Source organism: Sebastes umbrosus, chromosome 3 (assembly GCF_015220745.1).
Source record: "Sebastes umbrosus isolate fSebUmb1 chromosome 3, fSebUmb1.pri, whole genome shotgun sequence".
NCBI lineage: Eukaryota > Metazoa > Chordata > Actinopteri > Perciformes > Sebastidae > Sebastes > Sebastes umbrosus.
Window position 1 is genome coordinate 20,523,574 of NC_051271.1, and position 68,329 is coordinate 20,591,902.

General features: G+C 39.9%; 1 protein-coding gene across 1 annotated transcript; it reads right to left on the reverse strand.

The window, feature by feature from the left end:
• Window positions 1-17,285: 17,285 nt before the first annotated feature.
• mtnr1aa (melatonin receptor 1A a) lies at window positions 17,286-60,260 on the reverse strand. Its single transcript, XM_037765899.1, has 2 exons — window positions 59,616-60,260; window positions 17,286-18,872 (listed from the first exon to the last, which is right to left on the reverse strand). The coding sequence occupies exons 1-2, from the start codon at window positions 59,806-59,808 to the stop codon at window positions 18,004-18,006; spliced, it is 1,062 nt and encodes a 353-aa protein (XP_037621827.1). The 5' UTR covers window positions 59,809-60,260; the 3' UTR covers window positions 17,286-18,003.
• Between the last annotated feature and the right edge of the window lie 8,069 nt (window positions 60,261-68,329).

Genomic DNA, 68,329 nt, shown 5'->3' on the forward strand with positions numbered 1-68,329 from the left:
CAACTTACAGAAGACTTTAAAAAAAGACTTAAAGACTTAAATCTCATAGGTTTAATATGATCAATGGTTCGGCAATAATGGGAGGCTTCTGTACATAAGCAGTCCATTTACTGTATATAACTTATTATAATAATTAAAGATGTATGAAGCATGATGAATTTCTTCTGTGGGTGCATGATTCGCCAACTGCAATGAGTTAACTGAACAGTATGATCAACTATGTTCGATTTGGCTTTACTCTATGTTTACACGAATAGTTCAACAGTTTGGGAAATGGTGCCACAGTTGGCAACGCAGAGAAACAGGAACTGGACCCAAATGCAGAAAGTAGAGGAAGCAGCAGAATCATTTCAATGATTTATTGTATAGAAAATAGCTTAGAAAACAGATGGTTCTTGATTATGATTGGCTGAACGACATTCAAACCCTTTATAAAATACTCTACAAACCCATAGCTGTGACCAAATGAAATGGTGAATGGACATTTATATAGCGCCTTTCTAGTCTTCTGAACGCTCAAAGAGCTTTACTCTACATGTCAAAATTCACCCATTCACACATACATTCATACACTGATGGCAGAGGCTGCCATGCAAGGTACCAAACTGCTCATCAGGATCTAAATTAATGCCCATTCACACACCGATCGCATAGCCTTTGGTCGCAATTCGGGGTTCAGTATCTTGCCCAAGGACACTTCAACATGCGAAGCTGAGGATCTAACCTTCGATATTCCAATTATTGGACCTGTTCTACCTCCAGAGCCACAGCCACCCCTTAAATGCATTACAATATAGCTCAACAGTGAGGTTCTGACAGTGAAAATCCCATTCATATTCTGAATCGCTGATGTGATTATTAGCCATAATGTCATAGACCTCCAAGGTAGAGTAACCACGAGCTACGAGATTGTGAAAGGATGGTACATGCTCCTGTAGAAGCCACAAGTCCGTATGATATCAACCTTTTTTTAAGAAAACCATGTTTTATTCGCGATGTCATGGAGAAGTACTACACTACCCACAATCCTAAGTGTAACAGTGACGTCTTGCTGTTACCATGGAGATGTGTAACACACCCGAGATTTGCTAGTGAGGGTAAGTGATCGTACGTGCTGCTCCGTGGTCTGCTCGCGGATCCAAACCTTGCCAACGCGTCGGCTCGTTTGGAAACTTTCTCTTAAATTATGAAAATAGTTCACCGAAATGTGTCTCTGTAAACATTTGAAGCGAATCTGTCTTCATTTCAGATCAACAACGGTGATTTAAACATTTTTCGGAAGCTTACAGAACTTTCTTCACAATTCACAATGGTTTATGTAATGAGTAGTTCCTTCACTCTTAAAATAATTATGTACACAGTTTTGTATCTTTGCCTTTTTTCCATTTTACAATTTTTTTTTGCTCCGAATCAAATTTGTTATGGTCAGGATTCATCCTGTAGCTGGTTGGCTTAGTTCCATGCTTAAAACTCTTTATATAAGGATTTTCTTTAACGCAAATCGAGTAAATGAATGTGAATCTTCACTTCCAGGACCGGAGCCATTCAAAAAATACGTCAGTAAATACCCCACTTGTGAATTTTGAAGCTTTTATGTATCTTAAAAACAAATAGGCTAAATGAAACTACAAAAAGTCATCACGCCGACTTGTCCGCCTTTGCAGCCTCATTGTGTATATGCATGCTAATGCGACCATGGTGTAGTTTGTAAAAGTGTTGTTCATTTGGGGAGATTATTTTACGGAACAAAACGTGTATCATAAACGTTTGTTTACCACAGAGATTATTTTCTGCAATAATCCCAAAACCCAATGGAAAAACCCCACTGGCCTTTTGTCGAGGGAACCCTTCCGGGTTGGCCTACAAAAATACGGCATTCCTGAACCACCCATTTATAAAGTAGGCCAACTGCAATTTGAAGAGATTTTTTTTTTGAGTATACTAAAGCCCATTGGGGTGAACTTCCTTGGCTTTGTCGCCACGGATTTGTAAAGCAGCCAACACCGTTACAACCTACACCAACCACTGCTGATGCCGGCCTAGAGGCCAGAGAAATGATGTCAGTGATGGGGCATAAATGTGAATCATCCTTTCAATCATACTGGCGCCCAAACTACAGCGAGAGAAGATGGTGTAGCAATGTCCTTGCCTCTGGCAACGCACAATTAAAGCGCACCTGTCCAGAAAGAAACACCCCTGAACCGGCAAAGAGTGCTAACATGATTGAACTACTTCAACAATTGCACAATTTCCACTGTGTCTGTGTGTTGCTTGGTAACTGACCTACATTACTTATTGTTATCAATAAATAAATTGCATTTATTGTTGCTGTCTGTTTGTAATATGAAACCTTGCCAGGTATATGTAGTAACTGTTTAAAGCAATAAGCCAGTTCCGTGTCATGCTTAATGACGTCCCTTAGCTGGTATAAAATCACTGTACAGTCAATCACGGCCTCACGTGACTTATTACTTAATTACTGAGACCAAAAGCAGTTGGCCCAGCAGTCTAGTAAATCCACAAGACTAGCAATAGGAAATGAACTTGGAACACAAAGCACTAAGAACAAACTAACACAGGGGAAAACCAGCTGAACACTTCACACTGGGTGAGGAAATCACACAGGTGGGGAAGCACACAACGGCAGGAAGTGAAGTTATGAGAAACGAGAGACAAGGTGAGTATTTCAAAATAAGACAGGAAACAGAATGAATGAAAAGAAATTAAGAAAAACACCTCAGAGCAGAGCAGGACGTAACAAATGTGCTTATGTACTTTCTTTTCGAGCACCGAATTAAAACAGCATGTCAGTGCGTTAAGTAGAGAACTTGAGCTGGGGGGGGATTACCTTAGCTCAGCATAAACAATAGACTTTCTTGACCAGCACGAATGACTCTGGCCATAGCGCTGGTTGCCTGGCAACCTCGCATTACATCCAGGAAGATGCTCAGACAGACCACAATGCACATTTTTTTGACGTGGAGTGATGCATACAAAGTCAATTAAAAGACATGAATAGACACAACTTTGAAAATTGAACATTTTTAACTTGAGCAAAAAAATGTGTGCCTATCTGGGACTTAATGAACCTACCTATAGATGTACAGGGAGCAGAGGGAAAAGCAGAGAGCCTGGAGGGAAATACCAGGAAGAAGTAGTGAGTACTGAGATTAGTCTGAGGCTGAGCTGCCACACAATCACACGCAGACACACTCCTACACACTCTAACTTACTATACCAACAGTCCAGTAGTCAAATTTGCATGAATAACGCAAGGCAAGCATTTTTTTTCTTTCAGTACCACTCAAACTCAGTCACAGTAGAAAATACACATGAGCACATTTCTCCTTAATTTCATATGTATATTTTTACTGTAGATCTATGGAGATTATGTGTGTGTTTGTGTGTGTTGCTTGTATCTAAATAGCCCATCTAAATCTGGCTAAATGACCCTCTTATGATCTAATAGTAGTAATTGTCTTTTTGGCTTCAGTGTGATACTGACCTTTGCTGTTCCGTTGGCCTGTACTGGCACTATGTTTGTGTAATTTTAATCTTATGAAAACACAATAGTTTTGAAAAAGGAAATGCCCTATTTCAGTTACTGAACAGGCATGAATAGAGCATGAAACGTAAGACTGTTGTCTTTGTCGAAGCCAGACACAGACTGTTATGTTCATGTGCCCTTGTTGCCAAAAACAGTTCATAATATGCTATAACTTATCTTCAGTTTATTATAGTTCTTGAGTAATAGGATTGCTTTATGCAAGCTATAGGGATATGCATATATATATATATACATCTTAAGCAGTTCATATGTCCTTTTCCAACATTTCTGTGTTTACATTCAGTGTTTCTCACCAAAATGCATCTTTTATTTATTTGTTTATTTATATGGGACAGTGCACATTAATGATGTTTAACAACATCAGTGCCCTCAGTGTGTTCCCACCAGTTCCAGTCACCTGAGTCTCACACCTATCTGCACACCTGCTTCCCATTTTAGAATTAATCTCCTATACTGCCATGCAAAGGCAGAGCGCAGTAAAAGCAGTGAATTTGAGAATAGGGCTTTATACTGTTCAGGCTTGATGGCACACCGTAAAAAAGATTTTAGTGTTTTCATTTTTGTCTTGTTAAGCGGATTATTTTACCCAAATCATTCCCATATAAAACCACAGTGTGAACCAAGTGTGTTCACTGTGGTCAGTGTATACTTTGATTGGTTTATTACACTGTTCTTCTATTTGATGAAGCAAATGCAGCTGCGTATTTGTAGTGTAGAGCCCCTTTCCCACTGAACAAAAAACCCACTATCACCCACTAACATCTGGTATTTGTCTTTAGTGTGAAAGGTAACAATCGGCAATCCTTTCTGGGACAAATGATTCTGCAGTTTTCACGAGTATTTATTCAGCTCCGATCGACAGTGATGGAAACATGACACCTGGGTGGACACACTCATTTTCGCCCCTTTTCCTGTTTCCCTTTGTTTGTTATCTCAGCCACAAATTCCATCCGTCTCATACACAGTCATTTTGGTGGAAAAAGAGTATATTATTCACTCTTGCCCTCCAAGAGTGTTTTTTTTAAAAGTTGTATGGCCTTTATTGAGTCCACTTGCTTCTCACTTGATGACCACTGACCTCTTTAATCAGAGCAACTGTAGGCTACTATCTCATTCATTGACTTGCAACTGCAGTAAGACCGTGTCAGCTCCAACCAACCGTCACATGAACATACTCCTGGGTGCACCCAACCAACAAAACCTATCCAGGCAGCAAGGCTTGCCTGCACTCAGCTGAACTTACACTTCAGGTACACAATAGAAGGACAGTCAACAAAAGAACACAAAGGCTTTGAAATTAGACCTGCATTCAATTGTGTTTCTCATTTTAACAAGATAGACAATGAACCGTGTTAGAGTGCTTGGTAAATGTGTCCATATAAATAACACTTTTCTGGCTTCCATTATTCACCACCTGCAGCGTATTTTCTTACATGATGACCTGTTTTGATATGTAGTCAAATGATATTTTCTGAGTTTATAAGATCATGATGATTTGCTGGAATGTTTCCAGGCAATTACAATGGACCCGTACATGATGGATTATGGAAAATCTGGGACGGCAAAGGATACCCCACTCGTGCAAAATAAGCATTTCTTGGTTGCCTTTGAAGGAAATGGGACTGAAATGGTACAGTCCTTGTCGGCCCGATATGATGTATTCGCTCTAGAAATGGGGACTTATGAGGATCTAGCCTCTGAATTGGGACACAGCCTAAGCACATATGGAAAGGATGGAAACTCCTGACTTTGCAATTTCAAAAGGAACTTGCTGGTCCTGACATGATTTAGTGTATTATCCATGTAACCGTGAGGACTACAAACATTAATTCATCTCAGCAAATTCATTTGACATTGACAGAACTTCAGCGAAAGAAAACAAAAGAACAGATTATCTTCGCCTCGTCACGAGGCTGTCAATTATTTTACACTTTTCAAGGTCAAAGTGAGTTTATCAGTTATAACTGCATGTTCTCTTAACTGTATCAACTGCATCAATATCTGTACATCTGTGTACCTATTAGTAAACAGTGGCACACACACACACACACACACACACACACACACACAAAAGACGTGCATGGTATTACATGTGACCCAGATAATCTTTCGTGCCTACACTTCTCTCAGGGTTCTAAAAATAGCTGCCAACATTAAATGAAATATGACTGCACTGCAATGTAAATAATGCAACGAGCGGTTAAAGACATAGACATCTAAACTACCATGCTGTTCGTACATTCACAGCTCTGGGCAGTTATTTATTTCCGTTTGCTTCACTGATGTTTCTGTTGTAAAAACTAAGAAAATCTAAATTTTACAATAGCTACTAGATACTTTTTTATTCTGAAAATATGATTTCATTGCTATACAGAATATTTAACATCCTGCCAGACTCTTTAAGAAAAATCAGTCCACTTTAAAAGTGGAAAAAAATGCACTATTTTAAAGATTGTACGCATTTTAAGAGACGCTGCGGACCTCAGGCACTGTGGCACCCTCCATAGTTCAATATCAGCACGACAGGTAAAGTGAAAGTAATGGCATTTTGAGACATTGCCTTTTACTTGCATGCACCTGATGCGTATATATTCAGCTTAAAATATCCACGACCTAGTCCAGTCCAACTAAAACCATCAGGGTTATTGAATGAAAAGATAACTTTGGTATTTTTAAACCTGGACGCTATTTTCCCATGTGTCTAAGTGACTAATGGGGACAACACATTTTTGAAATTGATCCAGTATTGAGGGAGAACGCTGCAGCTGCCAGCCGCTAAATGAGCTGTAATGTCATCATTTGGGACAACCTGGCGCCGTCAGTTTACGTCCACTAAAAGTGCTTGTTTTTGCCACTGCCAGGCTCAGATTGTTATTATAAGTGTCTGACACCGTTATGTAAAGGACCCTACAGAGAAATAAAACATTTTTTTTACCTTTCACTTCCTGTTTTTTATTGTGTCATGTGACTCATGAGGAAACGTGAGTGAGAGTAGAGAATGGAGTGCCGTGGGCCACCGGCGTTGTCAGAGTTTGTTGTGTTGGACTACAGAAAGCTTAGCTTCATGTTATCTAAAAGATTTTCAATGTCATGGCTGAATATTTAGATGATTTCGACAATGTGGACGTAACGCAAGATTTCCCGATGAGAGTTCTCCGAGAGAGACTCACAATAACAAACAGACCGGATCAAGTGAAAGGTTAGACATTTTTTTTTATTTCTCTGTAGGGTCCTTTCCATAATGTTGTTAGACACTTATAATAACACTCAGAACCTGTAGGTGGCAAAAAACAAGCACTTTTAGTGGATTTAAATTGATGGCACCAGGTTGCCCCAAATGATTACATTACAGCTGTTTAGTGGCTGGCGGCTGCAGCGTTCTCCCTCAGTACTGGACAAGTTCCAAAAAGTGTTGTCCCCATTAGTCACTTAGTCACAAAACATGGGAAAATAGGTTAAAAAATAAAGAAGAAAATGGCTTTTAGGAAAGGAAAAAAAGGGATAAAAAAGCTTTTCATAAATGCCATCATTGCCCGTAGTCCAGGAATAAAGAGAGGTTGTGTCGTGAATGCTTACATGTACACTGATTCAATGAATTTGCTGCAGATTCCTACCTCAGTCTTCGTCTTTCTCTCCAGTTGTGGAGGTTGATTTGGCACTGAAGATAGTCTGGTGTAGTGGTGAAGTACACCACCTCCAGAATCCCGTAGAATCATGGGATTGAATCTCAGCACAGTTAAGAGGAATCTAAAACACTCACACAAAAATAAAAACCTGCCCCCGCCTGGTCTCGTTCGCTTTCCAGGCAACCAGGCACAGTACATCTAGAACGAGCCTATCGGCTACGAATAGAACAGGGACATTTTTAAAATAATTAGTAACTATAATTAGTAATAATTAGTAAAAGCACACCTGTGCTTTTCCTACTGTGACAAGTAAAAAAGTATGTTGAGTTAGAAGCCGTTGATATACGAGGTATATATGTATGTATCAGTGTGTGTGTGTGAGCTACACAGCAGGGTTAGTGTTTCATGGCAGATAATGACATTACCTGCAAAGGGATTTTTAAATAAAATCTAATTATCTCACAGATTAAAAGTGGTATCACACTAATTAGGACACCTGCATCTCACCTCACCCTACCAGGACTCAATCAGCCTCACACTCCCCTGGCAAGTGTTCCTCAAGAATTGTCCGCATGGCTCTCCGTCATCACAGTCACATTCACACATGACCGGAGCACCGAGTTCATGAGCAATGAAACGGCGTCCACAGGTACAGAACGGGATGTTTAAATATCTCAAAGTAATAAAGAAAGACGAGGGCTAGAAGGAATGTCAGTATTGTCTGAGAGCCAACTGAAACCCAAACATGAGTCATCTTCGTGCCTTTCCCTGGCAGTATCCTCTGATTAAATAAGCCACTGCTCACACACAGTATTGTACACACTCGTACGAATAAAAAAGATGATGCTTGCTTAATGCCAACTGCTCGCTAATATAGCTCCAATTTGAAACCTATCCTCTCTCAAAAGTAATTTTCCTACAATATTTAATCTCCTCCGATGTGTGTTTCTGCATAGGCGTACCATATTTCTCATTCTGAGCTCCCAAATGTCACTGTAGCTCATGAGTCATACTGAAATCATAAGAGAGTTAAAACTGAGGTGAAATTGTCTACCGCTGATCCTTGAATCTGAACACAGAGTGCTGTTTCAACAAAAATGTCACGTCGACATCATAACCATTTGACGGGCCTCATGTTTCTTTCTATTCCTGATAAGTGAATGGCATCAAAATATCACTCTGTGAAATCAACAAGTACTTGAGGGCTCCCTTGTAGGCTTTATGAACACTTTGAGTAAATCTGCGGTGCATACAAAATGGAGTGGATATTGAGATTGGGATGTTGAGGGGATTTTTCTGAATTAAACAAGGAACAGTTTGACTTAAGTCCATGTTGCAGATTTAAGAGGCCTCCAGGTGTTAAATTGAACACTTAAATTAGTAATCCAGCTTAGTGAGACAAGCCTCAGGTACAGGTCTTCCTTAGTTAATTTTTTTAGGCCATCTCTGCCTCTGAGTGAATTGGAACATAAATATATTTTTCCGACCTAGTCGCCAGGAAAAAAATGTTGGCATTGTATGTTTCTGCAAACCACGGATACGTTGAATGTGGACATGTTTGCATTCGGTAAGAGCAAGTGATGAAGTACAGAGAGCAACACTCAGAGCCAGTTACACAGTATATCAATATACTGTATACCATTATTGAAAGTAACGTGGTATAATAACTAGGGCTGTCAATCGATCAAAATATTTAATCGCAATTACTCGCATGAATGTCCATTGTTAATCATGATTACGGTTTTTATCTGTTCAAAATGTACCTTAAAGGGAGATTTGTCAGGTATTTTAAACTCTTATCAACATGGGAGTGAACAAATGTGCTTGCTTTATGCAAATGTATGTATATATTTATCATTATTGGAAATTAACAACACAAAACAATGACAAATATTGTCCAGAAACACTCACAGGTACTGCATTTAGCATAAAATATATGCTCAAATCATAACATGGCAAACTGCAGCCTAACAGGCAACAACAGCTGTCAGTGTGTCAGTGTGCTGATTTGACTTGCACCAAATTGCATGTGTTATCATAAAGTGGGCATGTCTGTAAAGGGGAGACTCGTGGGTACCAAGAGAAACAATTTTCATTCACATATCTTGAGGTCAGAGGTCAAGAGGACCTCTTTGAAAATGGCCACGCCAGTTTTTCCTCGCCAAAATTTAGCATAAGTGTGGAGCGCTATTTAGTCTCCTTTGGGACAAGCTATGATATGATTGCTACAAACTGAAAATCGCAAGTTGCGTTAATGTGTTAAAGAAATTAGTGGTATTAAAACTAATTTGCGTTTAGGCGTTATTATCGCGTTAACTTTGACAGCCTTAATAATAACGAGTATAACTAGCGAGAAAGTCTACTAAGTGTGGAGTGATGGTTATGAATGGGTCATACAAAATGAGGACTTTTACCCAGGAGACAGCAGGAGACTGAGTGAAACCAAAAGTAAAGAGTTGACTTTAGGCTTGTTATGTAATGTTACACTTGTTACGTAATATTATGCAAGAAAGTCTGCTAAGGGCTAACGAAAGTGCTCTCATAAATAGATCATAAGATAAATGTACAGCGAAAAACACATGCTATTAAGAGCACACATTCATCAAAAGCACTTCACAGTGCCATGAATGCAAATATGTTTAACCCTGGCAGCGCTTGTTGAAAAGCTGTGCCTATTTATCTTTACAAAGCCACAAAACACATATTGCATAATGAAGAGTATACAAGAGTAAATGGTATCAGCCTTAAAATGAATATCTTTGTTTACATTTATAACGCCTATATATTATGGCTTTAATGGTATTTACTCTGCCGAAACATAAATCACTTTGTGCTAAACATAACTAAATCATTGTCCATTTATCTGATATCCATAGACTGCAGTGTCTTCCCAGTGGGCTTTAAGTGGATCTTTTTCTCCTCATAAACATTTTCTGTTGGCATGAAAGTATCTTGTTATAACAGAAATGGTTTCTCTATATTTCAAAATATTATTAAAATGAGAAAAAGCTTACTTACCCCTAAAAAAAAAAACCACTGGCTCTGCACCGTATATTATGTATCAGAGAATCCGATATGGAAAGGGTTCTCTGGATCCTCAGGCCGAAAAGAGTACTGGCAGCTTGTGAGATGTGCAAGAAAAAGTCACGGTATGCCAGAATACGAATATGAGTAAAATGTAGAAATGTGAATACTGGCCCACTTCGAGGCACTGGTATCATCAGCGTAGCAGTGGTAGGAGAAACCATCTGAGCAGATGATCTGACCATGACAGGTGGTGTGTAGCCACTTGAGAAGAGAAAGGGTCCAAGCACCAATCCTTGAGGTACACCAGAGGAAAGAAAGTAACACTTGGACATCCCTCCTTGCTACGCCACTTTAAACAATCACCCTCTGGGGGTTGGACTCAAACTAAACCAAAGGAATGCTGTTCCATACTGAAGGAATAACTGGAAGGATCAGACTGATTTAAATGAAGTAGATCATTTTGTGCAACAAAACCGGAAACTTCAATATGTTCCAAAAATCATTCATAATTTTTGTCATTGAGGGTAAAACAAAAATGTTTTCACAAGCTTGTGTTACTCAGGCGCCATGTTATGAAGAGGCAACATACTGCTGCTACTCCACCTGTCAACTGGGTGTTTGAGAGAAACAAAACTAAATTGGAACGATAACTCTCCGATGTTTACTGGTGTTTTTGAATGAAAGCCATGAGCTGAAATGTGCAGCCCAGTCGCCAAGTCCCATGGATGTTTCAGCAAACCAGAGATAAATTGAATGTTGACGTTATTCCTTTCGGCCAGAGCAAATGACGTAGTTTAAAGAGCAAAAAGAGACACACCAGGTGGGCACAAGGGGCGGTGGATAAGTCCAACAAACACAAGGCTTTCATCCAGGAGACTGATCTTCGTGTCCTGTGTGTCACGTTACAATCAGCTGTTCGTTCGTGTCCCGTGTTTCACAACTTTCAGTTTCATTTTCACTGTACAAACGCAGTAGTTTTAAGCCCAACCATGTTGTTCTTTCTTAAACCTAACTACGTGGTTTGGTTGTGTTACCTTGTTACATTATTATTTGAAGAAAAAACATGATCTTTTTTCTAACTTTAAAGGGACTATTTGTAACTTTCAGAAATGCTTGTTAACAGCGACACCTGTGGCCGTGAAATCAACGAAAGTCAGCGTCGGGCTCGCGCTTGCTCGCTCTAAATATACCTGAACGAGCATCGCTCAAAACAGTGAGGCGACACACGTCAGCTAAAAGCACAATATCACTCTATATTTCAGCTGCTTGGCAGTAATGTTAGCTGACCAGACAAAGGTCTCTCCATGAACATGATTTAGATCTGATCCTAGTGTTAGCTTTTGCTGCCTAAGTGCAGGCTGAAGCAGCGGGGCTCTGCAGCGTGTCTCGCCCGCAGCCGGAGAGAGCAGAGGAGACACCGGCACCAGGTCGGTAACGAGAAGACAACGTAACTCTCTGCACAGCTCCGTCACTTCACAAGACACGGAAAACCTCTGTTCGTCTGGAGGAGCGGCAGCAGTTATTTCTGCACAAACGTCCCCTGTATATTCACTAGATATACTCAGAGCTAAACTAACTCTTCTGCAGTGTGTAGTGAGCGCGCGTTCACGTCTAGAGGTGGAGCGAGCTGATCGAGAACGCGCGCTGTCTGAGTGAAGGCGAGCAGGCAGAGGAGGAGGGTACAGCGGCTACACGCGAATGCGCATATGCGAGCGCGCATGTGTGCCGACCCGCTACATTTATATGCTTACAAAGTTACCAACAGTCCCTTTAACCAAGTAGTTTTCTTTTTGTTTATTTATGAAACATATTTTTGGCATTGGACGTTTCTGCAAACCACGGATACTTTGAATGTTGACGTTTCTGAACCTAAAAATGGGTTGCTAATGTGCTCCTCTTCCAGTACATCAGTTTAGTGCTGCAGAGTGATGAAGAAAAAAAAGATTACACATGTATCTCCATTATGGCAAACATGAAAAGGGTGCATAATGCTTGGTTTTTGTTAGAATGTGGAGATCTAAAAAGCTTTTGTTCACTGTATCCTATAAATTCTGAAATCTTTTTAATGATACAAAATAAGAGCATCTTCAGCATGCATTGTTACTCACTTTTTCTTTTCCGGATGTATATTTCTCTCAATTCACCTCATTTTTTCCCTCTATGCGGAAGATGAAGAAGTCCGTATCATTCCTGTGTGATCACACAGAAACCAGAGCTGACACGCTCAACTGGGAAATGTGGTAAAAGGTATGTGAAAACAACTTCCATTATTGGATGAAAGCTAGAAAAAGGCAAGAAAAAACCTCAGAGAGAGTGAATACCTGAATGAGGCGGGAAGCGAAGATGCTGCTCTTGGCGGAAAGAATGAAATCAATATACTGTACAGTAGCAAAAAGAAATTATTTTTTTCAAGGAAGACGCACTTCTGACAAGGGGCTCATTGTCATGCTGCTGGATATTCTATAACATATAATATTATATTCTATAACAGAACTCATGTAATTTAGCACAAAAGTAGAGGAGTGATGGTTTTGTGGAAGTGCAGTATGAAAGTGCTCAGTGATATTTTGTCCAACAGTTGTTGCGTTTTTGTATGGTGACATTCTAGTTGGAACACAATTAGGTTGCTAATGGTCACCTCTTTTCAACACATATCTTTGTCATGTCATTTTATGTAACTCCACTGGTGGTGAGCTCATTATGATCTTCTCCCTGCTGTCTTTCTCAGACTATAGAGTGCAGTGTTTTCCTACACCAGGCTTCGACAGCTCTGGGGAGCTTTCAGGGGCCCAGGTGGCAGCACTGAATCCTCTGTGGATTATGTCTCTGCGAGGGAAAAATGGGAGGACAGAGCTGCATTATCCAGCAATTTCAGATATCTTTCATTGGGACACAGAGTCGGCCAAAACAAACATCGAAGACACAGTGGCACCTTCCAGATGATAGCGGGGTTTTTTTGTTTTGTTTTTATAAAAATCTATTACAGTGTCACAGTCACAGAGCTGCACGTCAATGTTAACCAGTGACAACAGAACAAGACAAAAGGTAAATTAAATGAATTAGATATTCAGCAAATTTCAAGGTTTATTATGTTTTTATTAGGGCTGTCAATCGATTATTTAATCACATGATCGTCCATAGGTAATTAACCGCAAATTAATCTCTTATTTTTTATCTGTTCAAAATGTACCTCAAAGGGAGATTTGTCAAGTATTTTATACTCGTATCAACATGGGAGTGGGCAAATATGCCTTCTTTATGCAAATGTATGTATATGTTTATTATTGGAATTCAATTAACAACACAAAACAATGACAAATATTGTCCAGAAACCCTCACAGGTACTGCATTTAGTATAAAAAATATGCTCAAATAATAACATGGCAAACTCAAACAGCTGTCAGTGTGTCAGTGTGCTGACTTGACTATGACTTGCCCCAAATTCCATGTGATTATCATAAAGTGGGCATGTCTGTAAAGGGGAGACTCGTGGGTACCCATAGAACCCATTTTCATTCACATATCTTGAGGTCAGAGGTCAAGGGACCCCTTTGAAAATGACCATGCCAGTTTTTCCTCGCCAAAATTTAGTGTAAGTGTACATTTTCTTTTTTTAATGATGCCAGTATCTTCATTCTAGGTTTAAAATTGAGCCTGATACAACCTAAAAATTGCAAGTTGCATTTATGTGATAAAGAAATTTGTAAGAAAGTGGCATTACAATGAATTTGCGTTAACGCTGCACCAATCAAATTTTTCCATTAACAATGGATCAAATGACTATGTAATGTAAAAGTTGCTGCTTGTATTGACAAACCCACAGAGAATTATTACCGACTCTGTAGCTGAAGCTTTTTAGCATCTTTCAGCTCTAGGCCTTTTACTGTTTGCACTGTTGTTGTTGACTGTTTTGGTTTGCTTACCGCTTTCATCAACCTCGTGTCCAACAGCAGCAGACAGCTGTTATCAGCAAAAAAGTTCTGATAAACCCACCATACGCTACCTGTCCAGCACCAAACACTAGACAGACAATTAACAACTAGCTGGTGAAGAGCCGTATATTTCCCTCAGATGATGGTGGAGACCAAAACTGAGCTAAAAGGAGAGTGAGTATTGGCCTTACATTCATCGTGTGGACAGAAGTACGACTCCAAATAACTGCTAGTGTTGCGCTGTTTGCATGATGTGTTCTCCATAGCAACTTTTAAAGGTTATTTATGTCCATATTGTGTTTACCATAGGGTGGTCAAAGTTGACGTCATAATAACGTGTTAACGCAAATTTGTTTTAACACCACTAATTTCTTTAAGGCTTTAATGCAACTTGCGATTTTTCGTTTGTAGCAACCATATCATACTAGCTTGCGATTAATAACAGTTAACTATAGACGATCATGCGATTAATCACGATTAGATATTTTAATAGATTGCCAGCCCTAGTTTACAGCATGTTGTTCCCAAAGTCGAGAGTGAATCAAGACGCTCAAATGAACAAATCTTCCCACTCACTCTTGTGTTACATAGTCATGAAGAGTACAGCTATGTTTTTATTTGTTGAAGTTTTAAGAAATCTCCCACTGAGACTTTTGCCACCATCTCAACAGAATGGAGCTCAACTGAATTTTGCTTGTGGCACTCAAACGAGTGAAAAATCTGCCTCTCCAGAAACAATGTCCTGGTTTCTCAGGGCCTTGCATCAACTGTTTCCTTTGAGAACTAATATTTTCCATAGTATGACTGCCAAATGTGAAGCGATAGACATGTAGAGCATATGTTTTGTGGTATTTTTGTGTGTTTTGTGTGTATTGACCATTTAATAACAACTTCTTCAGTTTGTATATAGCTCAACAAAAATACCACTCCATTGGCGACATTTACTTGGCTGAGTCTAGAGAATAGATATTGTGTAGACGTGTTCAGTGTATGAATATTTTTCTTCTGCAACAACAACATTTTTCATGATATTGTCAAAGTTTTCACAGATTGCAGAGCTTTCCTGAAGCCGGTGTGGGCTTTGTTGTGCTCTGCTTTTCGAAGGATATGCTCTGCTAGAGCTTTGATCTATGGCCTTACCACAGTAAAGGACACATTCTATTTCCTTTTCTTGGCATTGAATCAGTAATGGAAGATGGGTTTAAATCAGTGCCATTGCTCATGTAACACCTGACTTTTCTCTTCTTTATTGCTGTACATCCTGAGCTATAAAAATCTTTGGGCCCAGATTACAGTATAACTCTGTTTGGGGGCAGTGTAAATCCCTGGGATTTTTACATTTGCTCATCCACAACCCAGTCCTTCCCTACCACACACAGCTCTTGGGATTAAGCAGAAGGGGGCAGGGAGTCTGCTGGGAGCTGGCTCTTTCAGCTTTTGCTTTGAGGATGATGGTCAGCGGCCGTTATGTAAGCCAAGTGGATTTTAAATGCATAGTTGAGCCTGTCTCCTCTGTGATGCATGATGCCTTTGTCTGTGGTCCACTAACCGGGTTGCCCACGCACGCTATGCAACACACATGCAAACCAAGATGTACAGGAGGCTATACAGTCCCTGCCTCCTATGCACTGCAGTGTCCTTCGTGCCTACCAACACTTATACTGTATATTCACCTTGGAATTTGTTTGTAGACATAACCTGATATAGCTTCATTGTTTAACTAGCGCAAATATGAGACCGACAATACAGGGGGTAAATACCTAACACAAAGCCCCATCATATTTAGAGATGATCCGATACAATTTTTCCTTCCCGTTACCGTTTCCGATACCTGAACTTGCGTATTGAACGATGTGTATCGTCAAAACACATCACCGTTTTAACTGGTGGGATTTTCCAGTGTAAAACATTGCCAAATTGCTGACATTTTGTTCCGACTGAGATGGGAAAGAAGCGAGATGGCTCACTCATTAGCTACATCCATCATCGATTTTGGACGCAGCGATCATGTTTTCCGGAGCTGATGATGGAAGTAGCTGACGAGTAAGCCATCCTGCTTCCTTCTAATCTCTGTTGAGAGTTGCACATGCGCGGTACCGATCAGACAGGATGTAAGGATTGGGTAGCGAGTGACACTTGTTGTTGTAGCTGATGAATGATATGATAACGAGATATCCGATCGATGCATAGACGCGCATACTCGCCGATACCCGATCCCGCATTTTAGGCTGTATCAGAGGCATTTACAATAATGGTATCGGAATCGGAATGACTCTAATCATATTAATTTGTTGTGTTCCACTAAGTATAAAATCTCATTACTCAGGCAGATTCGTAGCAGAGCCGTCATAGTTGATCCTTGGCTTAAATATGAATCTAGAAGATCCGCTCAGGCACTCCTGAAACAAACTGGTTTGGGCAAATAGAACAATTTATATACACCCTGTTGCAAGTTTATTAGGTACACCTAGTCTAATTCAACAACTCTGAAATATGTTCTTCTTTAAAGGACCAGTGTGTAGCATTTAGGGGGATCTACTGGCAGATATGGAATACATTATGAATAAGTCTGTTTTTCTTTAGTGTATGTGTAAACACGTTGTTGTGTTTTTGTTACCTTAGAGTGAGACGTTTATATCTACATACGCATTTGGACCTCCTCACGGAGTCCGCTATTTGGCAACGCCATGTTTCTACAGTGGCCCACAACGGACAAACCAAACACTGGTGTTAGATAGGGCCATTCGCGTTTTTGCAATCTGCAACCTCCCCGCTAGATTCCGCCAATTCCGCCACATTGGGTCGTTAATGAAAGATATAATTTTGAGTTTTTGTTGAAATTGTAAGAGAGATGCTGATTTAACCTTATAACCAGTTTAGAGACTGTAGTATGTGGTGCAATTGAATTGTATTGCCTTATTCTATTTTAAAAAATTATGTCCACCCTATTTATTATCAATAAAATAAGAATAAAGATCAGAAAAACCTCTGTTGTATAAAGCTACATTAGTTTAAGTGAGCATTTGGTTATGTTATATATAACTAACCAAAGTTATGAACCAGAAATACTGAATACATTTACAGAATAAACTTGCATTTGAGAGTAAATTGGACACAGTACCAAAGCAGATCATCCATCAATATCAGATTTTATTTTGCATATGAACAATTCCTGCATATCCATGCATACAGTATAATGAGCTCACGAGGTGGCAGAGAGAGAGAGAGAGTGTGAGAGAGAGAGAGAAAGAGAGAGAGAGAGAGAGAGAGAGAGAGACTAAAATATATATTCCACTTAATGTATTGCAGGGTATAATAAGACAGCAGCAACCCACATTGCTTGCACTCAATTAGTGTTACAATGTCACAAATGAGGTTATCAAAGTTGGTTAACTTCATTGATAAACTTCTTCTGGTTATATTTTCAACCAAGTTGTGTAGAATTTTTTTATTGGCCTCATAAAATGTCTTCATTTAACTGGAACCTGATATATCTTACCATATATCTACATTACATTTCATACAAAATAAATATTTATATAATGCATGATACATTTATATCATCACTGTAAACATGAAAACAAAACGGACATCATATATTTACTGTACTACAGGTACTGCCGAGTCAAACAAAAGTGCTTGATAAAAGACAAAGATAATATGCACCCCTGTTTTTACTGTGATTGTTCAGAGGTCAGATAGCACCATATGACAGTCTGTGGACAGCTCAGAGGAAAGAAGCTGTTATATATTTATATTTGGTATTTTTCTCACCTTTTTTCTTTTTTTTTTTTACTCTCAGTTACAGCATATCTTTTCATGTCCGCGCAGTATATCTCGGAGTTCTGGATCAGACGGATTCCACCTTGACCTGGTTATTGTTGGTCATGAGTGGTGATGGTTTACTCTTGGGCCTCTCCCCCGCATCGTTGGAGCTCTCCTGGAAGAAGATGCGTGCTGTGCACACTGACACTACAATGCGTTTGTACTCACGCCGGAAGTTCTGGTTCAGCACACCATACACAATGGCATTAAGGCAGCTGTTGAAGTAGGCCATGAAGTAGCTGGCCACAAATAACCACTCAGGGATGAGGGGAACCACCACCTCTGGTTTGATCGCTACGGCCAGACCGATGAAGTTGAGCGGCGCCCAGCAAACGGCAAAGAGCACGAACACCACGAACATGGTGACAAAGTTTCTAACGTCGTGTGGCGTTAGCTTGGGCCGGTTGTCTGGCTTGACCCGTCTCCTCACCTGTATGACCAGTATCCAAATGCGCAGGTAGCAGTATGTGACAATCATGATGGGTAAAATAAAGTGAAAGAAAACCACTGCGATGGTGTACGCCGAGCTGGCCGACTGCTCAAATGTGCAGGAATAAACCCGTGGGTCATACTGAAGCGAACCCACAAACAGGTTGGGCACGATAGCCACCACAGTCAGCGCCCAGATTAGCAACACATAGCAGACAGAGTTTTTGTCACTGTACAGTTTATCGTACTTGAGGCTGTGGCAGATATAACAGTATCGGTTGATGGCAATGCCGGTGATGTTGAAGATGGAGCCGATGACACTGACGCCCATGAGGAAGCCGCTGATCTGGCAGTGAACGTAACCCAAGTTCCAGCCATTGTGGAAGATGGAGGTGAGGACCAGAGGGTACGGGTAGATGGCCACCACAAGGTCTGCCACTGCAAGGCTCACCACAAAGATGTTCCCTACAGACAAAACAAACACCCACAGGAGAGACAAGGGAGGGCACATGAGTCATTGACAACAGAAGCACAGCAGATTGGTCATCCAAATGAACAAGACAAAGAGAGCGTGAGTGATTGTACCAAGAGAATGCCAAATTGTTCACTCAGAAAAAAGGACTGTACCACTAGTTTTGCTTGTTTTAGGATATTTGCTTTGTTCCCCTTTTCTGGCATTTGTTTCAGTATGGAGAAAGCTATAGTACAAAAAGTATAGAGCACATGTTAACATGAACATCATAGAAAAAAACATCCATAATGTCATTCAGGTGTTTTCTGATGGGACAATTTCAAGCTTGGGTTAAGGTTCACTGCTGTCTTCATCCTAACTCCTAATTTGGGCGATGAAGTGGAGTGGTAATTGCATTATCACAGAGCAATAACTATGACACTGAAGATGTTCCATGTGATGATCGAAATCAAAGTTCAAGGGCTCTTCATTTAAAAAAAACAAAACAAAAGCTATGTTATGCTTTGGAAATGGCTGGCAGTAATTCAAGTATACATGATTGGTAAATATGCTAAAACATGCAAAAAATACCAGCACAATCCTTTTGAGACATCCACTTGTTTTTGTTGCTACGTCGTTACATAAGCCACAGGGAAAGGGCCTCAAGGCTAGATGTTGAGAGGGAATGCGTCTGCAAAATTTGTATTGTTTATGTGTATGTACATTTGGTAGTTTCCCCCCGATGATTTGGTGCATGTGAACTGCAACTTGCAATCAATTGTCACCTTTTGATGTTGGTGAATGATGAAAGCGAGGGGGTCCTTGTCACTAAATAATGCATATTTCTAATTGCCAGGAAGGACATGATGTACAGGCCGACCGGTAATCAAGGGCACACAAGTGCATTCTTTGTTCCCAAACTGATGGGGAAATTAGACATGGCTTGTTGGAGAACACACTGTTGCACATAGAGAGGTTACAGACGGCGGCTGTGATCCTCAACCTCTTTCAAGTGAAATACACGACATGCCCTTGAAAGAGACACGAGAGCAAGTATCTTATTACTCTCTGTAGAAACAGCCTGACTTGTGTGTGTAAGCACACACTGCTTTGAGTCTCCTGTTTTCCTTAATTATGCAAAACTCTGCATTTTAGAATTATTTACCGTTGAGTGGCCTGTCATGAGGATGTCGGAGGATCCAAACATCTAGCCACACAGCATCCTCGCAGCTGTCACTTATACATTAGTGTGTTGTATGTATGGTACCATATTACGAGGCCTAATGACAAGTCCAGATCCAGTTGCCTATGTGACAACACCCTGTCACAGATGACAAGATGCATTTACTGCATGTCAGATGGGAACTAAGCCCATCGTATATCTCTACAATCGCTGCAGTGCAAGAGGCAATTTCATTTCGGAGCTGACATTCGGTCTGTCAGTATCAGACACACTCCCCTGACCTGCAGGCGGACCTGTCAGTCTCACCTGAGCATTAGAAGCACACTACTGATCAACCCGGTGGCCCGTTATCTCCCGTAGAACATACCAACCATTCCACTGCCAGGGATCACATGAGACTATTAATAAAGTTTTGTCCTTTTATATCTGACATTCAGCTGCCCTCTATAGGGAATTAGGTGCACCTGCTGTTGACACAGGATCCCATGGCTAGTAGAGAGCTTTACTGTATGTGTGTGTGTGTACGCACTTTCATATTTATCTATCTTTGTCAGGACCTTGACATCTAGGACACTTTTTGGAACGTAAGAACATTTTTCCAAAATATGCATCGCAAGGGCTATTTAAAGGGTTAAACACGCCCTGTGGAGGTTTTTTGTTTCCCGGTAGCTCATGTGCATGATATAAACAAAACAACATCAAAACACTGCTCCATAGTGCCACTAGTGGTCAAAAACTCCACTGGATAATTGAAAGACTTGGTTTTAAGGTTAGAGTTAGGTTAAAGTTAGTGTTTGTGTTGGGTTTAAGCATAGGCAATTGTGATGGTTGAAGCATAAACTATTGCTTTTTTCAGACACCTGGAGGCAGGGAAACAAGCTTTTAAGATTGTTGTGGCTAACATACATGTTAGCAACCAGTTTCCTATTTACACATCCAGCAAACACAGAGCAACGATAACATTCATTTGGAGTGGTGTCTTCATCTACCGGACCAATGTCAGTCCAATATGTATCTCCTTTTAGCTCTGCTTTTGGTCTCCACCAACTTAAAAGGAATATATCTGACACTTTAGCAGCTAAATGTTCCACTATGTTTACCATAGTCGCTAACTTTGTCTATCTGCCGGTGATGAGCAAGTAGCGTACTGTGGGTTTAACAGGCTATTTTTGCTCAAAACAGCTGCCTGCCGTTACTGGAAACAAGGTACAGTTCAAGGCAGGCCACACAACCAAAACAATGAGCTAAAAGATGCTATAACACTTCATAGAGTTGAAGGAAACTGAGTCAGGTGATGTTTTTTTGGGGTTGTCACTATGAGCAATCTATTATTAACATAAAAAAGATGATTGCAGCTCTAAGGTTAAAGTAAATGTGCATATATGTGTAAGTGTCTACTTGTATTAATGGTATTGTGAGGACAATAGTCTCACATTGATAATATGGGGACTCAACTCCCCAAGATAAACATTACAAGATCATTACATTTTATGGTTAAGGCTTGGTTAATGGTAAAACTTAGGGTTGGGGATGTAGTGATTATAGTTATGATTAGGAATGATTGTCAGGGCAAAACAAGTGAATATGTGTGTGCAGAGATGAGGGCTGGCTGTGGTAAGTGAAGCTCCATGCTTACTGTTAAATGAGAACATGTCCATGTTCGAAGAAGGTGTTGACAAAGCGTGCAAACAGTCATCTTTAAGGGGCTCCCTTTCCCTCCCTTGGCTATCTTTTACTGTAACAACCCTGTTACAGGATTTTAAACTCAAGTCACTCAGTATTAACAGCCTTGACCTTGACAAGGTCATGTCGTGAAAGGCCTAAAGGCAGCTGGCTCTTTTGGCTGTTGGACTCTCGCCCTCACTGTCTCTGTCACTATGACTAGTCCTGTGATTGACGTATCACTCCGAGTTTTCATTTAGCTCGAGGAGAGATATGGTCTGGTACTGTGTCCCTTTTCCATTTCTGCAATCCCACACTTTCAACCGATTTAGGTACAAGTGAAGCCCATCTGAGCATTTTTCCCACTGTAGTGCGCAATGAATTTTGACACACTCACTGGCAAGCTGAAAAGATAAACAGTGCATTTGGACAATATCCAGCCAGCTCAACATTTTTCACAATTTATGGTGTTGCAGCATAATCTTTAAAATGGAATATGGTGATTATTTTTTTTGGCAACTATCACAAAAAAAAATACATATATATATATATATATATATATATATATATATAGACATATTGACAATGAAATGCAGGCAACACATCCAAATATGTTTTAACCACCCAAGTCAATAGTTTATTATTTTGGCAGTAATGGCACCTCAGAGTCTGTATCAGCCTGGAGCATCTGAATTCGGATTTTGTCATATTTTTCAAAGCACAGTTACTCCGGTTCAGTCAAGCTGAAAGTGAAACGTCTGTGAGCAGCTATACTGAGGTCTTTCCACAGATTTTCCAAAGGGATTTAAGATCTGGCTTTTGCTGGGTCATACCAGGTCTGTCACATTCAAGCCACTGCAGTGATATGGAAGGCCTGTGATTTGATATGGAGCTTAGCGTTAAGTGCAGTCAGGGGAGACTATTTTATTCTTTAATCGTCTGCTTCTACTTGTTCATTGACTACTTTCGTCCAATCATTTAAGCTCCGCCTCTTGGCTCTTCTCCATTCACAAGTTTTGCCCTCTTTTTCAAATCTCAAACAGGTGCAAAGTCAAGAGGCTAGCTTCCAATCAAATAAGCTTAATACTTTCCACTCATATCCACTTACTAATCAGTGTACTTTTATTTTCCCCAATCAGCTGCACCTTCACTTTCATCTCACAGCATAAACACTGAAGGCAACACAAGGCTAACCAATTATACGGTTATTACCCATAATTGTGCATTAACCCCAAACCAAGAACTGATCTTCGTTTAATCAATGAGACTTTGGGTTCATAAACATAGTCTCTCTTGACTGAATTGACTGTATATACCTCCTGGGGGAACACAAACTGTCACCATAACATAGGACTTCACATTTGGCTGCTTTTCTTCCTCCAACCTCACAAGGCCCGTGACCCTCTGCGCTAAAAAGAGCACCCACAGCATGAGACTGTCACTTTCACGCTTTACAGCAGGGATGTTGTTAGACTGGTTGTGAGCTGTCTGTTTTCCTCCAGACTGCTTTGGATTCCAGCTGAAGAGTTACATTTACCATTGTATCAGGTAAATGTTTTGCTCTCTGTGACATGCTGCTTTTCAAGCAGTGACGTCTTTCAGTACTCTGACATGTCGCCCAGCAAATGCTGCTCTGACTGTTGTCAGTCAAACTGTTCTATCTCAGCAAACTCTGTAGTTCTGTCAGTGGTCCTTGGATTGTTTGTCACCTCTCTGACAATAACCGAGATGCTTAGTTTGGTAAGAATTATTGAATATATTTCCCTTGTGATAACTCTTATTAGATGTTTTTACACATACATGTTACTTATTTTTGTTGAACTACAGTCTATTTTCCTGATATCTCAACACAGAAGTTGTTTTGTATCCTATCCTAGATCTATTCTGAATTATCTCAGTTCACATACAGTATATATACAATACTATTATCATTGCTAGAAATCTGGTCTAATTCCAATAGAATTTATGCAAAACGACTATTAAAAAAAAGAGTAATGTTTTCCTATGTAAAATAATCCAGTTCAGATCCTGTTTTAGAAGCCCAGATAAAATCAAATAAAACCTACAGCTCAACAAGCCATCACTTTGTATATGTTTGGGGTCCTTTTTCCTTCCAAAGTTGTGCAAAAATGTGTATTTCCTAAATAATTAAAGTCAAACCTCCGAAAATCACTTAAACTAAACTTATATTTTAACCTCACCATCACTCCAACGAAACATTTTTTTTCAGAATATTGACTTATTTCCAGCAAAATATCCATTTAAGACTTCCACCTACTGGCAATCTGTGCAGACAGCTGTCTACCAAATGTTGCAGACTGTACACTGATGATGAATATTTAGTGTGGATTTGATGCCTCTTTCTTAAAGTGGAAGAAAAAAGTTCAGGTAATATTTTAAAAGTAGGAAGAATGTTCAGTTTAATTTCAGATTTTGTGCAGTTCCATATGAGATATAATGTGCATGTGCTGAAGGTTAGCAACAGGTAACACAGCCTCGACCCAATTTGACTTTAAAGTGGCAGTAGGCAGTATAGTTTTGGCATCATTGGGCAAAAATTCCATCTAACCTTTCAGCATATTGTAATTCATGTGTTCTGAGAGATAACTAGACTTCTGCACCTCATCATCGCTCTGTTTTCAGGCTTTAAAAAATCTAGCCCGTGATGCGAGACTTTGACCAATCACCGGTCATTTCATTGAAAGAGCGTTCCTATTGGCTGTGCTCCGGTCATGTGACCAGAACTTGGCGTTCCTTCACCAGATTTCAAAAAGCATGTAAAGTCTTTTAGTACTCCGCCCTTGGAAGAACATACTGCAGAACGCTCATTTTAATGTATGTTAAAAAAAGTGTGAAAAACCCCAGGAACACCCCAGGAACATGAATACATTTCAATGTGTCAGGAATATGTACATTTTAATTATAATGACACTACATGTAGAGCCAAACGCATATCTCATATCATGAATTTCAAATCCAAATGGCACTACTTTCACTGCAGTGCAAAAACTAGTGGAAACTGTGCTATAAGACACATTTTCCTGACCTTGAAATGTACTTTGGTGCTTTGGTATGTTCACACCCAGTGCTGTGCACAAGATGGAAGAAGTGGCTTCAAGGGATGGCAGTTCCAAGCACATGAGGCAGTGCAAGGCAAGGTATCTATATTTTGCTTAAAATTGGTCTGTTATGCTGAAAGACTTCCCCTAACATTGATCAAATCTCTCCAGCCATCACAAGAAAGAAGTGGAATGTGTGGTTTCCCTGATTAATGCAACTGCAAACACCAGACTGCTGCAAAATAACTACAAAAACTTTGCGTTGCAGTGCACATCAAAATGTTGACATCCGGGTGATTGAATGAACCATCTGTCAATCAAACTAATGAAAGCAAAGCTAACTGAATGAAAAACATCACCTTCAGTGCCGTAATTTGCTTTTATTTCAATGAAAAAATACTCTCAAGTTCTGATATAACTGATGCTTTTGCAGCATCTACGCTAACAGTCCCCTTTCTATGTTGTCTCACACTTTGGTCTCAACGGGTCTCACACACCTAAGCTAAGCCTGTAGCTGCCAGTATGTCCTCACAGGACACCGGTTGGTCCTTGATCTGGCTTGCCGTACACAAACGCATTACTTGAAGCCAAGACAAGATGGATTTCCGCGTGATCTCACGACATTGTCAGAATCCAGCTGCCGCGCGAGGCCATGACCTAGTACTTTGTGCTGGTCTTTGCCATTGCGATGTTAAATACAAAGCCCTCTGTGATTTACCTTTCTACACCTTTTCCTTCCTTCTAAGAAATCATTCTTGTGAATTTTCTTTCATCATTACTGAGCGCCCGACTGCTCATACATGATTCAGTGATCGGTAACTGTGCCAGCAGATTTGGAAGTCTTGCATAAAGATGAGTCCTTGATGAATGAGAGTATAAAATGTGTTATTTGTGTGTGTCTGTGACTGAGTGTTGGGGGCATTTAGAGAGGTCTTGTGGAATTCACTCAAAATATCTTCCAGCTATCACTATGACAGGGAAAAAAAATAAAAAATTGGATTATCATGGCAGCTCCCAGGCGTGCACAGAAATGTGACAAAATGCACACAAAACAACTGTGATGTCGGGACTTTACTTGAACTGCATTAATAATAATCCTAAGAGAAAGAGGGAGAGAGAGGGGGAGTAGAATAAAAACACAGAGAGAGAGTTAGAGAGAGAGAGAGAGAGAGAGAGAGAGAGAGAGCTGGAGGCTGCCCTATGAAGAAGCTGAGTGATTATGTCCCTGGGTCACTATTGGATTTGCGGATATTGCGTTTATGAATGAAGCCGGCGACAGGCGTGGATGATGAGACTCTCGGCAGGTTTAATCTCCTCACTTCTCTTACACAAGCTATTTCAAGAGGCTAGCATGAGTACAAAAACACACAGTACATTATTAATAAAATATGTATGCTGGAAGACAAAATTTGTCAATAGCCTTCTCCATTACTGTATAGAAAATGTATTTTCATCTGCTGAGAAAATAGTGTTAAGGGAAGCACTTTTGACATGGATTTAGGGAGGAGTGGTTTATTCCTACCCTGGAATGAAGGGATTTACAAAACTGACCTCAAGTGCCCTCTCTCCTAGGGAAGCACCAACCACAAACAGCAGAGTGGAAAGCAGCATTATGCACTGCCAACGTGATTCTAGTTGGCATCAAGCAAGTAGCCTGAAGATTACAGTTTTTAAATGTCAGAATCAAGCTTTAATAACAACTCAAACAGTGGCAGTTAAGAAAAATGGCTGTGTTTAATTTGAAGGTTATTTCTTGACTCATGACATCCAAGAATGTGCTACGGTGAAATTATCTTATCAGACCGATGCCGTTTTCCCACTGGGTAGCAGATTCCTTCGAGATACTCTCGACCTTTGTCCAGCACAAATTTAAAACAGTCTCCTACAAAATTATGTTCCCATTCAACTAAACTGCATTCTCAATTACGTTTTGAGGTAAACGTATTTTCTCCTGGATTACGGTCGCAGTTTTAAACAGTTTTAAATATGTGGTTAATGTTGTACACTGAAACAAAACAACAACAAAAATGTACCTAGGTTAGGTTTACGCAATAAAACTACTTGTTTAGGTTTAGTAAAAAAAAAAAAATGGTTTGGCTTTTAATGCCATGAACTTAAATTAAAATAAGTCGATATTGACTTTTAGTTTCACACGGGACACGGATAGTGGCCTCTTTTGACCCATCTACCACCCCAACTTTCTCCCAACACGGACTATCATTCCAAACATATTTGTGATACGTCAAAAACAAACGTAATCTGCGACAAAACATGTTTCCCTCGAAAAGTAATTTACAATGCAGTTTCATTGTATGGCAATGTACATTTTAGGAGACAGGACTGATTTTCTGTCATCAACAAGAAAGGATTTTTGGGAGTGTACTGAATAGCTTGAAGCTTCATTCATAACGTTTGACATTCACATTCTAATCAATATCCGAATGCTGCGCTTTTTTTTTTTTGCCTGACTATTTAATCTGTTTAAACCCAATATATCTGCACAGTTGCAGATAAAGATTAGGCTACACTAATGTTATTGGTATTATACTATTTAGGAATGTTCCAATCAACACATGTGAATGGAGTGGAGCGGCTCACGGAGCTGTTCGTTCCCTCCGCTCAAAGCCTCTTCCCTCAATATCGCTTTTCGCTCAACTGAGATTTCACCCCGCTTCACTCAAATTGCTCATCCGCTGCAATAAAAGAAAAAAGCTGTGTTGTATTTTAATTAGGGGTGTAGGCTACCGAATTACTTTTATTTTAGCTTTCAAAGCTTCTATTGAGGATTTCGGATGAAGCTTTGAATGTCTGTCGTCACATTTAATGATATTTCCCTAAAAAAAATCCTCAAATAAAATTTAATAAAGTGATTCATCAGATTAAATGAGCAAGTCTTTTTTGTAAAATAAAATTTCTTTAATGAATGTAACTCGTTGGACTGGCCTGTTAAAACAGGTGCGTCCTTTGTGTGCGACGAGGGGGAGAGCAAATGGTTTTTGAATGGCTGAACACCAACAAATATTGTAGATTAAAGTTATTCAAATCTATCCAATTTATATGCTTGTCAATTGAATAGTTATGCATTGCATTAAGAAAAGTTTCTTAATGTTTTTTTGTGGGTTTTTTTCTACAGAATAACTGTATAAAATAACAATCCCTTCTCCTTAATCTTTTTGGCCTTGTCACTGTCTCGAGGGAATTCCTCTCTGCCTTTAAGTGTCCTCCAGTGTTTGTTGTTCTTGCAGTGGCATGGTAAATGTGGTTGTTGTCGGCTCTCCGCCGCTGTCTGTGTCTGTGCTGTCTGCGGTGGAACACCAAGCACCATGGATGACAACAAAACACAAGGGGCTCTCACACTGAGCTGAAATAAAAAAAGTGCAAATAATTTATGTAAATGACAGATAAACAGTCTCATGCTGCGTTTATGGTGTGTTTCGCTGTGGCTCACTACCCCAACTCTTACACTCACATGGAGCTTAGCGGCGTGGAGGAGAGACGGACAGTGGGGAGTTTGCGTTGCTTAGCATAAAAGCTTTGCGAGTAAAAACACCTGTGTGACAGCTGACGTAAAATGAAGGATCGGATCGGGCCCAATATAGCCAGTACCGATCAGGTAAAAAAATGCCTTGATCGGCCCACGATACTGATCTTTGCGACTGAATCAGGACATCCCTAACACCATTTGTAGAATTAGATTCCAGTGATGGCAAGTAGGATTGTTTCAGACTGGTGTGATCCAAACATTTCCAATAACTCCAGAGCGTTGTAAAGTCCAAAAGTCCAAATGTATTGAAAAAAGATAGATATAATAATTTTCTAAATTCACAACATGTTTTTCAACAAAATATTCTGCTTCAATCTGTACTTGTTGGCGTTTAGCCTTTCAAAAACAACATTTTATATTTAGGGGGCAGTCTAGCAGCAATCTAACAGCACCCAAAATTACATTTATATAACCACAATGAAAAACAACTTACTTTTTTCTCCTTTTTTTATTAAGGTAATGAGGACATTAAATATGACGACAGACATTCAAAGCTCGATTCAAAGCTTTGAATGTTAAAAAAATGACATTCGGAGCTGCCCTACTAACAGCTATATATCTCAGATCTCAAGTAAGTATTTTGTCTTTGCTTTATTTAAGGAAAGATTAATGAGCTCTTCTTATAATTGGCAGTGTTATGATGTCCTGTGGGTGTTAGCACTGAAAAGAAACTTGAGTGAGACGTTAACAACGTCTCAGATCCAGTGAGGTTTACCGCTCAACCTCGGCTTCATACCTTAAAAAAACCTAACTAAGCAGTCTCAATCGCAAATTGCTGGGCCTCTTTCTTACAACAACCGCTGCAATTTTGAGGATCATGTATTGTGAAAATACCTGTCCGCCATGCTTACTTTCTCTGGTCAGGGAGCAGAGATGACAAAACACCACGGGTGGTGTCACACTGGATGTCAGCCAGGCCCCCACAGCTGGTGGCCTGACACAGCCTGACAGGTCCAGTCACGTCTTCCAGATAAAGCCCCCTAGACAAGTTGTCCAATGTCATGTTGTCAATCTGATTACACAGTCTTCATGTGTCATGAACTAATGGCAAAACAGGATATCAAAAATTAACCTGTTTGTCAGACCAGGCATGAAAATGAACTAGATTAGCAACTCTGATATCTGTGTTAAACACCAGTATTGTCATAGATGTATAAACATTTTTCTTTCCGTCACGCTGATCCTGATAAACATCAGGTCAATGTGTGGGGCATACTGTACTCCAGATCCCCTGAGGGGCTGTGGGGACGGTGAACCATGTGGTCACAGCTCTTGTAGCTGCTGGTGCTGCTAAGATTTACAGTACTGCAGCTGCTCCCCAGTGAGCCACACTCTGTGGTTCAGCTACAGCATCTGTTCTAAAGTAGAGAAAAACTAAAAAAATATTTGTATGCAATGTAGCATATTCTGTCTTCTTTTTACCATCCGAGATTACAGAGGACAAAAAAGTAGGACAATGCCTGCAGAAAGCCCCATCTCAAGCTAAGTGCTGTTTGACTAAAGGTATTTCTGCTGCGTTCCAGCTCCATCAAACTGTCATTAATGTGGCAGGTGCAGCTTATTTTGCTGACGCTAGAGTAGAGGTAATTGGAGTGACTTTACAGTTTTTTACGGTTAATTAAGCAGGATTTTGAAAACAGGGCTCATTTTGTTAAAACACTACACAGAATTGACACAACCACACACACAACTAACTTTGCAAAATGAAACACTTCATTAAAAACTACAAAAACCCAATTTTGTCAACATATGGCACACACATGGTTCATAGTATCTGATTCTGTTTCAAACAATTATTCACAGCCGAGCTCAATTGAACATTTCTACTTTTCTAATGATATAGTCTAGGTTTGATTTTTTCAGAGATATTGTTAAAGTACATGAATATATTGGCCAAACACAACACACACAAGAGTGTGTTGTACTGCACACTGATGAAAATATGTATTACTCTCCACATTGTAAAAATCAGTTAATACATCCATGTATTTCCAAAGGTTGCATTTTGCACTCAAGACAAAACACAGCAAAAACATTTGTGGAGACAAAAAAGAAAACATGAATTTTATATTTTTTCAATTGCTAATACTTTATGTCAGATTCATCTGTCTTATGTAGAGAACCGTGTGCTGTGTGTTGCAAAAAGTGCCATGTGTGAGGTTTTGCTCCCTGAATGTGAGTTTCAATAATTGTGCTTTATGTGTCACTTCAGTGTGTTAGCAATTGAAAAAAAAGGGTAACTCCTTTCACGTTAAGAAACGTGTGGTAATTTGTAAATAATAGTAATAATCGACAATTAAAACTCCGTACTATATTCATTCATGGAGCTCTCCAAGTCAATGAATGTTCTAGAACACTGTTCGGCACGTATTTCAGAATAAAAGCCTCGTGTTAACAAATGAAGGAATTCTATCCACAGAAAAAACGCTTGAGGAATTTAATTTCGAAATGAAAGCAGAAAGTGTTGATTTAAACCCCGTACTTTATCAATTCATGGAGCTCTCTAAGTCACTGCATGTTCCACATCACTGACTGCTCATATTTCAGAATAAAAGCCTTGAGTTAACATATGAAAGAATTCTGTCCACAGAAAAAACGCTTTAGGGCTTTTATTTTTAAATTAAAGCAGGAAGTGTTGATTTAAAATTTGAAGGAAATTGAAATGTGTGTCACGTGTTGCTGGACATTTGGAGGAAAAAGCACAAGAAAAATACGTTGTTGAAAGTCGTGCTGAGCGTCGCGAAAAAAAAGGGAAATTCGTGTCTATGTACACAAATCAAATAGATACAATTTCTTGACTATTGCAAGAACTGCCGTGAGACTGTACTATGACTATGACGGGCATTTAAAAAAAAAAAAAACTCTCTCCATTTTCACAACATTATTTTCGCACAATGACCACATTTTACAGTCATTGTACTGTGTTTATGAAGCTCGGCTTAGCTTTGAAAGTACGTTTTCCCAATTGTCAAAGCATCATTGTTGCAAAACTGACCTTTACACATACAAACAAACAAACATGCACACAACCACCAAAATAACGGCAAGCAGTTCTGTATGAATTTGTGTTTCCTGTGTGAAAATCCCTACAAAGAACACAATGAAAGAGGAGCACGACTGAACAGAATACAGCTGAAAACAGACTTTTGAGGCTGTCCTACTCACAAAAGAGGTACTTTTTACCCCCCCTCCCCCCCTCCATCCTGCCTCAGTGTTCCACAGGTGATTCCAGTCTGAGTAGTAGAGTAGCTGTCTGAAAGGCAGAGCATGGTAGGGGGCTGATGGGTTGACCCAGATAAGGGAGACAGACTTAAAGTTCAACCAGGAAACACCAGGATCGGTTTGAGTACAATGTTATGGTGACCACTGCTTCTTTCTCTCTCTGTATCTCTCCACACACAAACCCCAAACCATTCACTGTGCTCCACTTCTCAAATCACCAAATCCCTGTGACAATTTAATCTACAGTTCATACAGCAACACACCTCAAATTTGCAGCGTTGATTATTTGCAGACTGCTCGCCACAGCAATTGTTTTCCTAAAGTACTCTTCAACAGATTTAATCTTCAACTCAACCGGGAACAGAAACGAAACGCAAACCTCGTCTGTGTCTTTATTTCCAGATATTGCTTCATTTCCCAAAGACAAAGTGACAATTGGTTAGAAAGACAACAAAAGTCAGGTCAGTTACGCAAGAGTATACACATCCAGCTCTGGAGACAGAGGGCTACTGTATGTATGAACAGAGGGACTGTCTGCAGATGGATGGTGTTGAAACATCCGATTATGCTCGTAGTTGTGCTGAAACTCCCGCAGGTTAGTGGATGACAACAAAGAGCCTCAAGGCTTTAGAACCGGGCTTTTCAATTACAAATTCCTTTGGTCCAGGCTACATTATCTGGTGTTTGTGCCCATGTGACCTTAACCTTACCCGCCAGATGGTTTGTTATACAGATACCATCTGAGATGGCATTATTGGAAACTTTCAAAAAATATTTGGCAAGTGATTAGATGAACCAGATGACCTTATTGTGACTGAAAGTCAAAAGTGTAAAAAGTCAAGTGCCACAGTCACCAGAATTTCTGTTAAGGAATTCTGTGAAGTTTTGGATGAAGTAATTTGTAATGTTTGTAATAACAGAACCAAGGTTTTTAAAACTATAGGCTACATATTAACGAGGCAATGGGGCCGGATGGCAAGTCTGCTTTTCTTTAAAGGACATTTGCTGAGGAACTCACACCAGTACGTCTGGCATCAACTCTTCCACTTCTCTTTAGATACATACACGGTGCCAAAGCTAGGGAAAAGATCCATTATAATTCCAATCCCTAAAAAGTCTTGTACTCAGTAAAATAACAATTAAACCACTAGCTGTGAATAAGAAATTGGAGTACAAATGGTGCCATTTCCACAACACTGCACCATGCCTTGAAGCACTTAGAAAGTTCTGCTGCATATGCCAGACTGCTTTTTTATCGATTTATGTTCTGCTTTTAACACTATTCATCCACATCCACATATCTTGCTCAAAAAAAAAGAACTAGTTCAGCTGAAGGTGAATCTTTTAAGTCAAACAGGCCACAACAAGTGAAGTAAATTCAGCACTCTGATATAGCCGGAGGCAAAACAGGTGTCCCCCAGGGATGCGCCAGCTCACCCTTTTTGCTTACTCTGTGTACAAATGATTATGTCAGCTCCCAACCTAATCAATTTGTAGTGAAATTCTAAGATGACACTGCTATCCTCAGTTTACTCAACATTATCAGCTATAAAGCTGAAGTGGACAGGTTTGTTGATTGGTCTGATGAGCATCATTTAAACATCAATTTACGCAGAACTGAAGAAATTGTGTTAGATCCCAGATCAATTCGAGATTATAATTATTTTGCCGGGACATCAGACAGGTCATTTCTTATGAATATTAGGGTGTCCACGTTGATAGAGAGCTCAGCAGGCACACTCAAGTGTCTGTACGAGAATCCATCAGCGCCTCCATTTCCTTTTGAGACTCAGTTTTTGGTGTCTGCGGGAATATTATACTCATTTCCGATAGAGCTACTGAAAGATATCACAAGGTTACTGCTGATATGGAAAGTTGAATTGCTACAGGGCGTCCGATTAGAACTGGCAGTCACTGTTTCTTAGGGCGCTTTCACAAGCTATAGTCCATTTGGCTGGTCCGGATCAGAGTGAAATTGATACTTTTGGTTTGTTTTCTTTTTAGTCTGGTTCAGTTTCACAGTGCACAAATTAAAGCAGATCAAATAAAATAATTATTAGCTGAGGGGCGTGTAAGATACGAAGGAGCAGATTTATCTTTTTCGTCTCGAGAGCTGCCACTTCTCTGCAGAGAATCACGGACTTACTAATTATTGCTGTCAAAGCGTTTTCACTTTGACTCTGCACTGATCTACTGTGAGCACGAATCCCTTCTCCTTCAGTTTATCTCCAATGGCATAAACGTCACTATTTTTGCTGACTTTATTTAGCGTATTCTCTTCTCTTCTCCCTTGCAAACTTTCTCTCCGGCCCAGATGTCAAACAATCATCAGATTTCCTGTTGTTTACTTGTGTCCAGCTCAACAAATGCCCACAGAGACAGCCTGCATTTTGGTTCACTTGGAAATGGTCCGAGACGACCTTTCACATGCAACCTCGGACTGGTTGTTTTGGTCTGCATCAGAGTATGATTACTGTGTTCACAACCTCCCAAACAAACCTCACCAGAGTTCAATTAAAACCGACTAAATGTTGGCTGGTGAAAGCGCCCTTAGTTACACACCTTCAATATATTGAAGGTGTGTAAGGATACTGTAGGTGGATGTGGTTCTGAAACAAATATGAAGGAAATATACAGCATATTGAACCACAGCAGCTTCCATAGAGTCTATTTTACATTATGGTATTACCAGCTGGTTTTTAGGGATGTACCAAATGTAATTTTTTGGGCTCCGGAGCTTCGGTAGTAATCTGCAGAGAATATTCGAAGCTTCGGCCGGGGGGACCGTGCACGCTGGAGGAGCGCTTTAACCTCTCGGTTAGTAGGCAGCATAGGCTCCTCATTAAAGCAGCACAATTCCCCCGCCACACGATAAGGGGCTTCCCCCACATTTTTTAAACAAAAACATGTCATGATGAGTCCACGAAAGCTGTTTTTAAGCCTCATGTGGACGGCGCACACGTGCCTCTGTCCGTGCTCAGCGTCTTGCGGGCCCTCTCCCCTATATACGGTGCCGTTTTGAGGCAGCTGTGTCTGCGCCAAGCATCTCCTGTCCTCATCCCTCTGTGAATGCGAGTGTAGACTATACCTCAAAGTCACGTTTGCAGGCTTCCTAAACGGTGGCGTTATAAGGCTGCAAGCCTGTGTGTAATGCAGCCTGCGGATGCTTCTTCTCGGCCCTTTCTGCCCGATCCTCGCATGTGTTTCGCTCTGACATAAGCAACGGCTACAAGGGCTCTTGGCTTGTCTCGTGACATGACTCGGGAAGGACTCAGCCAGACATTTCTCCGTTCCTGGCTGAGATGGACGGCACACTGCTGCAACACGTCTTTTAGTTTAAATAAAGGCATTCGTTTTTAGGGATTCTGTTAATCTACAGTATTGCTGTTTGTTTTGTTATTTGTTGTTGAAAAAGAAAAATTTTACAAAAAGGTTTGGTGTGTTTTATGTATGTTTGTAATCCAGAGGGGTTAAATATATATTTTGGTATTAGGATATACTGTATTAATACAGCACATACATAGATATATCCTAATATCAAAATTGAAAATTGATTACCTACCCAACGAATGAATAACCGAATAGTCTAATATTTGGTCCAGCCCTACTGGTTTTGAAATCTAACGGTTAAGTTTAAAGCTCAGATATTCAGCCCGGTTTAGAAAAGGAACGATTATGTCAATGTCAACATACGCTCATTACATGCATAGTGTCCTTTTAAAATAAACTTTAGTTTTCACAGGAAGTTAGGTTTAGGCAACACAACAACTTTGTTAGGGTTAGGAAACGGACGTGGTTTTGTTAAATTCATTGACTAGCGACTCATGTGACAACTGACATGACAAAATAAGTCAACACGACCACGAACAGTGGTCTCCTAGTTGAAAGTCCTGTGTATAACCACCCCTCCTTCCCACCCATAAGTGCACCCTCACACTCTTAATACTACGTTGTTTGGTCTGACCTTCGAGTGATACCGCGGGTGGGTTTACATTAGTTAAAAGCCCCGTGCTTCGCATACAGTCACTAAAGGAAGCCTCTGTGCTTCGGTATCCGATGCAGAAGGGTAGAGAGGAGATAACTGCGGATTTGTTTGTTTGTGTGTAATTTATTTACTAAAGTTTGTATGTTTTGAGAGTAATGCCTTGACTGTACTGTAGCTCCTAGCAGAGAGAATGGCTTGTGATGAATTGGTTGGCTGTTTTTTTTTTTTTTTTATCTCAGGCTGATATTTACACGTGTTCTTATTTAATGTGTTTTATTGTGATGTCCGGTCTTGATGCAGCAATTTCCCTTTCTCCAAGATCCCATGGGAGACAATAAAGTAACCTTAACGTTAACACTGGCACATGGCCTCCTTCAGCCACTCACATTTCACCGAGTCACACACACACACAGACACACACACACACACACACAGTCGCAGCAACCAATTACAGGGTGGCTTGGATTCCCATTTGCAATTACCAAGCAGCTTGATCCTGTCAGAAGATTGGATTGATCCCATTTATGTCATTTGGGTCCCTGGAAAGCAAGTATTTAATGAGGAGTTACTGCCACTCATTATGAAATGAGCACACTCAACATGCTTCAAGGTTATTGAGGTTATTGTACAATGAAAACTCAAGCTAAGCTACAGTAAAATCATGAATGTTTCTGTTAAATTAAAACGTAAATTATGCACACATTATACACGTACTGTACTGTAGATTTTAAATGGTTTTATTTTTAAATACAGTACACATCTTTTACTCTAGTGCTCACAGAAATTATAAACTTTCAGTAGCTGCCAAATTAATATTAACCACTAGCTGTGAAAATGCTTTTAGTCCTTTTCTTTAAAGCCAACTTTTGCATCGCATGTTAAAGTGAAAAACACTTTTTCCTGTAAGTCTTCACATTAACACAGGTTTTAAACAAAAGGATAATACTTCTGTTATGGATTACACTTCTTAAGCACTGAAAACAAAGTATAATTTGGTTAGTTTGAATTAAAAGGAACATTAAACTAAAAGGCAGGGGAGCCTCCCAGAATTGCTTCCTGAAATCGGGAAAATAACTTGTCATAATTAAATTAACAACTGAGAAAGGAAGGAAACAAGCACAGTTATCAAAGACCAAACATTTGCACAGCTTATGAACGCCCATCCACCTCCCTGACCTCCACATTTTTATTGTTCACTGTGCCTCACATTACTTCCTGAACTGGCAGTGAACTTGGCCACATAACCAAAAACATTAATTCAGGGTAGCTGCATAGGGCTTGGAGCTATAACTTAAGTTTATATCCCCATATATTTAGTATATTAGAGTAATGATGTACAATATATCACCGTAAATCGATACAGTACGAGAATCTGCGATAGTAAATATGGATGCCAGGAGTTCAAGTTATTTACAGTTAACTATTAATATACTTTACAGTGGTTGTGGAGGCAGTCTCCTACATGATGGAAATTCAGAGCTTATCACACTGCACAGCCGATGCCAAGTGTGTAGGTGCGTGTGTGTCCGTGTGTGTGTGTGTGTGTGTGTTTGCTCCACTTTCTCACGACAGATGCTGTACAATTTCAGGATCTTGTTTTGGGTGAAATACTTGCAGCATGGTATCAGAAACCATGAATCCAGTGTTTTCACCAGTACCTCAAAGCCATCTGTCGTCACAGCTTGGATGTTTCTACATACGGTAGATGATGTGGGATGATATATTATTACCTTCGCCGAGACCAAGGGCCTTGTTACCTCCGCCAAGGCCAAGGGCCTTGAAGGAGGTTACAGTATGTTTTCACCAGCGTTGGTTTGTTTGTCTGTCTGTTAGCAGGATTACTCCAAAAGTCCGGGATGGATTTGAATTATTTTTTTTGGAGGGGTGGGGTGTTGCACAATGAACAATCCATTAGATTTTGGTGGCGATCAGCCAGAATATTAAGACCTCTGGGTATAACACATGCGCAGTGTAACTGATGGCACGTTGATGACGTGTGACCCTGCCTCTTTCCTTCAGAGAGAGAGACAGAGAGAGAGTGGGGGGGGGGGACGGCAGCTATAGATTCGGCATTTTTTCACATTAAACTCTGTGAAATTAGAGTTGAGTTCGACCAAAGCACACTTGGTGATTGTTGGAAAGAGTACGGTTGAGGTGAGTTTTATTTTGTTTCTGTCCAATTTGAATGAAGTGTTTTAAGATGTTCCGCTACATACAGCTGATCTCAACATAAACAAAAATACACGTGGATGATGGCACAAGCTGAACGGAGAGGGAGGGCAATCATACTTGGGTATTGTACCTTGAAGCTGCACTAATCAATAGGTTTTAAAAGGGTGTCGCTGGTAATGACGGACCCACAAAGAACCCAAACCTGCAGTTTTCCTCTAGGGAGCATTTATGCAACCTACTAGGGATGAGATTCGGTTCCCGCTGAGAACCGGTTCCCAATTGTCTGGTTCCTTGGAATTGCATGCCTCTGTGACTATCGATTCCTCATATCGATAATTTCCGACTGTTGCACACAATGACGTAACCCCACACGCACTACATCATGTTTCAGTTTGTTTGAGGCCATGATGGAGAAGAGCTAGTTAACGTTAGCTGTTAGCAGTCACTGACACAGTCCTGCTTGGCTAAATAGCGGAGCTAAATGATTCTATAATTGTATTACATTGAGTTATATTATGGTGCTCAAGCTCTATTCACTAAATTAGTATTGGGCGAAGGTAAATTATAACGTTATCATGATGTGTTCAAATGTAATCTTGTAAAAAAGAAATTTCAGGAGAAAACTGAATAAATACAGTTGTTTGCTTTCACAGCAATATAAAATAGATATTAAAGAGGGAATTATGACCTGTTTCACTGCCTTACACTAGCTCTAAGCAGCTCATAATACACAAGTAAAACTGCTGATGCCAAGAATCTTTTTTAATCAAAGTAAATATTTAAATAAAAATACGATCACTTATTTCCCAATCATTTGACTTGTATGTTTTGTATGCAAATAACCACAATATATGACAATAACAAAGTAAAGGGATAACATTTTGAATTTTTGACGGGTTACGTTGACTTTGGGATAGGTGAAATCCTTTTTTGGGGTGGTTTCCGGGATGGTAGTGAAAAGAGTTTGTCTGGAGCCTTGCCTGTATGTACACCCAACAATTTATTAGGAATCGATAAAGAATTGTATTGATAAGAGGAATTAATAATGGAATTGGTATTGATAAAATTGTATCAATTCCTATCCCTACCACGGTGGAGACCAAAACGAGCTTAAAGGAGAGTGAATATTAGACTTAGATCCATCAGGTGGACACAAACAGAAAACAAATTGATGCTAATGTTGCTGTATGTCTGCTGTTCACCACAACAGCCTTATAGCATCTTGTGACATCTGCATTACAAATATACTAGAGCTATTTGTGTCAGAGCCGGAGTTCATTCTCAGACATTTCTCGTGCTCGCCGACATGGTTAGTTTTACGGTGATTGAGGAGGTTACTGCAACAGTTGCCCTGCATAGTCTGCAGATACTTTTATTCTGCTCAACATCTAACTTTTTACAGATGACGCATCCAGTTTTTAACAATTCCTCCATCTTTTGGTCCTCCGTCTCTCACCGTGCATTTCTTCACAGGTTTTCTCAGCATATAAATGTGCATTTCATATAGCATAAAAGGGAAGAGTACGCTGACAATTCTCTGGTGACCCATCAGTGACACTACATTATCAGCTATAGTGGTTGGTATGCAGGGAGCTGCACTGACGTTCGCAATACAATTTAAGTGGCAATTAATATCCATGGTACATATCTCTACTGTTATGCCGGGTGTCAGAATAATATGCAAGAGAAAGGATTGTATGATAGTTTCGGGAGATGAATATGTAATGTAATGAGTTATGTAACTGTCGTAAAGCAAACAATCGTTTGTATATTTTGATATATTGTTGCCGTTCCCATGGAAAATTGAGGTCATACCACAGCTCTAGCATCTGTTGAGCTTTATTATATATGATTGGTTTGTGCAGCAGTTATTTCCATCATCCTATCTGACCCCAATTGACCTGAAAGAGCTCAATGTAATCTCCTTATACCATAGTTGGAATTCTTTCTGCATTTTTTTTTAATGTCATCTTTTGACTTGTGTTTTCAGACTTGCAAACCATCAATTTGAGGGCTTTGAACAGATGAGCTGTATTTTATTGCTGTGGTTAACGGCTTATCTTAACATTTTTTTTTTTTCAGAGTGTCACTCTGAGCATAAGCTTTGGACACAGTCTCTAATTTCCTATTTGCTGCATGTAACAGCTCTGCTTCAAAGTCACATACAGAGCAGCCAGAATGTCATATTCTCACTAATCCCCATATTAAAAACCCACTATCTTTTTTTGTATCACTAGTATTTTCCACATTCATGTGTCTCTCAACCGTTCATAACATCCTGTGCAGCCATTCCCATCACAATTATGATGACGAGATCAAAGGTTACCTTAAACATAAAGCATGCGTGTGTTTACAGTCACACAATTGTATACATACAGAAACGGAAAAATGGAAGAAGCTTCATGGACCGACAATAAACACACAGAAAATAAGCATCATGTGTAAACACACAGTGCAGCTGGGAGACACACATCAATCACCACCCACGCTTGTCATACAAACCCTCTCTCCTCCAGTCTGTCACTACTCACAAATAGACACGATATTCTGGAACAATGACATCAACAAGCTGGTGGTAGAAAAGGGGGACACAAACAAACCCAATGATACCGGGAGACATCGCTCCTCGTGCAATATTATATTTCTATCTTCAGGCATGGAACAAATGGACCCTGATGCATCAGAGTTTGTCGCTTTTGTTGGGGCGCTAAAGCTGAAGGATCCTTGGAAATAAATAAGCAAAACAAATTCAGCAACATGCATGTGTAACTAGGGCTGCAACTAATCCATGTTTTCATTATAAAGTAATCCTTCAATATTTTTTCAATAAGTTTAGTCTGAAAATAGTGAAAATACCCCTCAGAAGATAAGTTCCCAGAGCCCAAAGTGATGTCTTCTAATAATTTGTTGTATCAGACAAACAGTCAAAGTTATTACATTTGTAATAATACAAAAAAATAAATAAGCAACACATCCTTATATTTGAGCAGCTGGGATTATAGAATGATTTGCATTTTTGCTTGATAAACAACTTTAAAGCTGCGCTAATCAATATTTCTGTATTAACAACGGATCAACTGACTGTGTATAATGTGAAAGAGGTCAGTCGTATCGACAAACTAGACAAGTGTATAATGTGAAAGAGGTCGCTCGTATCGACAAACTAGACAAACAGAGAGTTATCAACCAACCCTGCAGTTCCTGTCAGCCCTACAGAGTGTTTTAGCATCTTTTAGCTCATTGTTTTGGTTTGACAGCCCACAACTTTACTGTTTGGGTTCAGTCTCACTGCTCACACACACACACACACACACAGGGCCCTGACAGCATTCATTCTTTAGCACGTAATCCTACCCTCAACCCTGAGCCTCACATGTCTGACCTCAACCCCTCACCCAGAGTTAACCTTCATATTCTTATTATATTAGTTTAACTTCAACTAAGTGAGGCTCAGTCAGGATGACCTAATTTTGCAAAAATGTTCTCAGTCTGAATTTCAAACTGGTCCTAACAGAGACGGGGACATGCACACACACATACATACCTGGCCTACAATTACAGCGCAGGGCAGTAATTTGGACTCTTGACAGGATGATTTAGCTCATGTGGGATTAATGGACCCAGATGATGAATGAATGATCAATTACTCATTTTGGATCCGATACTGTATTTGAGCCTCTGCACAGAATAATTGACAGCATCTGCAGCGGCCCATTTTAAAGCCTAATTGAATTACAAAAGACGGGGAGGACAGATTCTTGTATTCTGCTTTCAGCACAATTTGACGCACAGCTCTCCAAACATTTTTCACCCTCAGCAGGAAACATTTTCACATTGTCTGGCAACACCATTGCCAGCTCCCTAAAGGCCAACTATGCACTATACTTTCCCATCCAACGAAAGCACTGTGGGCTAAAATGTGTTCTGATGTAACCATTTGATGTAAAATAAATCTAGTCATCAAATCTAGTCCAGGGGATTTTTTTTTAACACAACCTTGACCCCAAAACTGGAGATAATTTTAAGCTGCTGTGAAAACACCAACTTAACAGCTTGCCTCACACCTCTTTCACTATTCCAGTGGTAATATATGATGATCGAGGCTCGGCTCATACACATCGTGTAGATCCCACAAAATCAATTTGTGTGTTATTCACTTAATCGTGAACCAGAAAATATGAAGAGCTGCAAAAAGGGAGGAGGTCAGCCTGGATTGGTGGGTCAAAAAATACCAGACTTTCGCCCAGGAGACTGGTGTTCTTGTTCTTGAGTGAAATCAGAAGTCAGGGTTGATATATTTCTCACATACGTTACATACTGAAGTTACGCCACTTCTAGAGTTATTTTCAGCCAAACCAGAATCTTTTCCGAAACAAAACTAAGTCGTTTTGTAAGCTTAAACTAAACAGGTTGTTTCCTGTGAAGGCTGAAGTTTATTTTGAAGACTGTATGCATGTAACATACGGATATTGACACGACGTGGGTGTTGGTTATTCGTAGGAAAACGAACGAAAAAGGAGGAATAACTTTTTTGTAACATATACAAACCATTGTATGAGAATACGTTGGATGATGGTATGATTGTCAGTTCAGACCGACTTGCTTGATGAAGCTGCTGTGGGCAGCATCTGTCTGTTCAGGTTAAACAGGATTTACTGGTTCACTTGAAGTTTCTCAAAGTTATTCAGTTGGTCATCTGTAAGTTTGCACACGAGAGTAGAGCTGAAACTTTGTTAATCTTAATTAAGTCGTTTTTCAAGCAAAAATGTCAAACATTTACTTTTTCGAGAATCTCAAATATGAGGATCTGATTTCTTTTTCTGTTTTATATTGTTGTAATTTGAACACTTTTGGGCCTGGGACTGCTGGTTGTGACAAAACAAGAAATTTGAATATGTCACATTGTAAAACAAAAGAAAACAATTAATCGATTATTGAGAAATTAATCAAAAGTGCGTCTACTACTGTACGTCTGAGTAGCTCTTAATGTCCTCTGTCAATTTTCTGTATATGGTACATTTGCTTTCATTAGCAAAAAGTGTTTAAGTTAAACTGGAGTGGACCCTGAATGAACTTCATCAATTTTGATCCCTTATCTATTTTTCTTCCAAGCTTTGTTATGCTCTCATGTTAACACTGTAGTACATTATCAATATTAATACTAATGTTAAATTACATCCCAATTTGTAATAGCTGATCACTCGCTGTGGTCCTCGTCACTGCTGTTGGCCTGGGGAGCTTGTTTACAGTCACTCTTTATTTGCACTGTTTCCACTTTGTGTTGCGGCTGCTGCCCAGCAATTTCCTTCAGGATAAATTAAGTTTTATCTCAAGTTATCTTATCTTATGACTCCTTTGATACACTTGAATCACTGTCCTTTATCTTCCATTCCCTAAGGTGGTTTTACTTTGCACCACCCACGTGCTCTAACCTCACATTTCAAGCATTAGCTACCAGAACCATTAATCTGTTTTTAATGAAACGCACGCAAAAGCACAACAGCGGTATATTTTGGAAACACTACATTTTGTATGTTGTTGTTCGGTATGGTAAAATGTACTGGAAGTCTCCTGACATTACAGCTACATTACGTGAGATTCCTGATAAAAACAGTGAACCAAACTACGAAACGGCTGCTCGTTGTGCCAAACTCACTGTTAATCAACACAGCTTTACAGCGTTTTAGCCCCAGCGGAAGTAAACAGCTGGCTGGTGAACAAAGTCAAGAATCTAGCAAGATACAGACCAAGTAGGTTGACAGAACAGAACTAAAAGATAAGGAAATATTGAGCTTTGACACATCAGGGGTCAAGAAACATGACACCAATTAGATCAAACGATATGATGTTGCTCTGTGTTTGCTGGATGTTAAGTAAGCAGCTATATGCTAACCTTATTATCTCAGGCACTTTGTTCTGTTTTGAGTTCCCGGATAAAGATAAAAAACACTTAATACAACTTTAAGTCATTTATAGCAGTGAACAGGCCTTGATAGAGGAGCTGATAGCGTCAGAGTTACGTAATTCTCAGGAACCAGACAACTTGGGAACGGCTCTAAATGGAAATATAAATGCTTGAATGCCATCCTTAATGACCTCATCCATAACAACGCTCTCATTGCGCACCACTAACAACAAATCCTCCCATCCTCTCATTTGAGCTCATCACAGATATATATATACAACATAAACATTATAAATGGGCCCCTTTGTTTTCCCTGTTGCAATGTTTGTTAATGCAGTACCCAACAGGAAGTAAACTGTTGCCTTAACACCAGAAGGGTAATGAAAAGGTCTTTAGAGGACGATCCTGTGATGCATCTCCATAAGCAAAATAACTATTCAGTCCACTAAATGTCATCCTTTATTCATACGTACTTAGAAACAGAATAAAGAAATAGTCTGTTATGCTGCTATATGTCATCTTAACTGTGATTTGCTGTCACTGACTATTTCAATATGACCGCTTAACTTCCCCTCCTCTTGTCTTATCTACTTCTACTTAAGTCAGTGAACAGCAACTACATGAGTCTAACGTCTTCCCTGGCGTTGAATCACACAGCGCTTCTGGTCGAAATTTGATTTCAGAAGATATTAGGTCGACTGGCAGCAGAGTCAGCAAAGAGTGTGTTAATGAACGTCCCCAAGCAGCAATGATATCATCCACATCTACAGTTTTATCACGGCGCAATATTTTCTATAAAATATATCAGATTATTTCTTCATAATACTACATGCCACATGAATTAATTCTCATATTATAAGAGAAAAAAGAGGCTTAGACTATGTCACTGAGCGCTGAGCAGCAAGAACATCTAACTTCCTACTGCATAATTTCCTATTGCTTTTGGACGGCACCCAAAGAACGCTGGAATGAACCCAAGCGATGTCTGAGTGTGTCGGAAAGTGTGACAAAAGACACTCATTTAGACAATAATCACAGAGAGCATGTTTATGGGTCATTAAAGGAAAGCATACTGTGATGAGGAAGTCTCACACACTAAGCTGTTGCTCATTAGAGGAACGCGTAGGACTCCACTAATTACTTAAAAAAAAAAAATGTGACAGACCACGAAGAATGTGTCATAATCTGCCTCTTGAGAATTAAGTGTACACCTCTGCACTGCTAAGTGTGACTTGTATTATCTGAAAAAGGCTGTTGAAAAGCTATTTTAAAATCGCTGTTCTTTCATCACTCATCGGTTAAAACAAAGTGCAAGAGTTACTGACTCATGTATCCACAATAAGAGCCCTTAACAACTGGTCTTTACAGTACTCTATACAATAGTCCTACTCACCATTTATATTTGTAACTTCCATCTTCATGCATATGACACGGTCTTCTATTCATGTGCAGATTCTATTCATGGTGCCACTCTCAAGGCCTTTAAACACCGGAGGGAGAGAATGTATCTAAGTATAACATGAAAGGAGAAAGTTGACCGATGTTCTGCTTGCTCAACTGATATTGGAGCACAGAACGAAAAAGGGGCGGGACTTATGGGTCAATAGAGAGAGTGCAACATTATAAACATCTAGGCATTTGGGTTGATGAAAAACTTACTTTTAAATTCCTTATTGGCATGTTGTTGTTACCAAAGCTGAGATTCCAACTGGGCTTTCTTTTTAGAAATAAATCTTGCTTTCCTTTATTTACGAGAAAATGAATTGTTGAAGCGGTTTTCGTCTCTGTAGTGGACTACGGGGGCGTTATTTATGGGTGGGCGACCAGTTCCACTCTCAAACCTTTAGAGGGAGTATATCACTCAGCTTTAAGATTCATCGCAGGAGATAGTAATGGGACCAGCGTTCCCTATTATTGAAAAAAAAACTGGCTGCCCTGCTCTTTCAGTGAGGAGAAGGGATCAGCATTCGTTGTTATTTATTCGTACAGAGTTAGAAAGATCTGCTTTCTGTTACTGTGCCCCACATACTTGGAATATGCTTCAACAAAACTTAGTTGACCTCATTAATACAGCTGAGACAATTCCAAGGTTTAACTGCTAATCTTATAGATCCCAACTGTCATTGACAATTTATCTGCTTTTGGTTTGAATTGATAAAGCCATGTATTCTTCTTTTATTGCTATTTGATTATAGTTGTTGCATTTATTGTGCCTCTGCACCACTAAAAATGTGTTTTACGAGGTTTTCAATAAAATAACAGAGAGAATAGAGGCAGTTATATGAAGTGGATATTGAGTTAAGCGATCCTAAATGATGCAAAACAGAGACAAAGAAAAACTAAATTGGACTCTGGCTGCATAATAGAGATCTAATAACGTGAATATTCATTGGTGATTAGACTGAATTACATGGATGAGCGGATGTTTTCTCAAACAAGCAGTTAATGATAGGATTGGCTGTTAGCACACAATTGCCTTTATACACATCCAGAAACCGAGCTACATTAGCGTTCAGCTGATGAATGTTATCCAATATTCACTTTTAGCTCCTGAGGGAAATATCTGTCTCTTTAGCAGCTAAATGCTCCACTGTGTTCACCAGGTAGTCGCTAACTTTGTCTGTGTGTTGTTTGGTGAGCAGGTAGACTACAGTGGGTTTATCAGAGACTTTTTATTGAAAACAGCTGCTGGAAACAACGCTGATGAGAGCAGTTTGAAGCAGAACAGTTAAGTTGCAGAACATCAAACAGTCTGTTAAAAGTCGCTGTAAAGCTGCATAGAGCTAAAGAGAACTGCAGAGTAATGTCGGGTACACACTACACGAGAATCGAGCCGATTTCGGGCCCGATTCCCCTTCCGACAATCGTCAGCAAAGCCCCCACTTTTTGATGGTTCTAAAGATTATCTTTCCAGATATTCCTGTGCTGTGAGGTGAGATATGTTAAAAGTGTTTTTTACATCCCCCGATTGGCTCGGAAGTTCATCCTGGCTGCACCGATCTCAAATCATAAATATTGTATATAATATATGTTCAATATTTACGTTCGGATATCCTGTTGTGTGTGGGAAATTCTGAGGACAGCCCATAATGCAGTCACATGGAAAAGAATGATAGCCAATTGTGAACCAAGCTGACTGAAGCGGAATGACGACCACCATGGCTAATGCATGAGCTAATGCAAAACGTGAAGCATAACGTAATAGTAAGATGGATCAAAGAAATGGAGGACCAACTTGCTGATTTGTGGCAACAACGTGAGGGTTTATTTAACGTGTCTCCATGACCTCATCCATCCATCCTTTGTGAATTTTCAGTGCAAAGTAGTATAAAAACTAACATCGCTAACTCTTCCTGCCCGTCGTCCACCATGTTTATTTACACTAAAGTCACGTTTGATTTCAAGAGATTTTGCAAGATTTCGTTTTTTTTTTAGTCAGGACTCTTGTTGTTCATGAGTGGAATCTGTTAGTGTGTGGTGTGCTGTTTTGGATAAAAATAGTTAAACTTGCAGCGCGCACCGCGTGTCATGTGCCGAGGAACAACCAATCACAGTCAGCAGATCTTTTTTTTCTTCCGTAAATATCAGTCAACGGGAAATATAGGGAGGAGAAGATAATCATTTTAGTGAAGGACTACCCAGAGCTTTGCATCCCACGGACTATTTGACTGGCTTCACCCTTTCTGACAGAGGACGTCACAACATTCGGTTTAAAGGTGAGCCAAATTCCATCCATCCATTATCTGAAACCGCTTGTCCTATTCAGGGTCGTGGGGGGGCTGGAGCCAATCCCAGCTGACATTGGGCGAAGGCGGGGTACACCCTGGACAGGTCGCCAGCCAATCGCAGAGCTGACACAGAGACAGACAACCATTCACACCTACGGGCAATTTAGAGTCAACATGTAACCTAACCTGCATGTCTTTGGACTGTGGGAGGAAGCCAGAGAACCCGGAGAAAACCCATGATAACACGTGGAGAACATACAAACGCCATACAGAAGGGCCCCAAGCCAGGTTTGAACCTTCGACGCTCTTGATGTGAGCTACTGTGAGGGATTTGTGGTGCTGAAAATACATTCATCTTTGTTTTGATTGTGTTTAGTTTAGTCAGTGAGGCTTCCTTCTAAATTACCGCAACTTCATTGTCATCGCAGCATGCAGGTTTTGGTTGCTTTGTAACTGCAGGCACGACAGGAGCACAAAGCATATTGGAAAGAAAAACAAGCTGCGCTGCTGGCGTTTTCCACGCGGTTTTAGAAGCAGCATGTGTACGGCCCCTTAGAGCAGCTTTGATAATCTAATTTACAAATATCAAATATCAGCCAATGTCTTTTAAAATGTCTGTTAAAACTCTCTCACTGTTCAGTGTACTTAATTTCAAAAGGCAATTCAAAAGTGGAAATAAAATGAAGAACATGGCAATGAGAAAAGAAAAAAAAAGATTGAATAGTTTTCCAGGGTGAACAACATAGTTTTATCTTTTAAGATAACAAATCTGCTTCTCGAAGATTTCACTGAAGATTGCTTAAGCGTCTCCTGACTCCAGTAAATTGACTTTCTGTGGATCGATTAAAGACTCCCTTTCTGTATTAACAGTGATACTTTGTTTCAGTGTGCTTCACAGTCACATCTAACAGAAAACATTTCTTGCTACTGTACTGGCTGTGTTGCATAACACAAAAGTTCACAGAGGGTTTCAGTGGAAATTCAGGATGAATCTTGTCTTGTGGAGACTGAAGGAACAAATACGTGACTCTGTGAATGTCTTAGGAAATACAGATTTTCATGGTCAGACTCGGTTCTTTTTTCTGTATCTCTCAACAACAGAACTGTCTCTTACCATTTATACGTCCTGTTTTCATTTTCTGACAGAGCATGCACATCCTCCCTAAATGAAACACCTCCGCTCCAAAATTAGGAGATAACATCAGACAAAAGACTTGTTGTTTTTTCTATTTTAGACTTTGTTGGAACCTAGTTACTAAATTTACGATGACAACATGCATCTTTCTAACCTCGGGAGTATTATTAGAACGTTATGCTCTCACTTCTTTGCTTTGTAGTCCCTGGAATTGTTATTTTTATAACGGTGCAGTCGTCTGGAGTGTGTATGTAGAGCAGAGCGGTGCTGTGAGTGAGTGATAAACGCTGGACCCAGAGACCATGGTCAGATAAGGCTGAATGGGACAGTGTTCACAGCGTTATACCAAATGGCATTCATGTGTCTGCCGTAATAATCATCATTACATGCCATTCAACTGAATGAGAGCCTCGGCTCACAGAGAGTGCACTGGGTGAACCGTATCCTGTTTTTAAATTCAATGACAAAATAACAAGAGATAAGGGAGGAGGAATTTGGAAAATAAGGATGTCAGTTTGTGTTTTTCCTTTTTTCAAAATTCTATCCGAGGAGGATCGACTGACCCTGCATATTTTCTCTTTTTTTTCATCAGTGCCTTGCTTTAACAGTCATACAATCTGACGCATTCACAGCTGGAAGCTGCTGAGTCCAACTACAGTCTTCCACTGTTGGCCACTGAGTAGCAATGGTGGACTAAGTGCTTCACTCAAGGTCACCTTGAATGAAGCACAGAGGAGAGCGTCTCTCGCTTCCCCCCGTTCCGATTCTCCCAACCGGAAATCAAACTGGCACCCTTTCTCATCACCAGCCAGCATCTCTCTGAGCTTATGTTTATGTGTGTGTAATCAAACAGTTACCGCTCTACAGTGAGCGCTCTATAGTATGCATGTGTTATGCACAGTTCCCCTTGGATGAGCATTAGGTTTTACTTGATCTCACTGCCCTAAGCTTCCCATGTGCGTCATCCCGAGCTCCCGTCAAGCAGAAAGAAGTTTTCACTGTATAATATTGTAAATGATTAAAAATAGCAAAGGGAGGGAGGCATGGAAAGAGGCAAAGGGGGGTAGCGGGAGTCTTAAATGGCTGCAAATATGCTCTCTTGTATGTATAAGTATTTATAGACTCATTATGTCTTCCTTTTGAAGTGAAAACATGCTCTACTCTGCGAGGGTGTTAGACAGAGAGAGGAAGGAAACATGCACAGGGGGGGTCGCCACGGAGAAGACCAGATGCCAGACGCCTGCTCTTGTTAAATTCGACCATGTCAGGCTGGTCCGTTGTTTAACACTGATCAAAATAACAAGCTTAATTCATTTTGCCCACTTAACCATTATATAATCTGGAATCCACAGGGTTTGTGTGATAACCGTCTTGTTGCCTGACTGGCTTGATGCAAAGCGCTATTGGCAGAATTCCTCTACAGGTATGCGGCCTGACAACATAACGTCCACCGAGAACGATGGGGGTGTTGGATCAGAGTGATGCAAACAGACAGGGTGTCATGGAATATGAAGCCTGGAAGGTCAAATTTAAGTGAAAAGAAAAAAAAAAAAAATTGAGTGTGCGTGTTAGGGTGAGTGAGCTTGGGAGGAGGAGGAGGAAGAGGAGTACAAAGAAGGTGGGAGGCCAAGATGAGGCGCCAAAAAACGAGGGGAATGTGGAAAAACGTAAAATATAAACCAGAAAAAGAAAGAAACAGAAAGGTGCTTTCTCAGGAGGAGGAATGTGGAACAAACACAGCCTACATTCTTTGTCATCCAGCAGACGCACATCATATACTGTATACAGAATGGATTACTGCAGGTGGGCTTTGTGTGTGTGTACAGATAATCCGACAAATATTAGAAAATCAGGAAATCGTCTAGAAGCTGAGGCACCTGGGAACGAGTAAGTCAAATGAACACTTGCTGCTGGGTCAATTTTTCTTTGTCTGATGACTCTTGAAAGAGGCCCAAACCCAGCAGGACAAGGTGACACCTGCCAAGGCTGAAATAGTGCGGTCAAGTAGAGAAAAACAGAGTGTTTTTTGCAGAGCAATTTCCCCATGATTGTTGCTATTGATGTTACAAAAACAGAGGTCCAGTCGCTCATGGTGGGAGCAACAAACATGACTGAAAGGGCAATTCAGAATAAAAATGTAAACCTCACTGTAGCGTTCTATGACCGGCTCGCACCAATCTGCTGCCTCCCTTTTCCTGTCTTTATCTCCGCTATCATGTACCGTCCGAGAGTGAAAGGCAACAGCAAACAAGCCAGATAAGGCTGGCAACACAAACAACGATAACATCATGCACGCTCAATCCCAGCAGCGGAGCCACAGCGCCGCATATATCTGCTACCTAATTAGATCTGTGTGTGATGTAATGTTTGACTTTTAATCGTCGCGGAGAGCCAAGAAGCCCCCTTGACAGGAAATCTGTGCAAAGTAGATCTGTAAGCCAGGCGTAATTAAAACGTATAAAGACTTTAACATGTTTTAGGACACACAGGAGCACTGACAGAAACGGTTACTGCTGACTGTAAGTTATCAGGTGCAAAGCAGCCTCGGGGCACGATAGCAAACACTCCTTTTTTTTTTTTTTTTTCTCCGTGTCCCGGCTGACAGCAGGGGCATTAACTAATCTATAACTGGGAGTTAAGTGCCTCATGAGTAAAAGAAGGAGATCTTTATCCTCTCCCACTCAATGTTCATTTATTCAGCTCGGGCAAACTATAAATTAATTGCAAAGTCATGACCTGCTGGCTGTTGTGGGTCCCCAATTAGTCCGTGTTTTTCACCCACTGAGCCCTTTTCTCTCTGTCCTGATACTGTTAAGCTGCTCCACCACACTGTGCAGCTCCGATGCTTATCACAGCAATCACCACAGAAACTGACAAACCCAGCGAGCCGCTGTGACTCCCGCGCGTTCGCGTGTCCATTAGAGAACAGTAGGAATGATAAGACGCCAGCCCTCGGCCAAATACGGGCTTTAATTAAATAAAGTTCTCTATTACATTACCGTTTGCATTACCTGGTGTTTTTTCTTGAAATTACAATGAACTCCAGCATAAACACTCGGACTGCTATCAAATTCTGATCCAATATTTCAGTCATGATGACGACCGCTCTGAGATTGAGTTTATTTTATAAGGAGCTTAATCTGATAATGGTGTCAACGTCAGCATACAGGCATACTCCCTAACCTGAGGCCTTTTCTGTTATTGAGGGCACCTTTAATAACTTGAGCTTTGGGGCCCACTTTAACTCTGTTAAATACTTTATAGAAATGCTGAATCTGCCTCACACACAAAGGAGAAACATTATAGATCCCCTCCATACATGTTCTATGACATAAATAATTTGTTTCTAATATGTTTTTCATCAAATTACATCTAATCCTTCTGAATCTATGAGTATGCAAACATTTTTATTAACTGCTGCACACAATATGTCTCCTACTTCCCTGTATAAATCCCACATGCTGTACATACAGTATATAGACATGTATACATGTACATAATCAACCAGTCCATGTATATGCATTCAGTATCTACTCCTTTGCGCTATTTGTATTGTTTACACTTGATTTGCTCATAGACATTTTTACTTTATTCTTATTTTATTGTTGGTTATTGGTGCTTTATATATGTATTTTAGGGCGGTCAAAGTTAACATGATAATAAAGCGTTAATGCAAATTAGTTTTAACGCCACTAATTTCTTTAACGCATTAACGCAATTTGCGATTTTTAGGTTTGCGCGGGCTGAGTTTTAAAGTTAGAGTGACGTTACTGGTATCATATGAAACTGGAAAACCTACTGAATCCATTGGTACCAACCATGTCATAATAGATTGTCGTGAAAGAGGATAAATAACGCTCCAAACATACATTAAATTTTGGCGAGGAAAAACTGCCATTGCCATTTTCAAAGGGGTCTCTTGACCTCTGACCTCAAGATATGTGAATGAAAATGGGTTCTATGGGTACCCACGAGACTCCCCTTTACAGACATGACCACTTTATGATAATCACATGCAGTTTTGGGGCAAGTCATAGTCAAGTCAGCACACTGACACACTGACAGCTGTTGTTGCCTGCCTGCTATGATTTATGCATTTTTTTATGCTAAATGCAGTACCTTTGAGTGTTTCGTGTCAGTTATTTATTTCCAGTAATACATATATACATACATTTGCATAAAGCAATCATATTTACCCACTCCCATGTTTATAAGAGTATTACATATTTGATAAATCTCCCTTTAAGGTACATTTTGAACATATACACCTATTTTTTCCACTAATTGTGTACATACTGTTACTTGTCTTGTCTTGTCTTGTTTCCTCACCTTTATTTGTTCAGCTTTGTTGTCCTTGGCCCTTGCTGTTTGTTTGTTTTTCTTTTCGTATTGTGTACATTCGCTTAGAGAGATGCATGAAACCGGAGTCAAATTCCTTGTATGTATGTACTTGGCAAAAAAAAAGTTATTCTGACTCTGATTCTGTAAAGTCCACTCTCAATGTATGTGCACTTCAGGTCTCAAGTTTCCACAACACACGTCATCTTTATGCAGTATGCACACATTTTAAACTAAGTTATAATGCTTACGACACAGTTTTTGATACCATTTATGGGGGTTATTTGTTCTTTACGGTTCACTCTCTTTCCACAGTGTCAGAACTGTTATAAATTACTGCTAATGCAAACAGAAAATCCCACCGCCGTCGCTGCTTCACATTAAAAGCTTTCGCCTGGCACCAAATCAACCAGGACGATCTAAATCTTAAGGATTACGACTTTAAGGTGAGCGCAGAGAGACGTCTCAGAGACAAAAACAGCCTTTTGGTGTCAAACTCCGCACATATATCATTCATGCACCTTGAAGCTCAAACACCCACGTGAAGTCATAACATTTTTGAGTGGAGGGGGACTAATAACTGTTATAGAGTATGTACTCCTTTTCCTCGATACAACACATCTTACTACTTAAAGCTATAATGGCTTTGATCATGATTTGATCACTTCCTTACCTTAGCCAGTATGCTCTCAACACTCCTGTCCCTCAGTCACTGTGGGTGAAACTGTAGCTGTGTCAGCCAAAGGGGGCACAGCAGGGTTCACAAAGAGGTAGCATTGTCATCAGAGGTGAGAACACATGATCCAGCAGGCCGGTATTGATACCGCTGGCAGAGGATACATTACGCCGTGTAGCTCCACAATACCTGCAACCTTTTTAAAGACGTGTTACTGAATTCTTCACCTAGACTTTGCAATAAAAGTTTTGCCATTCAGGGAACACACAGTTTCAGAGAGTACAATAAGTAGTATTTGTCTTCCTAATACAATAGTAGAATGGAACAACGAGCACATTTTTAAATAAAAAAGGTCAGCCCATAGAGGATATTTAAAGATATTTTAATTCATTGGTTGATGCAATTTTGTTTGTTTGTTTTAAGATCTTAAGATAAGATAAAAACCTAATTGTCCATTCACACGAAACTTTGTCTTGCATCACCTGCTCCAAACAATCAACAAAATACATCTTCAAGGTCACCCTCCAGCAACCGTCACAAACTCTGTCACTTCATATGTTGTTTCTAACGTTTTGCTGTTTTGTTGTTAAGTCTGTTATTTGTGCTTTTATGTGAAACTTTTATGCTGTCGTCTTGGCCAGGACTCCCTTGGAAAACCGATTTCAATGGGACTATCTTAGTAAAATAAAGGTTAAATTGATAATAAAAAAAAATTAAAAAAAGACCAGATGGTCCCTGAGCACAGCATGAATTGAGAAACTGATATTGTTTGAGAACTAAACTGAGGATTATTAAAAGAAAAGGACAACATACAGTAGACAGGGCCAGGTATTTATAGATGCAAGTGAAACATTAAAGCAAAGTAAAAACAACAGCTGCCACTCAATTTCAACTCAACAAAGTGACCTTCAACCAACTTTTTAATTTAATAAATGTATCCGTAAGAGACACGAGCACATTCTTTACTTAACTTCTGTTCTGGCATAACAAATTCAACCCAAGAAACTTGTTGTTCACCAGTTCAATCACGTCGCTCGTGCTATCTAGATACAGATATATGCGGCACGGACAAAGCCTGATCTAAAGGATTACAGTTTCTCACAAAACAAGTCTTTCAAACGGCTCCCCTCATGATGACATAAAAGAGGACGCTGCGAAATCAACATCTACTACATACGTACAGCGTCCACAGAAGGGGATTTGTTTTCTTTTCACAGTCATCTCTTTATTAAGCTCCACAGCGCAGAGCCAATTTCCTTTTAGGATCTCCCGACAAAGCCAATGGATATTTAGGAACCTAAAACATTCATTTTTTTAAATGGAGACACATGTAAATACCACTTAATTCTGCATTAATGCCTCAAAATATTCATTACATTGAGAGCTGTAACAGATACTAGAGGTGTAATGAACGATCGGAAATAACATTGTGCAGGCAGTCAGCCAAGTCGCGCAATACTGAAAAAGGATAAACTGTCACAGTCACACGACAACCTTGTCTCTACCCGAACCTGAGGTCCCAGCACACTGAGGCTCGTCTTTGTCTGTCACCTCAGACTGTGAATGGTACAGTAGGTACGTTTAAACCTCCCGTGCTGTTGAACCTGTAAAGTTTTCTGCCTTGGAACAAATCATGATGATGTGACACGAATAACAGTTTTCAGATTTTCTACAGACATCTTGCAGCTCTCTTTCGTTCTCATCCACTAACTCAAGCTGACTACACACGAGTGGAAAAGAGCAATGATGCCACTGTTGTGCTGTTAGGACTGCTGACACACAACCTTGCCGAAACGCTACACTGGCCATCAAGGACTGCTCAGATTTTCCACTTTTAAATCAAATGTTAACCCCTTTTCTCAGCGTGTCAAATCAGCATATTCTCTTCTTTGACATACATTATATAACAAAACGGAGAAGCTAAGAGTGTTGTACTAAAAAAGAAATCTACACGATGAAAAGGCATTCACACAGGGCGACCCTGTTTGGTATTCTCTTCTGTTGCAGCCCGTTCACACGAAAAGAAGTATGAATGACACGGAAATGCACAAGGCATTTAGAGTGCAATAACGCCTTTTTTGCTTTTGGCATATCTTTTAGAAGCCATGTAGTCTGTACTGACATTGTATGCATACAATTGCTCAACTAAGGGGCCTTTCACATGCCACGTCTAAAATGCGTGGAAAACGCCAGCTGTGCAGCTTTCATCCTTTTATCCAAGGTGTTTAGGAGGTTGTGCTACTGTTGTGCCCACCGTTACTAAGCAACAAATACCTGCGTGGTGCGATGATGATGATGATGATGAAGTTGTGGTAATTAATCAGTAAGCCTCAATGACTACACTAAACACAATCAAAACAGAGATAAATGGATTTCCAGCACCGTCAATCCCTGACAGTAGCTTTACTGCTCGATTTGTTCGTGTCAGTCTGGCTGACCTTTCAGTGTTGTGATGTTCTCGGACAGAAAAGGTGAAGTAAAATAGTTCCTGGGACAGATCAGAAAGCTCTGGGTAGTCCTGCACTAAAACAATAAACTTATCCTCCATATATTTACCGTGGACTGATATTGACAGAAGAAAGAAAAGACATCTCCCGGCTGTGATTGGTTGTTCCTCGTCACATGATAGGTGCGCGCTACAACGTTCCAAAAGTTGAACTATTTTTATCTCGGGGTGCAGCGGTTTAGCCCAGAAAAATAGGCGCTTGGGAACACTTGCGCGTCGCGACGGCATCGCTCCCGTGTTTGAGCACCCAAAAAACACGGCATGGGTACGGCCCCTTAGTGGTTTTGTAGCATAAACCTAAGTGAGTTATTTTGTTGCGTCAACCTAACTGCGAACGTTACCGTAGATGTGTTGCATGACACACGGAATGTCCATGTCATGTTGTGCTACTTATACGACTTCCCGTGAGACCGCGTTGTCTGTTGTCATCAAAAAGATAAAAAAAACAGCCACATAAAACTCTCTCGTGTTATATTTTGTGAGCTAACGTCTCACTCTCTGGACAAGCAGTCAGCTGAGACTGCTCCTTGTTGGCATCTGTTGTTTATTCTTCAGCATGAATTTAAAAACGCCTTTATCTACAACAGAACAGGTACATTTATTATGATTTATTGGCAGTGAGCTGGGCTCACAGCGCTGATTCTGTATCCAGCCATGCAGCTCAAACCGCTCACCATGTGTTGTTGGCTTCACGCTCACTCACTCATTCCGTGCACCGACGTAGGGTTTGGCCATGCACAGACCGCAGCGCAATATGTGACCACAACGCCTGCCAGCTTCTCCGCTGAGTATATTCCATTACTCATTAATTTATCCCCTTGTTGTTTGACTGCTGTGCAATCTCTAACAGCGTTTAGCTCATGCCAAGAAGATTTATGCCCACTTGTATTTCCGTGGAGGAAATCCGATCTATTCCAACAAGAGGAAATTGAGTTCTTTGTGGACAGAAAATGTTCGCAGTTAAAATAAAACACCCCTGAAAGTTTAGACTGGTGAGATTTGTGGATGTGTGTTAAACAATCATCTGTGGCATCAAGTTCCCACAGATAAGGGCCAGGAACACAAACAGTGGCAGCCCGCCCGACGCCAAAACATTCCAGCAGTGATGAAAGTATGAATGGAAAAGTTTTCACACTAATCAATATGTCTGCCAACTTGCATACGATTTGCCAATGGCTCGTTGAACAGAAAATTGTGAGAGCCTTTAGTTAGGCATGCACGCCTTCACAGCTTGAATGGAAAGTAGCGAATGCGCCTCAGAGGCATGAACATGAGGAACCACGTCATCAGTCGGCGTACGACTTGTTAGTATTCACGGACGTTTTTTTGCGTAACACAATTAAGCCAAGGGTTTTTTCATCATTTGATCCCTCAAACGTTTGACTTTTCCTCGGGATGCTTCGTCGTGGATCCGGCGCGGCGAAAAGAAAATTGAATTGTCCAATGAGCTGAATAAATAAATGGTGATTCCAGCTAGTAATGCTCGGCCATATAGTGATGAATATGCAGATAATATGAGGCACGCTTGATTAAATCCCTGCTTCTGCTGCATTATGACCTCCTTACATGTAATTAGTCATAATTAATGGGACAACTTCAAAGTTTCCTAAATGTGTATCTCCTCTTTTAAAGGGATGCACCGATACCGGATCAGATATCGGGCCCATTACTGGCTCAAATAGCTGGATATTTGTGACAATGAGGTCAATCTATTCAATTCAATTTTATGTTTATATACTATATAGATTATATAATGGAATTTGAATTCCTGTTTAAGTTTTGACCTATTTGTTGCTGCATTAAAAAAAGGTTTACACTTGAATTGTAATTCCTGTTAATTTTGAAGATTTTGAAGAAGTTATTTGTGTACGATTTATTATTTTAATGATAAATAAAGATTCAGTCAATTTCTGTTATGTTATCTATATATTTATTTGTTACATTTTGTTTTACAAAGTTAGGAATGTTTAAGTCAAGCTTCCACACAGTGAGGCATACAGCTTTATTTATTAAACACTGGTATCGGATCCGAACTCGGTATCGCTATCGGGATTGAAAAAGTAAAAATCTGCGCATCCCTAGTCTTGTATCATACTTTCACAATTTCACATGCAATGACATGACTTTTACAAAATCACACAGTTTCAGAGACAAATTCTATTTCTCGGCTACAGCGAGCAGCTCTATACAAAAAAAATCCAGGGCACCTATACTGCATGTGTGCTTTATCAAACGCTGATAACTGTAAAGCAACGGGAGCTTGCAGGCGAAATCTCTGCAGTTAAGAGCCAATCATATCCTTGTACATCCCAGATAACACTTAATATCCCTCAGCCGGGGCTCTCTCTCCGCTCTCTATCCAACATGATGGAAATCTATTCTGACCCCCAACATTTTCTGCGGTGAGTGAAACGGTAATGTCAGGAGTGTATTTAGCAAATCACCCTACTGCAGCCTCCAAATGATGACAGCCATGATATGTGGAGCTGCCAGTCAGTGTGTGTGTGTGCTGGATCTCACAGCAGGACAGACAGACAGGAGCCTCCTGGGTTTTCCCCCCTCTCTCTCTCTCTCTCTCTCTATCCTCTCTGACTATTACATTAGGAGCGTTTTACCACTTTCACTGCTGTGTGATTGTGTGAGTGTGTGTGTGTGTGTGTGTATCAATCTTGGGGATTTAATCCACAGCCCCATAATGTTAATTAAATTCACAGTGAAGTGGTGTGCATAAAAAAAACACACACATTCATCATGGAGCTGCACTAATGCATTAAAAAAAATGTCATTATTGAATTAAATCTGCAGGCTTGGAGTAACATCGATAGTGGAAAAGCCCTGGGAAGCATTAGAGAGCCGGGCTTTCCCCATGCAGGCTTCATTCAGACTGTGTCAATAATTGCTGCACTACTGTTACAGTATAGTGTAGTCTGCCATACAGACATGTCACTGACCTACACTGTGACATTTAATCCCCTTCACAACTGAGCGTTACAATAAAGCCGAACTGTGCAGCAACCAAAAATATAAGTATTTACAGTGATATTAAAGTGATACAACATGAGGGAAATAACAAAAAACAACAATATTAAGCCACGTCAATGGGGGCTGGTGTGATATCGTGCATCTTCACGCTTTGTGATGACAGAAGATGGACAACCGTCCAAAAAAATGACACAATAAACTCACAATAACACAGCCGATAAGCAGCACGACATTGATTCATAAAAACTGGATTTGTCTCACACTGTGTTGTCACTTTAAAAAAAAAATGTGACAGTTTTTTGTTATTGTTGTCAGTTAACAATAAAGCCGAACTGTACAGCAACCACAAATACAATTATTTACAGTGATATTAAAGTGATACAATATGAGGGAAATAATAAAAAACAACAATATTAACCAGTGTCAATGGGGGCTGGTGTGATATCGTGCATCTTCACGTTTTGTGATGGACAACAGTCCAAAAAAATGACACAAATAACTCACAATAACACAGCCGATAAGCAGCACGACATTGATTCATACATTTGGATTTGTCTCACCCTGTGTTGTCACTTTAAAAATGTGACTTTTGTTGTTGTTGTTGTTTTTAAACGTCGCCATGCATGCATGCATGCACGCACCACGGTGACTCTGACTCACCTGCGTTCCTGAGCTTCTTGTTGCGATACACGGAGAAGATGACCAAGAGGTTGCCCAGGATGTCGACGACGATGGTGAAGATGAGGAAGCACCCTAAAGTTGTGGTGACCCACGGCGGGCGGTTCAGGCTGCTGCTGGGGTCTGCTGCTGCTGGCCACGAGGAGCTGTTCAGGTGAGACCCATTTATAACCATTGTATACAACTTTTTCTCAAAAAAACTGATCCCAAATTCAGCTTCAACTCCTAAAAAGCCCGGGTGGTGGGATACTACTACAGCCTCCCGCGGCTCTCATCTTCATCATCCTTCTTCTTCTGCTTCCTCCCTCTTCACCCAGCTGTTGTGGATCATCAACTCCGGTATCGTCTCTCCTCTTCCTTACTCTGGTGGTCGCCTCCTCGGTGTCACTTTGTGCCATTCACTTTGTCGGTTACGCATGTGTGTGTGTGTGTGACATGAAGCTGCAACTTCAAACCTCTCCCAGCATGTGATCAGACTAGTCTGGAGAGGAGCGCGTTTTATTTTTTCGTGGAGGAGAGAAACAGTGTCGCCTGGTGGAGGAGAGGAGGAACAGCAGGTTGATGAAGCGTCCTACTTCTTCTCTTCTTCATTCATGGCTCTCTGCGGTCGCTTTGATTTGCTTTACCTCAGCAAGCCCCATTCATTCTCATTTAGAGGGATCATTCATGTTTTATCTCCTTCAGAAAAAAAGTCTTTAAGACAACAAGAAACTTGCTTATTTTAATGGATGCATGCTGGTTGATTGAAGGTGATTCTGTCTTGAAATCATCCAGATTTAATTCACAGATTGGTGAAGAGACTTTGCCTTTTGCCCACACATTATGGCATTATTGCCAAATATATATAATTTAAAACTGAATTTATATCACTGGCGTCCTACTTCTTCTCTCTCTTCTTCATTCATGGCTCTCTGCGGTCGCTTTGCTTGGCTTCATCTCAGCAAGCCCCATTCATTCTCATTTGGGAGGGAGGGATCATTCATGTTTTTATCTCCTTCAGAAAAAAAGTCTATAAGACAACAAGAAACTTGCTTATTTTAAAGGTCCCATATTGTAAAAAAAAAAAAAAAAGACATATTCATAGCTTTTGTATTATAAAGCAAGTTTAAGTTCTATATAAATACTGTGAAAGTATCGAAACGCTTAATCCATGGAGAAATACACACAGCCCGTATTCAGAAACTGAGCTTTTGAAACAAGCCGTCAGGATTTCTGTCCATTTGTGATGTCACGAATATACAATATTTAGACCATTTCAAAGTTTTAAACATAAACATTCTAAATGGATCCCAGTTTATTTCCCGTTGCATTGTATTTATCTCAGCAAGCCCCATTCATTCTCATTTGGAGGGATCATTCATGTTTTATCTCCTTCAGAAAAAAAGTCTATAAGACAACAAGAAACTTGCTTATTTTAATGGATGCATGCTGGTTGATTGAAGGTGATTCTGTCTTGAAATCATCCAGATTTAATTCACAGATTGGTGAAGAAACTTTGCCTTTTGCCCACACATTATGGCATTATTGCCAAATATATATAATTTAAAACTGAATTTATATCATTAGCGTCCTACTTCTTCTCTCTCTTCTTCATTCATGGCTCTCTGCGGTCGCTTTGATTTGCTTTACCTCAGCAAGCCCCATTCATTCTCATTTAGAGGGATCATTCATGTTTTATCTCCTTCAGAAAAAAAGTCTATAAGACAACAAGAAACTTGCTTATTTTAATGGATGCATGCTGGTTGATTGAAGGTGATTCTGTCTTGAAATCATCCAGATTTAATTCACAGATTGGTGAAGAAACTTTGCCTTTTGCCCACACATTATGGCATTATTGCCAAATATATATAATTTAAAACTGAATTTATATCATTAGCGTCCTACTTCTTCTCTCTCTTCTTCATTCATGGCTCTCTGCGGTCGCTTTGCTTGGCTTCATCTCAGCGAGCCCCATTCATTCTCATTTGGGAGGGAGGGATCATTCATGTTTTTATCTCCTTCAGAAAAAAAGTCTATAAAACAACAAGAAACTTGCTTATTTTAAAGGTCCCATATTGTAAAAAAAAAAAGACATATTCATAGCTTTTGTATTATAAAGCAAGTTTAAGTTCTATATAAATACTGTGAAAGTATCGAAACGCTTAATCCATGGAGAAATACACACAGCCCGTATTCAGAAACTGAGCTTTTGAAACAAGCCGACAGGATTTCTGTCCATTTGTGATGTCACGAATATACAATATTTAGACCATTTCAAAGTTTTAAACATAAACATTCTAAATGGATCCCAGTTTATTTCCCGTTGCAGTGTATGTGAATGCCAACAGGTGACAGGAGGTAAACATGGACCTAAGCTGTCGCCTAGCAACGCAATTCTGTTGCAATTCCGTTGCAATTCCATTGAAATGCACTAAAACGGAGCGTTTCAGACAGAGGGTAAATACAGGTATGTTCAAGCAGACAGTATGAGGAAAATAAAGGTTAATTTAAACATTAAAGCATGTAAACATGTTCTAGTAGAAACCCAAAATACAAGTATGAACCTGAAAATGAGAACGATATGGGACCTTTAATGAATGCATGCTGGTTGATTGAAGGTGATTCTGTCTTTTAAATCATCCAGATTTAATTCACAGATTGGTGAAGAATCTTTGCCTTTTGCCCACACATTGGCATTATTGACAAATAGATATAATTTAACACTGAATTTATATTACTGGCGTCACTGACCCTCCCACCGATGCACACTTCTAATTACTGAAACACTAATAATAACACTGTTTGGTTTGAGCATCATCCCTGACAATAGATGGAGTTTCTATACAAAGAATGGCCATTATGCTATTGTTAGTTAATGATGTTCACAATAAATGGGTCACCATCCCCCACCCTCACACACACACGCACCCACATAAACACATCTGCAGCCCATTCATGAGCTGTCTCGTAAAATGACAGTTTGTCATAATAGAATGGGTTTATTTTAACCTGCAAATTTGAGGGTACTGCAAATAAGTAGGTCGGTCTGCAGGACAGATAATGCACTCAACTCATTTCTAACAGTCTCTTCTGCACTATATTCACTTTTTTAATAGTCGTGTATCACAGCTGTTAACCTGCACTATATTCAGTTTCAACAGTTTTCTTCATCTCCTTGTATTTTTATATCTGGTATATTTTTTTTGTACTTTGTAATTTGCACTACTAACTTTTCTACTGCCTTTTTACTAACATGTTTTGCGCTATGGAACTGTGATGCTGGAAACTTGAATTTCCCTCGGGATTAATAAAGTTACTATCTATCTATATATCATGTTTGATAGAGACTATAGACTGTGTGTGTCTACTAGCCTATGTGGCACAGCAGCAGCCCGCCACCCCCGTCATCAAGTCCTCCAAATCAGTCCCCCTGTTATTACAGTATTATGGTATGCTGCAGTGGTTCTGACCTTTTTGGCTCGTCACTCCTTAAAAATGAAGCAATGTATATTTGGAAATAATGGACTGCAAAGTCTTATGGGTTATAGTTGCAAGTCTGCCAAAAAATGATTATTTGAGTAATTTTTTAGAGGTCTAAAAATGAAGTATTATTGAGAAGAGGGTACAGTAGCTCAGAAGCAGGGACTTGGCTCACGGGAACTGGAGGGTGGACGGTGCCGAGGTGCCCTTGAGCAAGAATGCTTGGAGAGCCAGACACTGTGGCATCTCTCCACAAATCGAGCGTAGCGTTAGTTCAGGCAGGCCATGATGTCAAGCTCTGCTCATACAACGGCTATCAGCTGATCTTAAGCCAGCCCATGCAGCTGATTCCTCTCTATGCATTCATTGGTAAATTTCATACAGGGCGCCTTATTTAAGCTGCTTCAGCCTGCCTACCGTTGCTGCTTCCTCTACAAGCCGCTCACAACCAACCTCCAACCCACCACCTCCTTTTAATACCGTTTCTAGGGCTGGGCGGTATGGCCTAGGAATAATATCGCGATATTTTAGGCTATATCGCAATACACAATATATATCTCAATATTTTCAAATATCCTCTAAGCACTTCATAAATGCTCAATTTAACCCTTTGATGCATACAATCACACCAATATTATGATTCTTGTAGTCCCTGCAGCATATGTCTGCATTAAAACCTTCTGTTGATATTCATTAGTGGTTCTTTGGAACAATTTTAATCTTTCATACAAAAAGGGATGGCTTGGAAACATTACATGACAATTTGTGTTCGATGTTCACGATGTAGTCATTTCTGTACCGGCCGCGATACATCGACTGTATTCGATGTGTCGCCCACCCCTAACTGTTCATGACTTAATCAATGTCATTTCTGTTGTCATTGCTGCCGGCTCTGTTCTGCACCCAGGGGGGTCTTTGCTGCTGCTCTCCCTGCCTTTGGCTTTCCATGTCTGCACATGGAAGGGCAAAGAGGTGTGCTCTCCTTGCCTTATGCTACCACGTAGGCTCGTGGATCAACGCATCCGCGTGGATGGGCAGGGAGGTCCCAGAGCAGAGCCATACCGCCAAATATAATGTATATATTACTGCAAATGGAATAAGTGTCTTTGACTAAAGTGGTCCTGACTGAACTGACTGCATGTGCGTGTTTGTGTGTAATGAAAATAACAACAGAGTGAAAAAAAATTAAATTCCCCAGGAGGGATTAATAAAGTAGGCCTACTTCTTGAAATTCACAAGAAAAAAAGGAAGGATAGAAAAGCAGAAAAATAATTGCTACACAACATTTATTTTTTCAGACGTTTCTCTAATCCTGCTATTTCTCTTCACTCGTCCCTGATCGATTTTTGCTCTAATTTACTCAGCCTACATTTGTGTGGGTTTTGTGAAAACATGATGCAAACCTTGTTCCAGTTTGTCTCAGTTCATGATACCGACAGGCCACCCGATTTGACTGTTATCAGGCCATTAAATAGGTGTAATCAGTCGCTATAATCACCATAGATGTGGGTCAATAGGGGCCTACTATGCCTACTTTGCTATCAAAGTGAAACTTAAAAGCAACATGTTCTAACCTGTAAAACTGAATGAAAAGTCACTTTTTGATCACAAAAAAAAAGGCTTCTTTAGGTTTAGGCAAAAAAGAGACAGTTAAGTTTAGGGAAAAACATTGTGTTTTGGGTTAAAATAACTATGAACACAAAGACAACTACGCATTGGATGCAAACTACAGTCTCCTGGGTGAAAACCCTGTTTTTTGTGTCCCATCCATCATCCCATATGGAGTTTCACTATCTGTGTAATCGCTGTTGTGCTCTTTTATACCTTCTTTCGGTGATCTACCATGTGAATAGATGATAAAACCTGCTAGTGTGTGTAGTAGGTCCCTATCGACCCACATCTATGGGTCTTATAACGACTGATAACGCCTATTTAATAGCCTGACAACAGACCAACTAGTCACTGACAGACACCGATAATTTGTAGATGACTCTCTCCTTTAAGCCCATTTACAACAATCATTACATTAACCTGCCCTATAGCCAATCAGGTTGTCAATATTTTTAGCTTTTATCAATACCAAATCAATGAATCATTCACTCTGTAGTTATGACATGAAAGTAAACAAATTGTAAAGTCTTGTTATTCAAGATGTTCATTCCAATAAGGGTTGTAGTTATATCCGTTGTCTGTGTCCTCGACTGTCACTGAAAACAGCCTTGTTACATTCTTCACCAAGACGTCAACAGCTGTTAAAGCTAAGCGGGACTTATTGTTTGTGGAAAAACTCTGACCTGTTTGTCTGCACAAAATCAAATCTTTAAATAAAGTAGGGATGTCAAAGTTAACGCAATAATAACGTGTTAACGTAAATTCGTTTTAACGCCCCTAATTTCTTTAACGCATTAACGCAACTTGCAATTTTTAGGTTGTAGTGGGCTCAGTTTTAAAGCTAGAGTGAAGATACTGATACAGACACGATGTTATACTAGCTTGTTGTGAAGGAGGATAAATTGGAGGAGGAAAAACTGGCATGGCCATTTTCAAAGGGGTCCCTTGACCTCTGACCTCAAGATATGTAAATGAAAATGAGTTCTATGGGTACCCACAAGGCTCCCCTTTACAGACATGATGCATTATGATTTGAGCACATTTTTAATGCTAAATGCAGTACTTGTGAGAGTTTCTGGACAATATTGGTCATTGTTTTATGTTAATTGATTTCCAATAATAAATATATACATTCATTTGTACAAAACAAGCATATTTTCCCATGCCCATGTTGATAAGAGTATTAAATACTTGAAAAATCTCATACATTTTGAACAGATAAAAAATGTGTGATTAATTTGCGATAAGATGCGATTAATGTTTTAGTCGATGCTCGTATATGAATGTTGCTATCATCACAACATTGACAGCTCATTTTCTCAGAAACCATGAGGACACTTCTAGATGTAGTTGTCATTATTGCAACTTTGGAATCTTTCTTTTTAAGTCATTCAGCTCTCTCTCATCATTTGTGCTTGTTTTAGTGGCAGCATAATACAGTGATCAGCCCTGACTTTGCCTTTTATTCTCTCATCTTTGAAGCCTTTTCCAACCCTCACAACATTGTTACTACAATTAGCCATAATAATCCTGAGCTGCCTTTTTAACTTCCTTTATCCTCCTTCTTATTGCCTTGTGTCATATCATTTTAAAATACGAAGAACTCATAATTACAAAATATTTGTGAATTGCATTGATGTAAAATATGATCATTATATCCATTCACATTCTCCGTTCATCTCTGTGTCTGGGGTCAGCCCATTCTTTTCACTGAACTGCTCTGGAAGCAGACATTGTTCGGCACACACTGAAATCTTTAGTGCATTAAAAAAACACATTACAGAAAGTTAGAGGGAGGAAAAAAACAACATCAAGGACAGATTTTGAATAATTACAGCAGTTAGTGAGACAGTACAGCAGACAGTAAATCCAGACTCGGAGAGAGAGGACAGGAGGAAAGGAGAGACTGAATCTCTGTGTCTCATTTGCTGATGTTCAATCATTTCCATTTGGCTTGAAGATAAAAGAAGCTTTAGCAGCATCAGCAGAACAAGTGGAACATTTTCAGATACTTCATCAGAGCTGCAAATACTGAAATAAATTGACTGTTATTCAACATCTACAGTTTTTGGTTTACTGGAAATTAACAGGATATGAGTATTTTATGTTTTACATAATTAGCAGGGAAATGTTAAATTGCTGCAATTAACCCCAGTCTCATCCACTGTAAGTATGGGAGTCTTCAGCCACCCTTGAGTCATGAATACTGTGGAGAGAGACTCCTTATCATGTCACAATCTCATCAAACAAACATCTTACAATTACTGCTTCATACATTATTTTCTTTTTTACATTTTTCAATAGAGGATGAAACCTTATTTGGAAATGTGGAAACAGCATCTAAGCTTCAGGGCAGGGCTGCCGCTTAAGAAGTCAAGTGACGAAGTATAAAGAGCAAGAAAGTCCATGTAGGGAAGAGGTTGGTGTGGATCGTTGGTTGCAACAATCACAAGACTTTCATCAAGGAGACCGCTGCTTGTGTCGCGTGTGAAACCAAAGTTCAACTTATTTTACCTTTTGTTACGTAACTTACGCACTAAACTAACTTCACCTACGTAAGTTATTTAACAAGTTATTTATTATTATTATTATTACATAGTTATTTAACGTAACAAAGTTACTTATTTTAACACAAACCACGATCTTTTCCTGTTGTTTGCACAAGCACTGATCGCTCGTAGGAGAACACACAAAAACAAGAAATAACTTTTCATAAGATATCATACGAACTGTATGAGGATATGGTGACCAGAGACTGGAGCACATCATAGCCCTGTAGCCTTTGAACGTTGATGCAAGAAGTTTTTTTTCCTTCTTTTTCAACAAGCCCACATTAGTGGGTTACACTGGATTTTCGCTTCTGTCCCATCCCGTTCCTGTTTATTGATATTAGAACTGCACATTTATATATAAAAACTGACCTATTGTTATTATGATTCCCGTCCCCGAAATTGACTCCTATCAGTGGTTGATTGTGTATTCCGCTGGATTTACTGAGGTCACGTGATTTGTCACTGTCAGTTTTAGAGGGGAAATTGAATTTGAACTTGACCATCGATGAACTGTAAAATCACTAAAGGCTGTAACTAAAATTGTCTTTGTTTTGTTAAGCCATTGAAGTGTGCGCTAGCTAGAGATCACTGCGTTATAATTTTTTGCCGCAAACTGAAACCGCAGTGCACATTTGTGCGCCGTCATTTTCTTCGTAAATCTGTCCCTCAGTGTTTGTACCACATTATTGAAAGGAGAAGGTCTAGCTAGCGTTAGCTGTCTCTTTTTCATTACAAGCTATTCTTAGTGCCCGCCCACACAGATATTTCAACAATCAAATTGCAGTAGCCTACCGACCTTATGAGTCACTACAGGACCAATATCTCACATCCTCTGGAAAACACTAATGTAGGGGCTTTATCACAGTAAAAAATAAATACAATTTCCTTTGGTTAATTGGTAAATTTTGACCGAATAAGAAAGTGCACAAGTCAAACCAAAAACCGATTCAGATTAATTCTTTATTGTCCTCTATAGAGGACATTTGTTTTCACAGTCTGTACACAGAAATAACATTCAAAACAAGGAATAAACAAAACAAGAACATAACAACAACAAAAGTCTATTACAGTGTG

Bases quoted from the DNA above. Each gene is read 5' to 3' on its own strand.
- mtnr1aa (XM_037765899.1), bottom strand. From the start codon at position 59,808: ATGGTTATAAATGGGTCTCACCTGAACAGCTCCTCGTGGCCAGCAGCA. The intron at 18,873-59,615 runs GTGAGTCAGAGT...TTTTGTCTGTAG, and splicing joins CAAGAAGCTCAGGAACGCAG to GGAACATCTTTGTGGTGAGC.